Raw genomic sequence first — 72,089 nt, 5'->3', positions numbered from 1 at the left:
CACATATGCATAAGAAGATTATATACTATCACCTAATTTGTGAATTATTCGAAGCCTCAGCCTAAAGCATCAGCAGTTGCAGTGGACACTTTTGCCTTGAGAATGAACTTAAATTTTGAGTTTGTTTTACACAGGCCACAAACACACAGGTGTTAGCCTTCAGGTAACACCTGTTGTTTGCTCCTGACTTGGTCTAAATTGAAGTCTACAATTTAAGTTAACATTGTAGAATATTTTGTAATACATTTAAAGAACACCAAACCTAATCAAGGGCTCCATTTATTTTGCTTTTTCTCTTGCATAAGAAAACTAGTTTGCTAGTTTAAACTGAATTTTATAGTAGTTTTAGGTATTTGGGAATCATGAATCATTTGCTTAAATCAGCTTCGATTTCATTACCTTTCCATAATCTGAATACATCATTGTTCCAGTTTATTTTTAATTTACAAGGAAACTCACAAGGACAAGTTTGGCACTTCTTCACTTGTTCCAAGTTGTTTATATGGTCAGATTCAGTTACAAAGGCTTAGATCCAGTTTATGTTTATACCTCTGGCCTGGGGCTTTCGTCTGCACCTCTGCCTAATTCTGCAGGGGCAATGAAGAGAGGCATTATGTTCATGTGATATGATGCAAAACCACTGCACTCATCCAAGGTGTCAAACTCGGGGGCTGATCCTTGCTTCTTCCTCCCCAATGTGTAAAAATAAACATCCCAATCTCCGGCTTCTCTGATTGCACCAGGCACAAGTTGTCAGATGGTTCCTTTGTTCCTAAACATTTTTAATGACCAGAAATAACAGTTTTTGCCACATCTTGAAAAAGCAGCCTATTTTATCCAAACTGTTTCTAACAAGTCCAAATCTGAAGATATGGTTTTACGTTTCTGAGTGGCAGGAAGTTAACTAAACTTTTTTTTTTAATAAAAGATGTCAAAAGCAGAAGCTTAATCTTTCTTTGTCGGACTTCAGCCTTGAGAAAAATTTCTAAATGAGAATTCCAGGGTAAATATTGCAAATTTAACATTCTATATCAATTTGTTAACTAGGAAATTTTTCCTGATCGTCTCTACTATGCTGGATACTGGAATATACAAAAGAAGTAGTGCTCAATTCTTACTGGAGATTTTAAGGTCTCATGAGAGAGATAAAATTAATACACATGAAATATATACAGAAGGAATAACGGCGAACAGCATGGTGCTGAGTTTAAGAGTAACAGGTGTTTGGAACAAAAGAGTGTTCAGTGAAGATCAATATAATAAAAGAAAGCTTTATGGAGGAAGTGGTGTTTGAATGAGGCTTGAACGATAAACTACAGGGGCTGGAAGAAAGCTAGGCGGTTGGGAGCGATGGTTCTGAAGGAGGCAGACCTCAGCAGCCCTGCAGTTGGGGAGCTATGGGGCTCAGAGAAATCAGCTCACTTTTTTAAGCCTTATTTTCCTCATCTGTATAAAGATGTTATTAATAATAACAGTACCTACTTCATAGTTTTGTTTATTTGTTTAAGAGAATGGCAAAATATACGTAAAGTGCTTAGCCATGAGTTATTTATTGGCATTAGGCAGAGAGATGGGGACATATTGAGGAAAGAAAGATAATAAGTTGAAGAACAAACATGGGGTGAAGCTTGAGTACAGATCTGTTTGGCCAGAGCGAGGGTAGGAGGAAGAGTCTAGTGAGAATAAGACCAGATAGGTAGAGTCAGCACCACGTCAAAGGGAGCTGAGAAGCTTGACATACGTATTTAAACATTCATTCAAAAGACAGCTGGCATCTACTATGTACACGGCAGCATTGTGCTAGGTCCTGGGGACTCCGTGGTGAATAGACCAATATCTTTCCTGCCCTCATGGCGTGTCAGTCCTTCAGAGAATACAAACATTAAAAAATTACAAGTGGGAAAGGGGAAATAGAAAAGTTTTGATATTGAAATATATAAATATTGATGGCTCTGTCAATATATTCTCATTTTTCTGGTCTGAACCTACTCATAGTATGGCTGTGTTTAGATAACTCCTGTGGCCCATGATGCCTTTATTTATCTCATCATGATTTTGTCTTTCTTCCCCATATTCTTTTCCCTGTGTTATAAGCTAGTATATGGCCAAAAATCTCCATCTTTGTACGCTTACTTTCTCATATAACTTAATTCAATTCAAAGAATATTTTCTGAGTACCTACTATGTTCTTATCACTGAACTAGCCAATGACTTGGGTCCTATTCTTTCCTGGGATATTATCTTGCCATAAGTATGTAGGTTGCACGCAAGACAGTCTTAATAAAGTAGAGTTACAGTTGGTTAAATATTACACACATATATTCCATGTATCAGAGCTATTTCCAATCCCAGGTGACTGATTGACATAAATAGTGCCTTTTAAAACAAACCCTATGTATTAGTCAGGATAGGCTAGTTTACATACAATGTATGTAAATTACATACAATGACATACAAAACATACCATGACAAAAGAACACCAACCTTTCCGTGACTTGACACAGCAAAGGTCTAGTTTTCATGACCTCATATGGGTCAACGGGGGAACTTGGCTTATGGTCGCTCAGAGACCCAGGTAGACAAAGGTTTTACCTTCTTATAAGCTGCTATCTCACAAGGGCCTTCAAGTTTTAGCAGGGTGGAGAAGAGAACAGAGAATCACGCACATACTCTTCTGTGCTTTAGGTCAGAGGTGACCCCAGTCACTTCACTCCCGTTTTCTTTGCCAGAGCGTGTTAGACGTTTGTCTAACTTTAAGGGAGCAAAGACATGCGATCCTTTCCTGCTCCCAGAAGGGTTGAAGGACAAGCAACATTAGTGAGTAACGTCTATCATATCCTACGGGACAAATCGACCCGCCCATTGAAGAGGCATGGTCCACAGAAGGCCATTTGCTTGCAGACATCTGAGGTGAACTGAACTGCGACGCTTAACAATTCTCAGATCATTTGTCACATAGCAATTTTCTGTTAACTTCACTACCTCAAACATCCCCATTTCATAAACAACACAGATAAATTCTCGAATAGCTACAAAATACAGAGAATGAACTTCATAAACAACACTCAGATAAATTCTCAAATAGCTACAAAATACAGAGAATTAACATAGTTCTCCAGCAAATTGTAAGAGGAATGACAGCTTCATGACACTGACCAGATTTCCCCATAATATCCAGGGAACATTTCCTTTTCTGCTAATTTACTTCAAGAGGCTTCAACAGCTTTTGGCCAAATCCAGTTTCTGATTCTATTACAGGAGAAATTCCATGACATGGAATTATTTAGCCTTAGTTTAATTTTGTTCTGATAATATTCCCACAAACCTGGAGTATCAAAAGGACTGATTATCATTGTTAGGGTGATTGTTTTTCTAAAAGTTGGCATGGCGCTTACTTAGAGTCACAGGTAACCTAAAATGTATCATGCATATCACGACTGACATAACACTACAGCTGAAAGAGGGAAAGCCAGTAAATGGATCTAAAATGAAATTCTTTAGCTCATCAACAGTAACTTCAAACTGAAGTATAATCAAATTCATTAAGAACTTCAAATTTGGGCTTGCAAAAGTATATAGACCATTTTTCAGAAAGGATCCCGTCATTTTACTGTTCTCTTAATTCAGAGCAGGTGTATTTGCTCTATCTGTAACTTCTGTCTTTTTGCATCAGTTTGGGTTATATACTTATCAGTTTCATGCACCATGATGTAAACACTTTTGCTGGCGATAATCACTGTGGTCTTTTTATAATGATTATAAAATGATAAGAATGATACTTTGCACTGTGTACTTTTCTTCTAATCAGCTCAAATCACAATCAATATGATAGCTTTTATATTGCTGTCGCAGGCTTTCATTGACATTCTAACACAAGCAGCTGTCAGAAACAAAACAGGGAAGAATGAGGCCATTATGTGGGTCTTATTGATTTAACTAAGTGAAAGTGACTCATATGTCTTTAAATCTTTTTAGCACAACTTCAGTTATGACTTAAAACTGTTTATTGAGGAGAAAGATATGAGTTGTAATTTTTCTTTTCATGTATTTAAAACGTTTCCTCTCTTATTACAGAAATATGTAGCCACTGAACACATCTCGGAAGGATGAATTCTGTTAAAGGATTTTTTTCTAGGAGTTGTAATGCCCTGCAATGAGCCTTCTGATGAGAGGGTTGCTACCCAGCCCATCTCTCTGGTGTTACTTGGTCTGAATGGAGATTCTATTGATGATCTCGATCTCATTGTCCCACTTACTCACTTACTGGGTGAAACACCCAGATTTCCTAATCTAGCTATTTCCCTTTATTCAGTTTATTTAACTGGTTCGAGACTATTAATTCACCTGGGTGTTGAGATTGTATGTCTTAGCATGGATTTTCTCCTTGCAAAACTTAAGACAAGGACTTGGATGCAAGCTATTTACTTAGAGGTGACCTCAAAAACAGAAGTGAAGGAGCCAGGAGATTAAAACAGGGAAAGAGGAAAAGAAACAATATAAAAATGTATCTGGTACCATTCAGCCAGACTTCTGAGAAGCGTGGAGAATGTGTCCCACAATTCGAAGGATGGGAGGCTGAGGGCACCCACTAGCTCACCTGGGCCATTAACACCTGTATGTTCCTGGACTGGTTTTGACAATGGACCAAGCAGGAGCTGTGGTTTTGGAGAGGATCTCAGGTAGAAAATGGGAAGACACATGGGGAGGTTTTGATGAAGGATGTTGTCAGCATGGGGCTAAGGTTACATAAAACTGAGCCCTGCAGCTGTGGCTAAAATCAGAGGTAGGTTGAAGGATGGGACCTGAGGCCACAGAAGTGTATGCTACATTATAAATTTAGTGTTAATATTAAATATTTAAAATTAATTTGTCATATCTTCTTATGAAAAATAGCATATTGGCATATACAAACTGAAACTTTTTCGAAAAATATACGGTTCAAAGAAACTTTGTGACATTCTACCTAGGAACTATGATTTTGGCCTTAGAAACCTTAGATACAGTCTTGTTATTGTAATTAAGGAAACTGTGTAAACCCATTCTTTCCATCATGCCTCCCCTTTAAAATGGATGTTTGATAAAATTTGGGCATAATCAAGGAGAAAGACCTTTGCCGGTCTCAAGGACAAACTCCACCTATGCCTACCCTGTGAGACATCCAGTCACATAGAAGCCCCCACCTGGCAACATCCACCCAGCTGCCAGAAGTGTCACAGAGACACACACGGCAGAGAATGGTTAGTGCATTTCATCATGTTATTATGTATCTTTAAAACTTTATTTTTTGCTCAGGGAAATTGATTAGAAATTATTGCAATATTTGTAGTTCATTTATATATTTGTACAAAAATATACAGTATATATTATTCTAATATTTGCATTTATTGGCTATTGTGTCTTGTTCATGAATATCTTTTAAGCTCCCAAAGGCAGGGACTATCTTTTGTTTACCTCTGTATCTTCCAGTACCCAGCCAGTAGAAGCCAAATAAAAATTTGTGGAACACAAAATTGTGATCCATCAAATGTCATGGAGGAGAGAAAAAGACAAAAGGTATTCTTGAATACTCACTGTACTAGGAACTATATGGGTACTTCATATAGATTATCTCATGTAATCCTCACGATAACCCTGAGGGAGGTACTATTATTAACCCTGTCTCACCAATGGGAAACTGTGATTGAGAAAAATGTAATACCTGGACCAAAGCCATAAAGCCAGTTAGATGTGGAATAAGGATTTAAATCGAGGCATGCAGACAACCAGCTTCTGCAGGATATCCATGTAATATTTTTCCTGCTTCAGAGAAGGCTAGAAAGGAGGCGATGGTATTTAGAATTTGTGAAACCATTCTCTGTTGTTAACCCAATGTCCTTCCTAAATTCATACACTTCTGGCCCTTAGTGCTCTCTCTTCTGTTTGTTGTAGCTTTGCCACTTTGTCACAAACTGCACTTCAGCACTCACTGTATGCCTTTCCCTCAGCCACCGCCTCCTCAATCAGCCAATAGATCAATGCAGGCCCAGGGCCAAAACACTTTGAGGTTTTTGCACTAACTTTACACTTAATTCAAATTCCTGACGTTTCTTCCCCACATTTTTGGATGAATTTCTTTCCTTTGTCAGATTAGAACCACTATCTCCTATTATCCTCAAAAGGGAGGGCTGCTTAGAATTACGTGACAACAGCCAAGTGCTGAGCCTGCAGAGGGAAGGTGCTCTGATTGCTATTGTGATAACGGTATCTTTCCTTCTGAAGCAGCATAACTTAGTGGTTATGAGCCTGGACTCCAAAGTCAGACAGCCCAAGTTCAATTCCTGGCCCTGTTCTGTGACCTTGGGCAAGGTATTTAGCCTTTCTGGGCCTCAATCACCTCACCCATATAGTGGGGATAATAATAGTATTTACCTCATTGGGCTGTTCTGAGGATTCAATTAGTGCAACTTGGAGCACAGGGCCTGGCGCATAATGAGCTCTGTGTAAGGATCTGATAAAGAAACACAGCCCCATCCAGGAGTATAAATGTTGGATCTTCCATTGATCCGAGTGTAATGCCGTGCATAAGCTCTTTGAACAAAGAGAATTTGGACAGTCGGCAATAGGTAAAAAATGCTAGTTATACAAAACCCAAAACAAAATAAATTTCCATGTGCCATTCTCAGTATGTGATTCCTGGAAGATACACTATCTTTGGCATTGCTCTGAAAAGCCTTTCTTGACTCTAACCCCTCTCTCTCTCTCTCTCTCCCTCTCTAAGTAGTTATAAACCATTACTTCAGACTTTTACTTCTACTTCATTTGCATAAACGTCATCTCCAGAGTTAATTCTTTGAGAAGGTTTCCTGGGAAATGGCTGAAAACAAAGACCACATTAAATTAACATCTAGGGGACAAGTCTGCAGTCTGAGTCCATGCATGTTCTGTCTTATTACCATGTAAACACCTTGCCCCCGTCAGGCAGGACTTGTCCTCTATTCTTATCTTTTTTCCTTTAACATTGACTGCCCTCAACCACCTGCAAAAAGAACACCTTGGAAAGATTAATTATTAACTTAAAAAAAAAGTCACTTCAAACACTTCAAAAGTTAATGTAGGAGGGGGAAAACCCCAATAACTGGTTGTTTAGCCACGCTTAACATGAGTGACTTGATCATTTTATTTATTATTTTCTTTCTGTCTTGAAAAACGAAAGGTCAGTTCAGTTTTATGACATCTGAGATGTAAATGCACCTGAGTTTAAGATGTGTTTGTGTTAAAATATTTACTGGTTAAATCTGACAGTCATATTTAGAGTCTTATCTCCAAAGACCTGTGAGGTGTATATGATGAAATGGAATCTATATTGAGAATTTTCACTCTCAGAATACATAATTTGCCTCTTTAGTTTCTTTGCACGTACCTGTTTTAAGCTAAAGAATTTCGATGGCTTCTGGATATTCAACCATTTTTTTTGAATGTCTGTGGAATTAAGTATGCAATAAATACTATGATTGACAGTTTTGGCATTTCACAGAGGTGACTCTCTGGCACTAACTATGGGACTGAAGAGTTCCAACACGAGATACCAAACCTGTCAGATATTATGTTTTCCATTTTTCCAAACAAAATATCAGGTCACTTTGGCCCACATGCTCCTTCAAGCAGCTGTAAAAATGACTTGAAGATTATCAGCTATCAAATATTTATAGTTTGGGTATTCGGGATGTTTTCAAGCTCCAAAGAATTTAGTACATTTGACAAATATTTTAAGTGCCTAAAATGTACAGGATACTACCCTAGTCTCTGTCAAGATAAAGCAAGCAACTGACAAGAGTTAACATTTACTGGGTGCTCACTTTGTGCAGGGAACTACTCTAAGTACATCCCAAGTATTAATTCATTTAATTTGACGCACAACCCTGTAAGAAGGTGGTATTACTTCTTCCATTTAAAAGATAAGAAAACAAAGCCCAGAGAGGAAAATAATTTGCTAGAAGTCACAAATCTAGCAAGAAGTAGAACCAGGATTTGAACTCGGGGTGTCTGACTTTAAAGCAGCTCTATTCCTTTTTGAAGTTGTTTCTGGCATTTCAATAAGTTGAACCCCAAATTCTACATCCATTGGCTGTGCTCACTGCTCTGCCAACAGAAGTGATTCTTTTGCTACCTCACTTGAAATAAGAGCAACAACAAAAGCTGCATGTTTTGATAATCACTCATAGAGTCAACTATTGGTTACCTTTGATTGAATAGCTAACTGCTGGCAACAGCTAAGCGGTTTGTCCCTGAAGTCTTTGTGAGTCTTTCCTGTGTTTTACGTGGTAACATTCAAACTGGCTGTAATAACAAGGCAAGTACAGTTACTTACACTACCCTGTGTCTGCTGACCACTGTCGTTCTTTGAAGTTGTTTTCAAATAAATTACAATATGCTACTAAACCATAATTAATCAATTTTCTGTTATATTTTTACTAGCGTATAAGGGAAAGAGATTAGAAAAGGAACAAAATGAGTTCGAGCTACTCCCTTTAAAAATGCAATGCATTTGCAACTTACCTCACACTGTTACCCTTCAAAATCCTATCTAGTCTCAAAATTGTGAATATTCATTGTTTTATCCAGTACTTTATGTTCCCCAAATGTTTTACAATCACATTTAGTTGATGCTCATAAAATCTCACTGAGGCATGCTAGTGTTCATATTCTCGTTTCATAGTGAGAGAAATCAAGGTTCAGAAACATTAAAGAATGTGTTGTAAGATGTTGAGCGAGCCAGTTGAAAAGCAAGATTGAAAGTCTTTGTAGCCAGTTTCCTCACTGCCCTCTCTAAAAAACTTTTATGTTCAAGTGCTCCACTGGACAAGTTTTCTTTCCTGTAACTCCAGGGCCTTATTGGGCCAAAAATCTTTATATTTGGTAATACGTCCACTAAGTAATCAAAGACAGAATTTTTGAAAGGTTACTTAAGTTCCCTGTAATTCAAGCATCTTTGTAAAAAAGTACTGATCCAGAAAACTGAGAAACTGGATCTAAGATAATTCCTGAAGCACACACTGCTTCACATTGTTGAAGTGGTAAGCAGCAGAACGCCAAATGATGGGTTCAGGCCAAGGAAAAATTTATAGACGTGTGTAGTGAAGTCAGTTTTCCCTTATTTTCCCATTTCTTCCCTCCCAACTGTATCAGTGTTTAACCAACAAAATTTATTTATTCAACATACTGTTACTGGGAGCCTATTATGGGTCAGGCACTTCATGAAATACTGGAAATATACAAGCATGAATAATAAATCCACTGTCCCAGTCCTGTGGTTCACAGCTTAGTAGGAGAGATAGATACATAAACAAATAGCTCAGACTACAATGTGCTACATACTGGTACTGGGTTGGAAGCAAAGTGGGGTGAGAACACGAAGGAAGCACCAATTAACTGCCTAGAGGAAGGAGGGAATGCCTGCCATAGAAGCCCCCCCCGGCTAGGTTTTAAGTGAGTGTGTAGGAATTTGCCAAAGAGAGGAAACAGCACATTTAGGGGCAAAAAAAGTGACGTTCTTTCTAAAAATGCTTAATTGCATTCTAAACAGGAATCTAAATCATAACGAGAAAGAGCAAGTAGTATTTTCCTGAGCTGAGGACTTCTCTGCCACTTTCTCCAAATCGCAATCCATATTTAGCAGCTCATTATGCATTTTCTATTTCACAGCCTCAGTCTAAGAAATAAGGGACCATGGAAACATCTTACGGTGAAAAGATGGATGGTTTTGAAGTTGGGAACCTCAAATTCAAGGTCATTAGTTGAGGGGAGAAAAGGAGAGAAGAGACAGAGAGGATCTAGAAGGAGGAAAAGAGAGACAAGCAGGGGTTGGCATTAGTATTTACAAAATAGTTCTCTTGGATATGATCACATTTGGACTGGGCCTTTTGAGGTTATTGTATCAAATTTATTACTGATTGTGAAAGGGCTTTGTAAAATGAAGAAACTTTACAAATAAGTGCCATTATTATTGAGAGTGAGCTTCAGCCTGTAATGGAGACAGGTCCCATTCTCGCCGGGTCCGAGCGCAGCTGTGCTCGAGAGCTGCCGTATCTGAGGGAAGACAGAGACGAGAGGAGGTCTGGGAAGATCTGAAAGAGCATATGTGTGCACGGGGGTGTGACCCCCTTCAGCTCTGTTGCATCGCAGAGAGAATTTCCTGTGCCAGCTCAGCCATAGCCTGCCTTTCCTACAGGATATCAAGCTCCAAGTTTACAGTTCCTATCAGGGAGTCTCTTTGTTTGAACAAAGCCTCATTTGTTAGGAAGTGTCACAGATCAGCGTGTATCAGATGCAAGATTGAATGTCCCTCAAGCACAAAGACATGCAAAGCTATGCCAGGATACCAGCAATGGGGCTTTTCACCATGAGAAAACAGATGGTCGGAGTGAAAAAGACCCGTCTTTATGGAAAAGAAATTCTTCCAACCCACCCCCACCCCGTGCCCCACTTCCCCCTTCTCCCCTCTCCCCCTGCTCTTCTTTCACTCCATTGCACTGACAGGGAAACATTCGATATGCTGCAACATCATCTGATGCTTGTGTCCTTTTAATTAAACCAAGAGATCTGGAAGAGGGATGCCCTTGTCTTTGCGGAGAAATGATTTCAAAAAGAAGATAATAGAACCTCTTTGTCTTCAGGCTTGCAAGAGGCTTGTGTGTAATTTGTCCTTTGCAAGAGCAATCAAAGATAACCGGTGCTCAATTGATTACGGGCTTTGCGTCCTTTTCATTACTTGTTTCTACACACTGGTTTAGTTACATGTTGAAAGCGGATCCGTCTGAGTTCTCTCTAAGCTGTAGTGCTTTCTTTTGCTTTCATGGTTTAATAATAAAGCTATTAGTAAGCCACCACCACATAGAACAATCCTATCAGACCAGGATAGATCTTGAATCTTGCCTTTCTTTATTCTTCCAATAGGCTATTAGATGTTTTTACAGAAAACAAGGTTAAAGAACGCTACATCATTGCTTAACTATACAAAAATATTCTGCAATTTCAGGAGGGTAAAGTCTTCCTTATTCCCAAAGTAGAGTTCCCAAGGACGGAAAGGTGAGAATTTATATAGCAGGTTTTTAGTTATTTTTGTTTTTAATTGACAAAGATAGGAATACATTTTTTCTTTCTTACTACTGAGCACTAATCTATCCACTGCTATAATTGAATTCTTCGAAAAACCATAGGAAAAAAGCCTAAAAAGTTAGCACAATACATAGATCAGATTTTTTATTATTTGTATTCCATATGCTGAAAATGCTGTCAAATCAGTAAATGCCAGTTGAAAATATAGGAACAATTTTATTATTATTCTAAGTTCTCTGTCTAAAAGCTGAGACAGTAAAAAAAGGAGCTTTTGAATTGTAGAAAACCGACTAAATGTCTATGCCACTATTTACTTACCTGCTACTAACTTATGCTCTAGAGAGAGAAAAGCTGAAGGTTGTAATCGCATAAAAGAAACCCATCTAATTTCAACATGTAGATGCTGAGACTACAGCTGCAGAAATAGGAAATGAATGGAAAGTTTAGCAAAGACACTAGATCCAGGGGCCCATCCTCCTGCTTTATCAAATCCCCACAGATGAGATCCCTGAAAACAGTGAAACTACCCCAAACTCTGGGAAAACCTGAGTCTAGATCTCTACCCACCTGCCTTGCTCTCAGTCCCTTTATACATCACTTCCGCCATGGCATTAGATTCCTCCTCCTTCCCAGAAATGCTCTTTACTTTACGGGCATGTATCTGCCTACGAAGGGTCCAGTGTGTCCTTGGTGACGTGAGAAATACGGAAATTTACCATTTTTGAAGTATGGTTCCTTCTGCTTGTAGTCGAGGCAAGGATGAGTCTTGAACAAGTGAAATGGTCAATGAACTTCATGAGTTCTAACTTAGAAGAGAAGGAAACCAATACACAAAGAGCAGATAGATGAGACCTCATGGAGCATGTGGGATGTGAGCTGTGCTGAAGCAGAAATGGGTCTAGAGCAGACTGGGGAAGGCAAAGAAAAGAAGAGACAGCATCCTGGCATGAATTCATGAGCCAGTGCTGAGCAGGGCAGTAGGTACAAATAGGGAAAAGTGGAAAATGAAGAACTATGGATAAGATCAGGCTGATGAAAAACAATCTTTAATGTCAGACATCGCTTTTTTTTTTTTTTTTTTTTTAATCCAGTGCCGTCCATGTGATAAGTATGGAGCTAAGTACTGGAGATTATTAATGAAATAAGATATAGTCTCTACCCTCATGAAACTCACCATCAGATGGAAAAGACAAACTGAGCATATCAACCATCAAAAATTACCATGTATCTATATGCCATTCAGCAGATCTTCATAGTTACATTAATGAAATAATACTGTTTATTTGATATGTTTATCTTATACCCAATATAATGCATTATGTTGCTGATTGCTATAACATAAGTTCCTATGTTGTGCTCCTCCGTGTTGATTATTAGCACTATTTCATGAATCTTACCATGTTTCTCTCTTCTTTCTCTTCCAACTGCTTGATTTCTTCAATATTTTCTGTCTCCATTATCACAGAATTTCATTTAGCTCTTATTAGATCTGTCCTCTGATGTTTCATATTATCAGTGTTCTTCCACAAGGTCCAGCCATTTGTACATTTCTTAAAACAATTAAAGATTTGATTTATATATATACATGAGATTCTTCGAATGCTGGAGTGTTGATGTGAAAACCACAGTAATCTGATCTTTGGGAAAACATGCCTAAGCTTTATAAACACACAATTTAATGAAATATATGTCTAAGCACGGCATTTATATGATTCTATAGTAGAGTTATAAACAAAGTACTACAGGACTAAGAGGAGGGGCAACTAGCAAGTATGTGGAGGTGAATTTGATACAGATCTACTTCTTTGGGTGCAAAATGAGTATTCTATGTATCACAACCTAAAAACAGATATTATAAATTCCTTATCTTCTCTGCTCCTCTTCCTTTGGTGAATCTTCTTCTAAATTATCTAGAAATGCAGTATCTCTGGTTTTCTTCTCTTACAAATGCCTGCCCTACAGAACATGTATTGTCGGTGGGCTCTGATGCAAATCGCTTCGCAGCAGAAGCCCCTCTGCCATTATACTCTAATTTGCAGCCAAGCTGGCTTTCAGCTGGTGCCTTGTCCTTGGGCTATCGTTCACTGTCAGGGCCTCTCCAGGGGCGCCAGCTGTTCTCCTAACAACAGGAATGGAGGGAAGCAGTCGTGTGTCACCAATTCCCAAGAAAAGCCTGCTTTGGCTGCCGTGGTTCCTCCTTGTTCAGGGACTGACAACCATGTTGCTAGGACTAGGGCTGACCCCCGGTAAATGTGTGAAGGACATCATATTTTCCTTAGTTAACATCCATTTTCCCTTGGCCCTGCTCTTTCCCAGGCCTCAGCTGGACTCAGCAATTCCAGAACTTATTCAGGCTACCCTCTCTGGATAAGGATTCAACCTATGGGACAGTGATTTTCAATTGAAAGGCTAATACTTATCCCCAAAATATACCTCACATGTGCAGCTACATACACACAAACAAACACAAATGCAAAATTTTGCATACTGTTTCAGGTAATTTATAAAATTCTCCTGGAAGCCAGCCTAGGATAAGAATCCCAGTCTCAACCTTCTTTTCTCTTCTTTCTCTTTCTTTCCTATCTCTATCCTTTTTCCCATTTTCTCACAGATCATTCTCTGATAAGAAAAAAACGTTCCAATCTAATTCATAAAAGTGTTCAAAAATATTTTTAATATATTTTTTAAATTTTTATTTACTTTTTAAGAAAAGGGCCAATAAAATCACTGATTTTAGAGCTGGTTAAAGCCAAACTCCGGCTAAAAGGAACCTGGATTTACTTCTCCCACGCCCTCTGCTTCCCAGGCTACTGTTAAGACAACTTCAATAAACTTGTTTTGTGAAACTTTGGGTATGACTCAGAAGAAAGTCTGAAGAGAAATTTCGTATTTTTCTTCTTGTTGAGGGTAATTAAATATCAAGTTGGAGAGACTAATGGTTAAAATTTCTTTCCCTTTGGACTCTGAGCAATGGTGATCCAACTTTAACAGCTGCCAACCGCCTCCCAATGACTATGTTTTCGAGAAGCTCCCTTTGCTGTACCACACAGCTGCAGATGGTGCCTGCTCATCTGTAGGCAGGATTCTAAACAGCTAACTTAGTATCGTCTCTCCTCCCGGTGGCTTTCAAAATGGTTCTGGCCTTTTCCAGGAAAGGAAAAAAAAATTAGATAGAAAGGTTAATGAGAGTGCACCATGGGTAAATATATGTGCAAAGTCATTGAGAGCTAAAGGAAGACTTTTAAAAAATATAATACTACATTGCTATCCCATGCCAGCATAACAAAAAGTAACAAGTATCTCATTTGAGTATTTCATAAGATGGATTAGCTCTGAAATCATGATTAATTCCACCTGATAAGATATTTTAAGCGATCTTATGACTTCTGGACTAAATTTAAAAAAAAAGAATTGAAAAAATGAGCAATTGCATTGGGTGACACCTTAGCCAACCTGGGATCTTTCTTAGGCTCTTGAAAAGAATCAAGCTAGAAAAACCATTTGAGGCCCTAGAGTGGAAAAGTTTCAGTGTGTGAAAGACGATCAGGCCATATCAGTCCTGTATTCTAAAGCAGAAATGACAAAAAAGTGATGTATGTGCTACTATGTCCCCCTCAGTGCATATTTTAAACATTGCTAATTGATTAGGACGTATTTTTCAGCTTAGCCCAGACACAGTCTCAGAATCCTTCTGAACACAGGCACTCTCCATCAATTGTTCGAAAGTAACAGATGAGACAAAGCTCATTCGCTATTTCTGTGCTAGATCATTGATAGAGTCACTGGGCCATTGCAAATGTGATGGAACTACCCATTTTCTATTGGATAGAGGACATGGGTCCAGGGTAACTGCTTCTGCACAACATGTGACTGGAGCAGGGGTCGTGAACCACAGCCTGTGGGCCAAATCTGACCTGCCAACTGTGTTTGTGCATAAAGGTTTATTGGAAGAACGACCACACCCATTTGTTTATATATTGTGTGTGACTGCTTTCCCCACTTTGGGTTACATAAGCCAATAATTCAACAAGCTAGTTTGAGTTGGATTTTTTCACTTTCGTTCAAGAATGACACATATTCCAGAACTTTGCATTCTGGTTTGGCCTCCATGGAGATCATTATCTCCTCCAAGGACTCCAGAACTTCCTGTAATACGAGAAAGAACAAAACAAGAGCCTATGATTAGCTTATAGATTCCAGCGGCATTTGGGTGTTGAGAGCCACGAGAGCATGCTCCCACCACCGAAAACAGATTTGAAATGTGATACAAAGCCAAGGTTCTTTTCCCTTCCTGTGTCTCCCCTTCCTGTCAGCTCTTTCCCGGCCTGGAGATTCAGGCTTGGCTTTTACATGTTCTGTGAGGCTTTTTCTAAAAGAAAACTACTTCCTGGTGAGTTCCATGGTCAAACACCAGGCAAAACCTGTTTACCATTCCTGTAATACGTTGGCCCTGAGGGTCACTAATGAACTCAACATACAACTGGTCACAACTCTGATGACTAAACTGACTAATGAAATTCAGTCTCCTCCTTAAAAAATGTTTTCTACAGAGAATGATTCCTATATTGCTATGCAATGCCACAGATTTTTTTTTTCATTGTTCCCAAATTCTAATATCAGAAGAGAAGGAAATGGGGGGAATAGATCAGGAAAAGGGAAAAGGTAAAGAAAATGTTGTGAAAGGAGGCAACAGAAAAAGATCTGGGAAAGAAAAAAGAGGGTTGTTATTTCTCATCCTTGAAATTACTGTTAAAGCATATGCCCGAGAGATATTCCCATCCCTAGATAAGAAACCAGACAAAACCATGTGTGCGCCAGATATGAGCAGATGGATATTCCACAGTCTGTGTTGGGAGGATAATAAAATCCTTTGACAGGAACTTCAAGGAACATGGTGGCAACCTGACATTACTTAATCCCGCCATACCTGGCACGCACCCGACAGATTCTGAGAGGTTTTGCTGTGGCAAGAATAAAAGGATTCCAAACAGGAAATTCCTGCTGGGGCTCTGTAGCTGGGTCTATTGTGAAGACTGCGAAGTCAGCTTAGGCAACACAGCATTGTAGAACAGCTAACTGCTCACTTCATGTGTCGGCTCCTTTGCCCTCCGTCCAAACCCACAGCGAAGTCGCCACAGAGGGCGATATTGCTGGGAGTGAAAGAATAGCAGGGGCTCTGCTAACAACAAAGAAGACTTTGACAGCAGTCCACTGCGGGGGACGAGAGGTCAGCGGCAGGCTCTGCCTCTTTAAGAGGCGTTTTCCAAGTGACTGGTAAATGCTCAGCATTTTCATCCCTGCTTAGCAAGGCAGGGAGATGAATTGCACCCATATGCCGCTGAGTTTTAACGGCAGCTGACTTGGTGGATATCTTTTGGGTTTATTCAGCACATTCTTCTGCCAACTTAGATTTAAAGCAACGCTTTGACAAAACCAGGACAGATATCACGCAAATAATTTGACTATTCTTGCTTTTTCTCAACTCCACACTTTTCAGCAAAGGGCAGATTTAAACACGTGATGGTATAATGGAGAGCTTTTCTTTTCTTTCGGTCAATCCAGATTAGCAGTGAAACTGCTTTCTCTCTAGGAGGTTTCCAGGTCCTCTTTCTTTGGCAGAATTCACTAAACCCTAACAACTAGAGCTTCTTCACACTGCCTCTTCCAGCTGTCACAGGGAAGTGGCGAGGAGCATGAAGTCTGGAGCCAGACTACCTGAACTCGCAGTGTGACCTTGGGCAAGTTAATTAACCTTTATAAACCTCAGTTTACTCATCTATATAATGGGGGGAATCCTGCTTTGTAGGATTTTTATGAAGTTCAATGAGCTAATGCAGTCAAAGCACTTAGCAGAGTGCCTTGAATATTATAAGAAAAGTTCTATTTATATTTATATGTATATATTTCTATATACATATATATATACACTGTTGTAATCATTCATGCTAATTGTCAGAATGTTTTGTGATCATCTTTTTGAAAAACCTTGTGGAAACTTCTTATTTTCCCTTTGTATTCAGACAATAGGCTGCTTTTTCTTTAGAGCCAAACAACATGGCTCAAAACAACTCAGTTCTCCCACCCTTTACTCATGAGCTATGACTTCTGACCCATTTCTAATAGTGTTTCCTGGCTCCCTGTGATTCTAACAATAGACTGTTACTATTCCTTTCCATCTTGCAATGCAATATCCTTCCCTCTAGGTCTAGCAGTAGGAAAAAGAATATAAGGGAAGAAAGTACAGGTGAAAAAAAAAAAAGAAGGTGAAAGCTAGATGTATCTCATGCTTGCCTGGCTGAAAGATTATATGAACTTTTTCTGGTATCTCATTTTGGTGGTTGAGATTAACCAACTATTTGATACTCAGGTCATTTGCATTAGAAATTTTTTTTTGTTTTCGGATCCTATTTTAGTGCAGCTATGCATACTTTTATACTCAGCAATTGATAAACCTTAATTGTTAGATGGTTTTCATAGAAAATTGGATCCATTAAGAAAACAAGTCTATCCCAGCAAAAGCAACACCACTTTGTCTCTAAAGTGACTTGTACTCACAAAGCCATGCCTTCAGCTAGATGAGTTGTTCACTTATTGGTATTCAATATCCCTGCAATTCTTGATCGTGTAAAAGAAAATGACTGTAAATCAAGGTAAGTAGAGAAGAAAAAAGAAAAGAACAAAAAAGGAAGGAAAGTAACTCTGATGTGCTAAAGACTTCAGTGTGAAATCCTCATCATCTTTTCAATTCACCCTGAATTAAGCAAGTGGTGCGTGACATGTGCCGGAGTTGGATCAGCAGCACAAGCTGTACAGATGTGCCCATCTGGCCCGCAGGTGTTTGCTCTGATATTCCCCAGCCAAACTTTCAGGAGGTAGCATTTTTATGGAGCCATACTAGTACAGGGAAAGAAGGAGGGGGGACCACCCACTGATAATAAATAGTGCCACTTCTAGGCTGACCACATACCCTCAAAGTGTGGCTATTAAATTTCATATGCAAGATCACTTGAGCAACTTTATAAAAATGCAGGATCCTGAGCCCCTCCCCCAAGAGATTTACATTCAATATATGTCTATAGTATGTTCCAGAAATCTGCTTTCAACAAACATTCTAGGTTATTTTAATGTAAGTGTTCCTTAGTCTGCACTTTGAGAAACACTACCCTAACACATAGAATAAAATGAGTAAAAGAACCTCTAGAAAACAAAGGACACTTTTATCCTGTAAAGTTTGCAGCCATTCTCCTCATTATGTAAATACTGCCTACAGCATTCACAAGCATAATAGAATATTTAACCAGAAAACCAGAAATAAGTGTTTGACCAAGCAAACTTTGGATATCAAGAAACTTTTATTTTATTTTATTTTATTTATTTATTTATTTTTGTAAGGAAGATCAGCCCTGAGCTAACATCTATGCTAATCCTCCTCTTTTTGCTGAGGAAGACCGGCTCTGAGCTAACATCTATTGCCAATCCTCCTCCTTCCCCACCCCCCCAAAGCCCCAGTAGATAGTTGAATGTCATAGTTGCACATCCTTCTAATTGCTGTATGTGGGACGCGGCCTCAGCATGGCCGGAGAAGCAGTGCGTTGGTGTACGCCTGGGATCCGAACCCAGGCCGCCAGTAGTGGAGCGCGCACACTTAACCGCTAAGCCACGGGGCCGGCCCAAGAAACTTTTAAAAAATAATTTGTGTCTTTATTTATTAGGTTCTATACCTATAAGGGGCAACTAAGCACAACTCAAGTTTGGAATGCCAACAATAGATAGGTACCAAGAATGGTAGCCTTAAACCGTATGGGGAGGCTTTCCTCAATTGCACATGATTCTTCTGACAGCTGGTAACGTATCCTATGTATTGGTGTCCAGTGTCTTTCTGTGACCACTATCAAATATGAACAGGTGCTGCCTAGGTATTCTTCTCTGAAACAGCTCTCAGCAACCAAGAATCACTCACCTACTCACTTATCCCAAGACTAGGAAACAGAAAGAAAAGATAGTCTTAAGGAAACTCTCAAGATCCAGATCATGGAAGTAATTTTGGATCATGCTGAGTTTAGACTTTCTTCAGTAGGTGATGGGAAGTCATTGAAGCATTTTGATTAGAGGAATGTCATGATCACAATTATTTCATAAATTCCACATAGGCTATAAATTCTAAGGGTTTGTAATAATGTAGATGAAAAGATTCTGCTGAAAGCAAAAGGGATATATATTAATAACATATTGATGTGATAAAATTACAAGTCATTAACTATTTACACATCAATATACTCCTCCCTCATCTAAAGTAAGGAAAAAACAGAATCTAGTACTTCTCAGTAGTCTTAAGAATACATTTCTAAGAATAATGTCCAATAAATATTTATTTCATGCTTATGTTATGTTAGGCGCTGTGCTAGGTGTTGGGGAGCAAAACAGGGAGGGTCTCCACTCTCCAGGTGTTTACAGTCTGCTGAGACAGACATTGAACAAATAATCAAATAAGCTGTGGGTTTTCCACTTGGCTCTTTGCTATTCCTGCTATTCCTAGGAATGTTGAGCTTTGAGCTCTTTTAAAATGTAAGCCCTTTCCCCAGTCCACCTTTCTTTAAGGGCTCCTAACCAATCATTAGAGGTCTCAAACTGACTGCCCTCAGACCTATTATGTTTGGCGCACACAGTGCTGGTGTGTCCACTGGTTTTTTTTAAATTGGAATTCGTTGCCAACATAAAATATGAGCTTCTGCTTTCTCTTGAATATTTGGCCATGCTGGACCTCAGTTTCCACAAGGCAGCAAGTGCCTGGAGCTGCACAGCAGCTACGTTCTTCAGAAGTAATGTGTTCCATCCCTGTGGCCACATTTAAGCCCAGTCCCTATCACCTCCTGACATGCAGGCCAAGGGTCTGCTGGCTTGATCTCCCTTGAGTTGCTATTTTTGCAACACCTGGCTCATGCACCCCTCTATGTTACCCTCCAGACTCTCTTAGTCAACTTTGCAATTCCCACTCTACAGAGAAAAACTCGGCAATCCTTTTACAAAATCCTTTTCAGCATGTTCCCTTCCTTGGTTCTACTGTTCAAGTCTCTAGACTAAGCAAATAACCAAATGTGATTCATCACTCAACTTATTTGTTCAAATATTTCCTCAACCTCTCTTTCCAGTTGTGCCTTTTCTAAGATCCGTTTGGTCCAAGCAAACCAGATTACTCATTGGTCAGCCCCAAATAGGACCTGCTCCTTTCTGTTTCATTGTCATCGGTCCTACTAGAATCTCTCTGTCTAGAACTCATGCCAGCTCTCCAAACTCTGATTGTCCCATTCCATGTCTCCTCAAATCCCACACCGTTTCCGTGAAGCCATTCCAGACCTCCCTAGCTGGATGTGGTAAAGGCTCCCTTTGACACTCATACCTCCTTATCTGAATCTCTGCAAAGCCCCTCGAGCTTTCTATTTGACAACATAGCTTTCTACATTTGAGCTCCTTGAAGGCAGAAACCCCGTCTAATTTATCTTCCTTTTCCCATTAGCACAGTGCCTAGCTGAGAACAACGATCATTTGCACAATAAATGAAAAGAGATTCGACTTAAAACTAATTGTAAAAGGACTAGGAAGGTGCTGAATGTACTTAACTTCCTCTAGGATACTGACAAGTTGTTTTCAATGCTCAAGCCACACAGATGTGCACTTGTTTGGGGGACTGTTTTGGATTTGCTTGACCCCATACTCCGTACATTAGCTGTTCCCTCCATGTGTCCAGTGGAAACATGCTCATGCATTCCACGTGTTTTGCCAGTTACTTACGTAGTAAACTAGTCTAAGAGATTTTCTCTTTCTCTCATTAAGAACGTTACACAAAACAACTTTAATTCTTGGTTCTAGACTCTAGAGCCACAACCAAGTTTGGGATGTATCTTGTTTTTACTTGACTGCAAGCCCTTGAGGGCAAGAACTCTTAGCCATCACGTCTTATACTATAAAATAAATGTTTTCTTAACAAGTGCCTTTCATTTATATTTAGAATCGATTTGGACTCTGAATTCTAGAGCTAGAATGTATCCTCGTGATTTTGGAATGGATGTTACTGTTTACCCATTGTGAAGGCAATATGCTTTTCCCTAAAATGAGAAAAGAAAAGCAAAAGTATATGCAGAGAAGTTAAATTTCTTATGCCATTTCACACAGCTAGCTCCTGGAATCATTTGGACTATTCAAGTAGTGAATGGAATGAGCAGAAAATACAAGTGTGTTTTGAACAATGATCTTGTATACAAACCCACTGCTCTAGGCAAGGGTGTCCTAAAGTCACCAGTCATCCATTCAGCTGCTCAATTCCCACTTTTTGGGAACCATGTGCCACAGCATCTGAGGCACTCACACAAAATTTCCCTGTTCACTACTTATCATTTGACTCCCAACGTCAAAGGAGATTCATTATTTCTTTTAATAAGGTAACCTTTTAATCACGATCTTGCCTCCAACACTCTTGCCTCCGTGCTCCTGGTCCATACCTTCCTCTGTGTCAGCCAGCCATTTTAAAATAAAAATAAATATATAAAAATAAAATAAAAACACTTCTAGACAGTAAAAGATTTCAGAGCCTAAAGAGCCCACAGGCAGATCACTTATAACTACTCAGCTTATTCACAGAGGCCAACTTGGCAAATTACAATGCACAAGCCTGTTTTTTAGTTCCAACCTGTTTCATACTCAGGCGAGCCCAGCTATTTCCCTTATTTCCAATTCCTTAGGGATGCCAGATCCTTTCTGGCCAAATCCCAGGCACAACGCCCTAAGCTCAAGGCACAGCTTCACTTCTTGGCATCAACCCGAACTCCCTAAGCTGGTGGCCTCTCCTTTCGTTGTTTCTGTCACTAGACCCTCCCGAGTGCCTGTCTTAAGCACACAGTCCAGGTCTGTTTCCACCAATTCCTGTCCCCTTCTGCTCTTAATTCAAATCTCATTTCCTCTCTCTTTGCTGTTTCTAGGCAGATTCACTAGTTCTCTTTCTCTCCCAAACTTGGCTGATCCCTGGTCTCATTTCCTGATGTCAGTCAGCTCCAACTCTTTTTAATCTTCTGTCAATAAATGGGAGGCTCTTCTTATGATTGGTGGCCAAGCCCTTATGTTTCTAATCTAGGGATAAAGAGGGAACAAAGCCTAAAAGGCCTTCCATTAAAGTACTTTTGGTGAGGAAAGTTAGCACAAAGTGGAATGGGGAGAGAAACAAAGTCACTAAGTTTAGTTTATTACTTATTCAGTACGTATAAATAGAAAGCAGATTCTAAGGAGAGTGTTTCTCAAAGTGGTTCAACAGACCACTTGTCTTAGAATCATTTGTGGGAAGGTGGGGGTGGAGGAGGGGGAAGGGCTGCTTGATAAAATCCTGGGCTCTGCCCCAGATTGACTGAACCAAAACCTCTGAGCATCTGCTAAGAATCTGAGTTTTTGACAAACTCCCAATTCTTTTTCTAATGCACGTTCAAATTTAAGAACATTGTACAAGTGTCTCTATTGTCCTTTAAAAGTAGTTATTCTTTATCCATGTCTGTTGAGTGTCTAATACTTAGGTTTCTTCTACACTTGATGCGGTATTTAATATATGCTCTAATAGGCACAGGAGACATAACAGAGAATGAATGGACAAGTTCCTTCTTCATGAATCTTACATTCTGCTGGGAAAACAGAGAGCCAAGGTCATCATAAAAACAAACTAAAATGAAAATTGATGAAGAGTCCTAGCCACGTCCTGAGGAACAAAGATTACATACATATACACACAAGTGCATTTACACATTTTTATTTTATATGGATTTCTATATACACACAAAATAAGACTACATAATATGAAAAATTAACAATGGTTGGAATGATTATCTTATGTTCTTTTCATTTCCAGAAATTGCTTTAGATTCTTCGAGAATCTCTTTAGAATGTAACTTTAAAGGCTTATGTATAGGCTATAAAAATATATCCATTCTTACTGAGACAAAACTTTTAAATACAGAGCAGTGAGAGGTAAATTTAAGGACCGACATAAGTTAATCCACTCCTTCAGAAAAGCAGCACCAAGAGAAAGCGTACGAGTCGGCAAACAGGCACCGGGGCAGGTACCCAGAGCATACATGGGCTGGATGTGTGCACACGCCTGCTCCCCAGCCTTCAGACCAAACACTTGCTAGCAAGCCACCCCTAAACTCACTTGACACTGCCGGGTCCACACTCAGCGTTTCACTACCAATACATAGGGAGAATCACAAATTAATGCCTTTCCAGATTTAAATAGAAATTAAGGCGGGCGGGAGGGGAGGATGAAAAGCATAAAAGCATCTGTGAGCCAAGCTGCCAGCTTCTCTCACCCTCTGTGCTCTTGCACAAAGACATATTTCATTTGGGAGTGTGAATATATGTGTGACCAACACAAAAGCTGAGGGTTTTAAAATCAGCCAGCAATCCCTGGGCCATTTCAGCTGTTTCTACTTCACAGGGTCTCTTGGGAACAGCTGGGAGCAGGTGTGAAGTTCCAGTTTATTAACAAGTTAAGTCAGTACTGCTGTGCATTTTGAGGGGCCTAACAGACTGGCCCATCTCAGTGAATATAGAGTAGCACTACATGGGAAAGACACATAAAAAATTAAAATATTACCATTATTATTATTAGAAACAGCACCTGTTGGATGTGTGCTATATCCCAGGCTTTCAGCTAAGTGATTTAGAAGCAACATCAAGTTTATTAAATTGTTTAGATAAATTAGTAAAGATTTTTCTGCTGGATAAAGAACATTGGAATTATAGCTGACGGTGAAGATTCAACTTGTATCAAAGAGAATCTTGAGGTTGTCTTCTCCACACCCTTGCTTTAATTCCTTGCTTTGCCAACAGAGCTTAAAATTTGGGTCATGCTTATCTGCTGAGTACTGTGTAACCCATGAGGCTTGATTATCCATGAAAAGGTTTCAGAAAGCTATAATCTCCACCATGGCAGGTGGAATGCTAACATTTATTTTCACTGTGCTTTGAGAGGGCACCAGAAGGAAATAAAACATAAAGTATTAGTGCTAGACAGAACTTTAAGAAACGATTTAGTCCAATCCTCTAGTTTTTAATTAAAAAAAAAAAAAAAAATGAGGACCAAAGACATAGTCTGATTTTGTATGAGCTCCCATATTTCCTTTTGTTTTCAGGCTTTTGCTCCAACCATCTGGCTTTCAAGAGATGGTTCTCAGCCAAATAGAGCTCTTCTAATGTTTTCATCCTTTCTAGAACTTCTTGCCTGCATAGCCAGCTCACAGGACTGAGAGTCCAGACCAGCCGCCAGTCTTTTTGTAAATGACAACCATTCAAGGCATGTTCAGAACCACAAGTAATTATAACTGTGGCTGGAATTGATTTTATAACTTGGAAGTGTTAAAGTTTAGTTGCACTAAAATTGCATTATGGCTCTGGGATATAACGAAGGATTACTGACAAAAAGAAAATACATGTAAATAATGACTTCCATTATCCTGACTCATGTTTGTGTGAACTGCATCCAAAATAAAGCTTCTCCATTCAAAATTGTTATAGGGAGAAGGATGGGGGAATGCAGGCTGTTCAAATGTGGATTTCTGGTCATTTAGCCCACTGTTGAAAAATGTATAAAGTCCTTTTCTAACCCTTCTCCATTCCTTTTACAAACCAGGGGAGCGGTTCAAACCTATATGCACCAAGGAGAGTCACAGAAACCAGCTAGCCCCCACGAGGAGAGACTCTGGAATTCATTCTAAGAAGACTCGGAGGAAACGTGAGCTATCTCCAAATATCTGAAGGCCTATCATGGAGGGAAACCCAGATTTGTTCTTTTGTTCTCAAGAAACGGTACCGATAAGAATTCCAGTTATTATTGAGTACCCACCAGTATCAGGCACCATGCAAGAGCTTTCAATACATTATCTCTAATTCTTATATCAACCTCAAAGTGGATAAGGTTATCCCATTTTATACATGAAAACAAGGGGTGAGGCACAGAGTGGTTACATTGTGTACCCAAAGCCACACTCCGAGTAACTGACAGACAGGGATTGTAATCCTGGTCTGTCTTCACCCCAGTAAGCCACAATTCCACCCTTCCAGTTGCTCAGTCCAAAAACCTGGAAGTCACCTTTGAGTCCTCTTTCTCTAGTACCCTACATCTAATCCTTCAGCAGATCATATCTGCTCTACTTTCAAAGTATATTCAGAATCTGAATAGTTCTCACCACCTCCGCCACTGCCAGCCTGCTCTAAACCCCCAGCACATCCCATCCATGTTATTACACAGCTTCCTCCTCGCTGCCCTTCCAGCTTCTGCCCGGGGCCCCTGCTGGTCTCTGTGTGACACAGCAGCTAGGGTCACCCTTGAAAAGATAAGCTCAAGCGCATCACTCCTCTGCTCAAAAGTATCCAGAGACATCCTAGCTCAATACGGATAAAAACCAGGGTTATAATTACAGTTGCCTGTGCAAGACCCCACCCAATCCGGCTGCTCTTTCTCATGTCCTTGCTACTCCTCAAATACGCTGGCCTGGGGCCTTTGCACTTGCTGCACCCTCCGCCTGGAATGCTCTTCTCTGAAATGTCTGTGGAGCTCATCTCACCTCCACCTCCTTCAGGTCGTTATTCAAAGTCACCATCTCAGTGAAGCTTTTAAATTGCAACCTGCATACTGAGCTTTAATTTTTTTTTCCACAGCACTTATTACCACCTAACAGACCATAATACTTTTTTAATTTTTGCTTCTTGGCTTTCTTCTCTTCTCCTAGAACCATATGAGTTCTGCATGAGCAGGGATTTTTTTTTCTGTTTACTTCTCTCTGTCTGGCACCAAAAGCAATGTCTGGTACCTACTAGGCATCCCATAAATGTTGGACCATAAATGTTGTCCATAAATGTCAACATCCCATAAATGTTGAATAAATGACTACGTCCCAAGACCATGGAGTCCCACTGACCCAACCTGGCTGGAAGAGAAACATCACTGAGCTAAGGCCCTCAGCATTTTGGAAACACAGACTGTCAAAGCCAAAAAGTGTCTTCAGAATCATCTAATTCTCCAAGTAGGACCCATGTGGGGGCACTAAAGAGAAATGTAGAGACTTTTTTCACAGTGGCTTCAAAAATGTAACAGAACTATGTGAAGTCAAGAGGACTGCACAACCGCACAGAGAAAGTAATGTGGGGGCGGGGGAGGTGGTAAATTCCTAAAGTTAAAAGACCTTCCCAAGCCTGGAATTCTGTGATTCTCAGGCTTGTTCTACCTTGGGCTGGGCTCAGGTCCCGAGACCGTAGTGTCTTCTCCAGCTGGATGCTCTGAGCTATGCCCTAGCAGATATAGGGCACAGCACTACCTGATTAGACATACGTGACACTGAGCATCTCCAAGCTTTAGTCTTAAAGCTTGGAGAATGAGAAAATAAATATCCCATTATGCCCTAGCCCCAGGGACTGAGGAAAGTCAGGAGCCAGAGTGAGTCTTTGGGAGAGTCATAAGCAAGGCATCCAGGACAGCGAGGCTGTCTTTTGTAGCAGACATTGTTGCATCTTCTTGTCTCTGCAGTAGGGTGAGCAGACCTTCCTATGAGACACTTAGGGCCTATGCAATCCCTGGAAGTGTCTGGAAGATTTTATGACTAATTCCTCCCCATATCTAGTATCTTGCAAATGATCTTAAATTATCTGTACAAATATAATATAATTAGCTAAAATGATACTTTCATTTATGATATACTGTTTTTTAATCCAAGGTTTAGAAAATACTGAAACTTTTCCTTTCTTTAATGAAAGAAAACGAATTCAGGGAGATCAAAACCTTTGCCCAAGAAACCCTATACAACTCCAACTCTCAATTAAATTTTCCCATTTTTAACAGTCATGGCTATCTAAATCCAAAGACTTTTGTCATTGCAGAGAATATTACGTACAATTGCCTCTGGTTCTGAACTGAAACAGAATTAAGATTCTTAAAATTATATTCTATCCCACACTACAGACGATTCCTTTTGAAGTCAACATAACTCACACATCAAAACCACCCAGGAAAGACTTCATCAGCTGTAAGATACAACTAATTGATTTTAGAAGCCTTATGAGGGATGGCATTTTTATTTTTATATTTTTATAGATCTGAGAAAAGTTGTTCTTAAAACAAATGCAGAGTTCTTGGAATTACCAATTTAATTGCAGTGTTTATTATAACCAAAGGATCCACAAAGGTGCAAAGTATCTTCCATTTTCTTTTTCTTTTGTCTTTAAACCAAAGATAAATTATTTCGAAGGCAAATTTGAACCTTGGATGAAAGATATTATACACATGGAACTTAGCAAGGAGCTACACGAATCCCTGGATTATTATGATGAAATTACTCAACATCGTAAACTCTTTGTTATAAATAAACCAACATTAAGGTATGAATGAAACGAACATTCAAAAGGCCTATATACTAGCAAAACTGAAACTTAGAAGTATTTTGGATCCTTTGTGTCTTATTGTTTGAATGTGATGAAGGTTAAACTGAAGACCCTACCTACAAGGACAAAAACATTCTTCCATCTTTACTTATATACTTAATTGCTTTGAAGAGTCATACTCTGTGAATAAGACAATTAGTAGAGAACAGATACCATATTTGATTGTTTAAGAGAGCTATTCCTTCATGATGCATAGTAAATATTCAGTAAATGTTTCTGAAATAAGAAATAATGTTATCTTTGCTATTCTTCTGCAGGATACCATTTTCTCTTAACTTTGACACACTGACAATTTTACACACAGGGACTACCTTGGGTGTCCAGAAAGTTCAACTTGGAAAATTCTCAGGATGTTACTTTTTACGTGTTTCTGGAAAACTAGTAACTCATTCCAGAACTAGAGAATGTTCATGAGAATATTAGCAGAGACGGAAGACGTCAGCATGGCTTGGGTTTAAGGTCAATCCAGCAGGAAAAGTCCAGGGGCAAAGGTCCTAGGAAAGGTGCATATGATCCAAGCTCATGGCATTTGCTATTGAAAGCTCACCCAGTCCAGAGCTGTATGTGGCTTTCCAGAGAATAGCACCTGGCTCTCTAGCAAAGGGGGAAGGGAAGAGGGAGGACTCTATCTTTTACATCAACAAAACCACCGTGGTAAATTTCTTCAATCAGAGCACAGAAATCAAAGACAGTTCAAGTCCCTTTGGCTGATACTTGTACAAAAGGAAAGGGTGACAACATCCAAGAGAGATGAGTCTAAAACATCTGCTAGATGTTCGACTACTTGGACCTACATAGTTTAAACCTTTGACTGTGACTATCACCAGCAACCTTACCAAAATAATTTGGCACTTACTTTTACTTCAACCCAAGGTAACAGGAAATGGTTTCTAATTCTGCAGTGCTGGGTTTTTGGGGTGTTTTTGTTTTTGTTTTTGTTTTTCAAATAAACTCCAAGAGAGAGAAAAAATGCTGAAGACTTCCGTATAAATCATTCCCCTTATGTTTACATTTAACTGCCTTGCTACATTCAACTAATGACTTTAGTCTGTTTTCCCTTTGCAAGCTCAGCATGGTTATAAATACAATAAAGAATAGCATTTCTTCCCCCATCATCATTCCCAAAATAGCTCAAACCAAACACATTGCAAAGATTACATCCCCCTTGAAGCTTCCTTATTACCCTAACTTTTTTTTTTCCACTATTTCTATTAATAAAATTAGTGGCCACTTTTTCCCAATCTGGATTGGCTTTATGTTGGAATGAACATGTCTCAAAGCAAATGGTCTGTGTCTTCTCTCTTGTCCATTCTTCGCTGGTTAGGTGTGTCTTCCTTGAATGCTTTACCCAGAAATGGCTAACAAGAATCTGAGGCCTTGAGTTTTCTTGGCAGCACGGTCACCTGTTTCCTGTCATAATGAGTTGTCCTTTTGGTCTTCAGCTCATTGTTTCTTGACAGCTTACTCCTGTCATGTGAATAAATTTTCAGAATAATGGTAAGCAACTGAACCACATTTAATCTGTGAAAATCAATGTGTCCTTAATGATACTTTTACAGAGAAAGCTAGAATATTTGACTTGTTAACATTTGAAACATTTAATTAAACCAATTACTTACTTTGAAAATTGGTAAATTATGGGAAAGATTGAGCTTTCCAAAAGAAAATACCTCTTAAGGTGATTAAATAACCTCAGTAGTAAGCAAAAGCTCTAATTTTAAAAGAAGTGCCACCTAACATACATAAAAGAAGTGAAAGAAATTAATAAATTATTACTTGGTAAACTTTAATGAAATTATTGATTTAAGCAAGAATTATCAAGTGGTATTGAAACCATAAGGTGAAAATGTATGGAAGGATCAGATATTCGGGCAGTACCAAAATAACAGCACACAGATTACCTTCTGGTAGCAAGGAGAAAATGTGATATTACAGATGATCAGGAAGCCATTAGCATATGAGGTCAATGCAAATGGTGGGAAATCCAGATATTATGTGTCCCCTGACGTAATGCAATATGGAGTACATGACATGAGCTAGTATGTACTCCCACCAAAATATTTACCGTGATCTATCTAATCATGCCTTTCTATGAGGATGTGAGACAAATCCAGAAAAATGAGATATTCTACAAGGATAAATGACCCTCTCTTTTTGGCAAGTCAGTATCATGAAGCAAAGAACTATTCTAAACTAAAAGATGTTTAGATGATACAACTCCCAAATGCAATATGTTATCTGGATTAGATCCTGGTATGGACAACCCAGCTGAAAATGACATTTTAAGGACAACTTTAAGAAATTTGAATACGGAATAAGTATTAGATGATGATAAGTAGTTATTGTTAATTTTCTTAGGTATAAGAATACTATTTTGGTTATAGAGGCAAACGTTCTCATTTTTTACAGATACATACTAAAGTGTTTAGGAGGCAGAATGTCACAATGTCTATAATCTTCCTTAAAATACATCAGTATACTATAAATGAGTTGAAGAGAAGAAAAAAATAAAACACTTTCTTCAGAATAAGTAAACACAAGCAGTTGATGGTATCTTCAAATGACATACTTCTAGCCTATGACTTCCCACCAAAACTTCTAAGTCTTCTCGGCACTGTTAATATTGCCTTAAAAGAATGATAAATTCTTTTCATAAATTGAACATTTTGTCCTTCTTCTTTATTCACTGCTTTTCAGAAAGAAGAAAGGAGAACACTCCTGTTTCAAAGCATTGTTTCCAATTTGTTCCTTCCTGGATTTTAAGATGGTGATTCTCAAAGTGTAGTCCCCAGTGAGGCAGCATCTGCATCACCCAGGGACTTGTTAGAAATGCAAATTATGGGCCCTAACTCTAGGCCCAGCGAATCAGAAACCCCAGGGGCGAGGCCCAGAGAGCTGTGTAGTGAAGCCTCCAGGTGATGCTGATGCCCACTGAGGTTCCACAGCCCTTATTCCTGCGCTCCCATTTCTCCCGTGGGATTCACTGTGTCATTTTGTAAGCTGGCCTGCATGCTAGCAATAAAATAAGGAAGACTCAGAATTGTAGAATTGATGTGTAGTCTTTATTTTCCTCTACTAATGCCTTTAGCCATGAAATGAGAAAGTGAGGAAACAGTACTTGTTATGTTGGATGTTCCATTATGTTTACAACACAATATTTCGGAGCATTATTGAAAATAATGAGCATGTTCTGTGTAACCATTAATACACTTTCCAGACTCCAGGAGAGCCTTCTCCTGCAAGATAAAATAAGACTAGACTTTGGCTAGACTTTGTGACAATGATATAATTATCCCCGCCCTCAAACCCTTCATAGGATTCCAACTAATGGGAACTTCTGGCATACCTATTTACAGTGTCCCAATTCTCTAGTGGTCTGCCTGTCTCCCCGCTAAACAGCACATTTGGAAGAGTAGTGACCATGTCTAAATACTGTAAAACCCACTGCATCCTGTATATGACTTCTGGGTACTCAGAAAATGTGAGACACCCTGATGCTGATGCTTTCCTATTATCAGTGGAAAGCCAGAGCCTCGAGGGATTCCACAACAACATCATTTACTAGTGCGCCAAGCTGGAAACCTAAAATAATGTGCCTGATGTTCCACACAGTGCTCTGGCCCCTGGACTTACCGCCAACTGAAGAAAATGTGGAATATAGAATTATAGTCCCATCCTCACATCAGAAGTTTAGGGACACATTTAGCTATTTGATGTTCATATAAGAGGCGTCCGAGACTAACTAAAGGCAGACAGTATTCATGGTACCAAATGGTGTTATACAAGGTTTGTGTTAAAGCATGACTGGCCTGATTCCCTATTCTGCTCTTTTAGGAATGAAAGTCACTTAGGCGGCCCATAACCCACAGGCACCAGTCCTCAGTGCCTGGGAATTTTGTGATGCTCTGCTCAAACCCTTCTATGGGACCACTTGTGAAACAACATTCACTTTCTTGCACATATCCTTCTATTTTATCACAGCCCATTGATAGCTAGTCACAGTAGTTAATGAGGACACTCAACACTGAAGGCAGATGTCAAGAGGGGCAAAAAGAGAAAGGAAATTAAATAATCCTGAAGTAAGAAAATTCAATTCAAGCATGAATCAATGAAAAGGAAAATAACACACTCACAGGAAATAAGCAGATGAAACTGAGAGAAGGTACCAGGGAAAGGACAGGGAAGGTAGTGATGAACTACTACACCTGACACTGTCCCCTGTGAGGCTGACTCACCTTTACTCTTTAATCCTCCAGTCCCCAAACACACAGTTATGTGACTAATTGCACTATGACCTTCTATCTCGTACTATAAACCCTTGAAGAAAGCTGTCCCCATCTCCTAAACATCTTCTCCCTATCTGAAATCACAAACTGCCTATGGAGGCAATTATTATGTACATCTGTATATATGTAAACAGCTATACATGTATTACACACACACGCATATTTATCACAAAATTTAAAGCACAGCACTCGATTAGGTAGAGATGGATTTGAAGCCCAGCTCTGCAATTTACAAGCCATGTGATAGACAATAGACAGTTACTTAATCCGTGTAAACCTCCCATCCTCCCTCTATAAATGGGGAACCTTTATCAGTACTGATCCAAGTGTTAAATTAGATAATGTATATGCCTAAAGCTTTTCACAGTTTCTAGCAGAAAATCAGTACTCCATAAATGGTAGCTATTATTGTTAATATTAATATTTTATAATGCTCTCTGTCCATCAAAATTTCTCCACTTGCTTTTCTTGTTTCCCACATTACAAACATTAAATTCTTAATTTACTTTACTAGTATCAAGCTTCTGTTTAGCACAAGAGTACAGAAACCAAATTCTTGGTTACATTGCACATCTTTTACTCAAGGCATCACTAAATATTCAATCATAAAAAAAAATACATCATTATAAATCCCATATTTGCCCCTCTTGCCATATCTCTCAGTTTCATTTGGTAATTTGACACTATTCTTCAGAAAACAACATGCCTATGAATGAGAAATTAGAACTGGTTGGGAGATCATTTGCCTGTGATCAACACTGCAAAATGAATTGGGTGCATTGGTTAGCTTTGAATGTAAACCAGAGAACAGTGTGTGTGTGTGTGTATGTGTGTGTGTGTGTGTGTGTGTGTGTGTGCGTGCGCGTACGGGGGGAGGGGAATGGGAGGAAAGGGGAGAGAGACAGACAGAGGTAGAGACAGAGAGAGAGGCTAAGAAAAAGAATCAATGTCATAAATAGCTTATACTTTGGTAGATTCAATAAATACATCAATTATTTGAGTGGGTAAATATAAACTGTATTTACTTCATTTCTGCAATGATACTTGAAATAATTTTGCCTTATATGCAGCACAAAAAAAGAAAAGAAAGAATTAGTATTTGAATGTTCCTGGCCTTTCTTCCCTCCCCTTCTCCAAAAATGTCCTCATTTTGCCTGTATAGTTTCTCACCCCCTTCTGTCCTCTGAGGGCTGGAGATGATGGAGATGATTGATAGTGATGCATAATCTAGATGATGGGTATAAAGAGACAAAAAAAAATACAGGCTACAGAGAAGGGGGAGGAGAAGGAGACTTAAAGGGCCAGGGAGAAGGCTGGGAGGGGAGTTTTCATCCAGAGCCAGGAGGACAGAGTCCTGTTGATTTGAGGGGGAGAGAAGAAATGCAAACATCTGTAAAAAGTTAAGTGGGCATAAGAAAAAATGATTCTTCGAGAAATATCACTAGGGGGTACATGTCTTCTTCACAGCACTTTGAGAAACAAATTTTTTTTTTAATTCTTTTATGTTCAAATCCGCCTTGTTGTTGTACTGTGTTTCTTTGACCAAAATATCCCTCTAAAACTAGGCTTCAGTGTGCTTCAATGTGGTTGCACAGTTTTAATAAATTCTTTTATTTCATTCATCTGACATGCAACTCCCCCTAATTAGCTATTTCTGTTCATTGAATTTCCTCAGATGTTTTCTCTGTATTTGTCATCACATCACATCCATCATCATGTGTATGAACTATTCTTTTTTGCTGTTTTCTTGAAATCCAGGGTATTATCAGATAATTTGTAATTAGTTTCTCACTAAATTGAACAAGTTTGACATACACGTGTATGCCCACTTGTGCATTCATGCCTGTGAATGTGTATCCATGGATGGAAAGCAAATTGGCACATAGCCAAAACAAGACCCAGTCAAATGTGAAGAACTGTTAAGGGTCATTCATAATCAAGAGAAGTCTCGGTGCTTTTCAAAGTAACACAACTGCAAATGTGATTACTTGATGAGTGCAGCAAGCAAAAGCAACGAGCCCAGTAAAAGGTAGGTTATGGGGTTCTGGGATTTCATGAACCTAGCCTTGACAAAAAGAAGAAAAAGGCAGCAGAACTAGTGAACGCTATTCCCTATTAAATGGGCTTCGTTATTAGATCTAGTTAGGCTACTAGTAGAATACGTCCCTCAAAAAAACCACTCACATCCTGGGACATAACATGTTCATAAAAAGCACTGGGCTTGAAGCCTGGCCTTGAATCCTGGCTCTATTAACTAGGCATATCACATAACATTATTAAATATGTTAATAAAATTAACTTCAGATGATGATCATGAAGATTAAATGTGGTATTACTTGTAAAAACCTTAACACATTAACTACACATAGAAAGCAAACAAAAAAATAACACCAAACTCATATAACATTGACTATGTGTCACACTCTGGTCAACGAACTTTGTATACATTAATGTATTAAATCCTCACAAGAAACCTATGAGATGGGTACCATTATTACCTCGATTTAACAGGTGGGAACAGAGGCATAGAGAGGTTAAGCAACTCCTCTAAAGCTATACAGTTACAGTATGTAAGAGCTAGGATTAAAATCCAGATTCACTGTTTCCAAAATCTGTGTAGTAGATTATCTAGATTGAAGAATTGGATCTTGCACCAAATTGCCTATAAAGAGCCTCACTTATTTTCTCTTTATGATGACCCCGTAAACTACTAGTGTGGGGTGCTGAAGAAAATATAGATTTGAAACAGTAAAGTGCAAAACAAACAAAACGAAAGACCCGACCAAACTTTTAAAGTTTCTCTTGAGACACATAAATAACTGTAGTTTTTTGTGTGTCTCAATAGCCAACTAAGTAGATCATATCACACATGCATGAAACCTTCTCATTTTTACCTTGTAGGTAATGATATTTGAGCGACTGACACCCAAACTATCTTTTGTCAGAGAGTAGAGTTGCTAGATTTCAAAAATAAAAATATAATATTTAGGACATACTTATACTAAAAATTATTCATTATTTATCTAAAATTCAAATTTGGGTGTTCTATGTTTTATCTGATGACTCTAGAGTCAGAATACAAGTAATTTAAGCTTTAGAGATTGGTATATATAGAGTTTATGAATTCTCCCTGTTATTAGAAGTTTGAGAAAAAGTCTAGAAGTCTGCTCTAAAAAAAAAAAAAATTTCCACAAATGTCTTTTAAAAGAGGACATACTCTCCATATTTTTAAAGTAGAACTCAGAAATTATGAATAAAATTAGTATGATAAATAAAGCTTTACACTTTTTTAATGCTTCTTCAAAAAAGAGCTCAAGGCACCAGATTAAAAGGTAGATTTTGAAACTCCTATCCTTGAAATTGTCTCAACTTGACTACGTCTCTCTGGACATTAAATTAAATCCCCTCAATTTCATGAGAGCCAATTTATCACTTTAAGATAGTCAAAATAAAACTTCGCATATGTAGAAATATCTCTGTAAAGCAGTACTGTAGACAGTGTAGTAATATAAATCTCTGACAAAGGAAACAAATTTATCCTTGGAAGGAAAAAGGGAGGAGAGAGAGGAAAGCAGGATGGAAAATCTCAATTTGGTCAATAAAAACAGAACTGCCTTGAGTGTCATGTTTTCCATTGAAGCTGAAATAAGAACTAGGCAGAATGTCAACCTACGCATCTTACACACAGTTTTCTTGGTTTGTGATACAGAGCAGGTTGTGTAGATCCATTTTTCACCAGCGAAGATCTGTCATTCAGCCAGAACAACTCGAAGCCAAAACTCCCATTATTATGTGCCTGTCCTTTCAGTGGAGACACCACCTTTTTCAAAACACAAGGGAGCCACATTTTGGGTTGCGTGTCAGGCAGCTGTTCTGTGAAGAGAGGGTCTCCCGTGGATAAACAACACAAAGCCTTTGCCGTGCCCTTGCAGGTGCTTACGTGAAGGCAGGAAGAACTTTCTTATCTTTAATGTGTTCAATGATGGGCTTAATGATCATCTGGTGAAGCGCCACAAAGTTTTACATGTTGACCATGAAAGGAAAGAACCGTGTCTTCACAACCCAATTAGTTTTGCATTCTCACCATTATTAATGACATTCATAATATATAGTTTATTCTGAAATTGTTTCCAGGCTTCTTCCTTTTCAGAATCTTAATGGAACATGTCTGACAGCATAATCAAGCATAAATTGTGATAACCATTTTGTGCAGTGATAGGTATTGCAATATCAGTAACCAAATATGTATGATGTTGTACTGGAAAAACTCTCATTTATTCAGGTTTATCCAAGTAATTGGAAAAAAATATCAAGTTCTCTTCCACAAGGACAAATGTAATGTAATGAAGGAAGCATTTGAAATTCAGGCTTTTTCTTATTTCCCCACAATTAATGACACTAAAAGCAAAGGCAATAAAAGAAAAAATAAATAAGTGGGACTGTATCAAACTAAAAAACTTCTGCACAGCAAAAGCAGCCATCAATGAAAAGGCAACTTACCAAATGGGAGAAAATATTTGTAAATCATATATCTGATAAGGGATTAATATCCAAAATATATAAAGAAGTCATGTAACTCAATAGCAAAAACAAAAGAATTTGATTAAAAAATGGGCTGAGGCCAGCTGGCCCCATGGAGTAGTGGTTAAGTCCAGTGTGCTACACTTCAGCAGCCCAGGTTCACAGGTTTGGATCCCAGGCACCGACCTACACCACTTGTCAAGCCATGCTGTGGCAGCACCCCACATACAAAATAGAGGAAGATTGGCACAGATGTTAGCTCAGGGCTGGTCTTCCTCAAGCAAAAAAATAAAAGAGGGAGATTGGCCACAGATGTTAGCTCAGAGCGAATCTTCCTCACCAAAAAAAAAAAAAAAAAAAAAATGGGCAGAGAACTGAACAGACATTTTTCCAAAGAAGACATACACATAGCCAACACATACATGAAAAGGTGTTCAGCATCACTAATCATCAGGGAAATGCAAATCAAAACCTCAGGGAGATATCACCTCATGCCTGTTGGAATGGCTGTCGCCAAAAAGTCAAGAGATAACAAGTGTTGACAAGGATGTGGAGAAAAAGGAACTCTTGTGCACTATTGGTGGAAATGTAAATTGGTGCAGCCACTATGGAAAACAATATGGAGGTTCCTGAAAAAATTAGAAATAGGGGGCTCGCCCAGTGGAGCAGCGGTTAAGTGCATGCACTCTGCTGTGGTGGCCCAGGGTTCGCAGGTTCAGATCCTGGGTGCACACTGATGCACTGCTTGTCAAGCCATCCTGTGGCGGCGTCCCATATAAAGTAGAGGAAGATGGGCATGGATGTTAGCCCAGGGCCAATCTTCCTCAGAAAAAAAGAGGAGGATTGGCATTGGATGTAAGCTCAGGGCTGATCTTCCTCACACACAAAAAAAAATTAGAAATAGAACTGCTATATGATCCATGAATCTTGGGTATATATCCACAGGAAATAAAAACAGAAATCTCAAAGAGTTATCTGTATTCTCATGTTCTTTGCAGCACTTTTCACAATAGCCAAGATATGGAAACAACCTGTGTTCGTCAACGAATGAATGAATAAAGAAGTTGTGGTACATATATACTGTGGAATATCATTCAGTCATGAGAAAGAAGGAAATCCTACCATTTGTGACAACTTAGATGAAATATGAGGGCGTTATGCTAAGTGAAATAAATCAGACAGAGAAAAACAAATACTGTATGATATCACTTATATGTGGAATCTAAAAAAGCCTAACCCATAGAAACAGAGAGTAGAGTGGTGATTACCAGGGGCTGGGGGTGGAGGAAATGGGGAGATGTTGGTCAAAGGGTACAAACTTCCAGGTATAAGAGGAACAAGTTCTGGAGATCTATCGTAGAGCATAGTGATTACAGCTAATAATACTATATTACATACTTGAAAGTTGCTAAGTGAGTAGATCTTAAATGTTCTTACCGCAAAAAGAAAATGGTAATTATGTGACATGATAGAGGTGTTAGCTAACACCATGGTGGTAATTATTTTGCAGTATACAAGTGTGTCAAATCAACACATTTTTCACCTTACACTTACACCATGTTCTTTGTCAATTTTATCGCTATAAAGCTGGAAAAAAATTCTAGAATATGCAATATTACAGTATTGCAATGTTATAACAAATGATATTACACTCTTGTAAAACCATAGTATACGTTCTTTAGGGGATGTATAGATATAGAGCAAAATCACAAAAATTTGCAAGAGAATGATAAGCATAAAATACACAGTGGTGGTGAACTCTGGGGACAGAGGGAGGAAAATGGATTTGGGGAGGGATAAACTGGAGCCTCAAATGTATCTGCAATTTTTAACCCTATAAACAAAGATAAGCAAATGTAATCAAAAAATAATAAAAACTAAATAAAAAAATAAACAGCTAAAATTTTAAATTTAAAAGTGTTGCCCAAAGGCAGCAGGAATTGTGGGGTAGAAGAGGAAAAAGCAGGTGGGGGAATTTTATTCATAATAAGCTATATACAACTATGTATCTTTAAACTATGCCTATATAAAAATTTGATAAAATAAAAACACAGTTTTTAAAAAGAACAATTAACTACTTAAAGGCTACTTAATTGTCAATGGCTCACATCCACTATTTACTAGGAATCTTTCCAGAAATCCTACTACACTGTTCATAGTAAAAGCCTTTATAGTTTTGATTGTGAACTCACCAATATTATATCTAACAGAGAGCACAACAGTTCTCACCCACGAGAGAGGACCCAGAGTTGAGGGTTCAGGTATAACATCTGCTTGATAAACAAAAGTTCCCATTTCTCAATGTGTATTATAAATTGCTTGTGTCTCTGTCAGACTGGATTGTGACTTTTATAAGGATTAGGCCTGTGTCTATCTTATTCCTTATTATATCTCCAGCATCCAACACAGCAGGGCACATAAAAGGCATCTGAATTAATTAACTAATAAACATATATTTGTTTAACACAGGATAGAGGGTAGCAAGTAAAATAGTCATTTTTACTAGACAAAGGGCGAAAACATGATTACAACTATATTAGTGATTCAGGTCACTGTTTGGCTCACCAAATAGACATGGACATTATTATTCAGCTTAAGCAACCCTGTTTAAGAACATATGTTTAAGAACATGTTGCTAATTTCAAGTAAAAGTTAATTTTAAAATTTTAATGGAATTATGAAACAGAAACAGGAGATAGTGTAGTGACAACTTTCAAGTGCCAAAAGAAAAAACCAACAGAACTTCCAACCTAGAATTCTATTCCAGGGAAAATAATACACAGATTTCACTCATTTTTCTCTTCACCCTTTTGGGTATTGTTGAATCAATAGAGGGAAGTAGATCTAATGCTCATGGTTCATTTCCTACATTTCCAAAAATGAGATTCCTATATAGATGGGGAGGTGGTCTTTATGATTACCTCCAACTCTACAATTCTATAACGTATGCCAACTCTGAAGGCAAGTGCAATTAATACCCATCTATGAGATGTGCTTTGCAGAAGGACTTTCTGTTCCAAATAGCTTTTTTTGTTTGTTTAAAGGGTCTCTGCCCTGTTCTTTTTTTTTTTTTAATTTTTTGTTTATTGCAGTAACATTGGTTTATAACATTATAAAAATTTCAGGCGTACATCATTATACTTCTATTTCTGCATAGATTACATCATGTTCACCACCCATATACTAATTACAACCCATCACCACACACATGTACCAAATTATCCCTTTCACCCTCCTCCCTCCCCCCTTCCCCTCTGGTAACCACCAATCCAATCTCTGTCCCTGTGTGTTTGTTTATTGTTGTTATTATCTACTACTTAATGAAGGAAATCATGCGGTATTTGACCTTCTCCCTCTGACTTATTTCACTTTGCATAATACCCTCAATGTCCATCCGTGTTGTCACAAATGGCTGGATTTCATCGTTTCTTATGGCTGAGTAGTATTCCATTGTGTATATATACCACAGCTTCTTTATCCATTCGTCCCTTGATGGGCACTTAGGTTGCTTCCAAGTCTTGGCTATTGTGAATAACGCTGCAATGAACACAGGGGTGCGTGTACCTTTACAAATTGGTGTTTTCAAGTTCTTTGGATAAATACCCAACAGTGGAATAGCTGGATCATATGGTAGTTCTAGCCTTGATTTTTTGAGGAATCTCCATACTGTTTTCCATAGTGGCTGCACCAGTTTGCACTCCCACCAGCAGTGTATGAGAGTTCCCTTCTCTCCACATCCTCTCCAACACATGTTGTTTCCTGTCTTGTTAATTATAGCCATTCTGACGGGCGTGAGCTGATATCTCATTGTAGGTTTGATTTGCATTTCCCTGATAGTTAGTGATTATGAACATCTTTTCATGTGTCTGTTGGCCATCTGTATATCTTCTTTGGAGAAATGTCTGTTCAGGTCTTTTGCCCATTTTTTAATTGAGTTGGTAGTTTTTTTGTTGGTGAGATGCATGAGTTCTTTATATATTTTGGAGATTAAGCCCTTATCAGATGTATGGTTTGCAAATATCTTCTCCCAATTGTTAGGTTGTCTTTTCGTTTGTTGATGGTTTTCTTTGCTGTGCAGAAGCTTTTTAGTTTGATGTAGTCCCATTTGTTTATTTTTTCTATCATTTCTCTTGCCCGGTCAGACATGGTGTTTGAAAAGATGTTGCTAAGACCGATGTCGAAGAGCGTACTGCCTATGTTTTCTTCTAGAAGTTTCATAGTTTCAGGTCTTACATTCAAGTCTTTAATCCATTTGCAGTTAATTTTTGTGTATGGTGTAAGGTAAGGGTCTACTTTCAGTTTTTTGCATGTGGCTATCCAGTTTTCCCAACACCATTTTTTGAAGAGACTTTCTTTGCCCCATTGTATGTTCTTGGCTCCTTTGTCAAAGATTAGCTGTCCATAGATGTGTGGGTTTATTTCTGGGTTTCGATTCTCTTCCATTGATCTGTGTGTCTGTTTTTGTGCCAGTACCATGCTGTTTTGGTTACTATGGCTTTGTAGTATATTTTGAAATCAGGGAGTGTGATACCTCCAGCTTTGTTCTTTTTTCTCAGGATTCCTTTAGCTATTCGCGGCCTTTTGTTGTTCCATGTAAATTTTAGGATTCTCTGTTCTATTTCTGTGAAAAATGTTGTTGGAACTTTGATAGGGATTGCATTGAATCTATAGATGGCTTTAGGAAGTATGGACATCTTAACTGTGTTAATTCTTCCAATCCAAGAGCACGGACTATCTTTCCATTTCTTTGTGTCTTCTTCAATTTCTTTCAGCAATGTTTTATAGTTTTCGGTGTACAGATCTCTCACCTCTTTGTTTAAGTTTATTCCTAGGTATTTTATTCTTTTTGTTGCAATTGTAAATGGGATGGTATTCTTAATTCCTCTTTCTGCTACTTCGTTGTTAGTGTACAGAAATGCAACTGATTTTTGTATGTTGATTTTGTATCCTGCAACTGTACCATATTCGTTTATTACTTCTAAAAGTTTTCTGGTGGATTTTTTAGGGTTTTCTATATATAAAATCATGTCATCTGCAAATAGTGACAGTTTCACTTCTTCCTTTCCAATTTGGATCCCTTTTATTTCTTTCTCTTGCCTGATTGCTCTGGCTAGGACTTCCAGTACTATGTTAAATAGGAGTGGTGACGGTGGGCATCCTTGTCTGGTTCCTGTTCTTAGAGGGATAGCTTTCAGTTTTTCACCATTGAGGATGATATTAGCTGTGGGTTTCTCATATATGGTCTTTATTATGTTGAGGTACTTTCCTTCTATACCCATTTTATTCAGAGTTTTTATAATAAATGGATGCTGTATCTTGTCAAATGCTTTCTCTGCATCTATTGAGATGATCATGTGATTTTTATTCTTCATTTTATTAATGTGGTGTAGTATGTTGATTGATTTGCGAATGTTAAACCATCCCTGCATACCTGGAATAAATTCCACTTGATCATGGTGTATAATCTTTTTAACGTATTGCTGTATGCGATTTGCTAGTATTTTGTTGAGGATGTTTGCATCGATGTTCATCAGTGATATTGGCCTGTAATTTTCTTTTTTTGTGTTGTCCTTGTCTGGTTTTGGTATCATGGTAATGTCAGCTTCGTAGAATGACTTAGGGAGCTTCCCCCCCTCCTCAATTTTTTGGAAGAGTTTGAGAAGGATAGGTATTAAGTCTTCTATGAATGTTTTGTAGAATTCACCAGGGAAGCCGTCTGGTCCTGCACTTTTATTTTTGGGGAGGTTTGTGATTACTGTTTCGATCTCCTTACTGGTGATTGGTCTATGCAAAATCTCAACTTCTTCTTGATCCAGTTTTGGAAGATTGTATGATTCTAAAAATTTATCCATTTCTTCCAGATTGTCGAATTGGTTGGCATATAGCTTTTCACAGTATTCTCTTATAATCTTTTGCATTTCTGAGGTGTCTGTTGTAACCTCTCCTCTTTCATTTCTGATTTTACTTATTTGTGCCTTCTCTCTTTTTTTCTTGGTGAGTCTAGCTAAAGGTTTGTCAATTTTGTTTATCTTTTCCAAGAACGAGCTCTTGGTTTTATTAATTTTTTCTATTGTTTTTTTGGTCTCTATTTCATTTATTTCTGCTCTGATTTTTATTATTTCCCTTCTTCTACTGATTTTGGGCTTTGTTTGTTCTTCTTTTTCCAGTTCCTTCAGGTGCATTGTTAGATTGTTTATTTGAGATTTTTCTTGTTTGTTGAGATAGGCCTGTATCGCTATAAACTTCACTCTTAGAACTGCTTTTGCTGTATCCCATAAATTCTGGCATGTCGTATTTTCATTTTCATTTGTCTCCAGGTATTTTTTGATTTCTTCTTTGATTTCTTCGTTAACCCAGTCGTTGTTCAGTAGCATTTTGTTTAATCTCCACATATTTGTGGCTTTTCTGATTTTCTTCCTATAGTTGATTTCTAGTTTCATACCGTTGTGGTCAGAAAAGATGCTTGGTATTATTTCAATCTTCTTAAATATATGGAGACTTGTTTTGTGGCCTAATATGTGATCAATCCTGGAGAATGTTCCATGTGCATTTGAAAAGAACGTGTATTCTTTGGTTTTTGGATGGAATGCTCTGTATATATCTACTAGGTCCATCTGTTCTAGTGTGTCGTTTAAGGCCAATGTTTCCTTATTGATCTTCTGTTTGGATGATCTATCCGTTGGTGTAAGTGGAGTGTTAAAGTCCCCTACTATTATTGTGTTACTGTCTATTTCTCTTTTTATGTCTGTTAATAATTGCTTTATATATTTAGGTGCACCTACATTGGGTGCGTAGATACTTACAAGTGTTATATCCTCTTGTTGTATTGTTCCCTTGATCATTATGTAATGCTCTTCTTTGTCTCTTTTTACAGTTTTTGTTTTAAAGTCTATTTTGTCAGATATGAGTACTGCTACCCCAGCTTTCTTTTCATTGCCATTTGCGTGGAGTATCTTTTTCCATCCCTTCACTTTCAGTTTGTGAGTGTCTTTAGGTCTGAAGTGTATCTCTTGTATGCAGCATATATATGGGTCTTGTTTTTTTTTATCCAGTCAGCCACCCTATGCCTTTTAATTGGAGCATTTAGTCCATTGACATTTAAAGTAGCTATTGATAAGTATGTACTTACTGCCATTTTTTAACTTTTTTTTTTTTTCTCAGTGTTTTAGTAGTCCTTCTCTGTTCCTTTCTTCTTCTATACAGAATTGATGGTCACTTTAGTTTGGCCTCTGTCTGAAAGCTCTACTCTTTAACTCCCCTCCTCCCTCCTTTTATGTTTTTGATATCATATCTAACCTCTTTTTTGTGCGTTTATATCCATTACATTCTTATCATGGAAATAGATAATTTTTCCTATTTGTGGTCTTCTGTTTTCCCCTTAAATCAGTCCCTTTAACATTTCTTGTAGCACTGGTTTCTTGGTGACAAACTCCTTTAATTTTTGCTTGTCTGGGAAATTTTTGATCTCTCCTTCCATTTTGAATGATAACCTTGCTGGGTAGGGTATTCTTGGCTGTAAGTTTTTTCCTTTTAGCACCTTAAATATATCATGCCATTCTCTTCTAGCCTGTAAGGTTTCTGCTGAGAAGTCAGCTGATAGCCTTATGGTGTTTCGATAGCCTTATGGTGTTTCCTTTGTATGTAACTTGACTTTCTCTTGCGGCTTTTAGGATTCTCTCTTTATCTTTAATTGTGGACATTTTCATTATGATGTGTCTTGGTGTGGGCCTCTTTGGGTTTATCTTGTTTGGGGCTCTCTGTGCTTCCTGTACCTGGATGTCTGTTTCCTTCCTTAGGTTAGGGAAGTTTTCATCTATTGTTTCTTGAAATAGATTCTCTGACCCCTTGTCTCGCTCTTCTTCCGGGACACCAATAACACGGATGTTAGTGCACTTGATGTTGTCCCAGATGTCCCTTAGACTGTCCTCACTCTTTTTGATTCTTTTCTCTTTTACCTGTTCACCTTGGGTAATTTCTTCTAGTCTTTCGTCCAGCTCACAGATCCATTCTTCTGTATCCTCTACTCTGCTTTTGAGTCCCTCTAGTGAATTTTTCATTTCCAGTATTGTATTCTTCATTTCTGATTGGTTCTTTTTTCTATCTTCCATTTCTTTGTTGACATTCTCACTGAGTTCATCTATTCTTCTCCCCAGATCAGTGAGCATCCTTAACACTCTTAGTTTGAACTCTCTGTCGGGTAGGTTGCTCATTTCTGTTTCACTTAGTTCCTTTTCTGGGGTTTTGTCCTGTTCCCTTACTTGGAATGTATTCTTTTGCCTCCTCATTTTGCCTCTTTCCCTGCGCTTGTGTCTACGTATTAGGTAGGTCAGCTATGTCTCCTGCTCTTGGATAGGTGACCTTATGTAAGTGATGCCTTAGGAGGTTTCCAGTGTGCTTCCCTCAGTTCTCAATGTTCCAGGGGCGACCCCTATGTGGGCTATGTGTGTCCTTCTGTTGCGGCCTGTTTGTTCTCCCTGTAGGCACCCAGGGAGGCCGAGTTATGCTCCTGGCCAGCTGTTGTAATGCTCAGCTGCTTGTAGTTGTTGTGGGCCCTTCAGTCTCTTTATCAGGTGTGGGGAGCCCCAGCACAGTTGGCTGCAAGTTCTAATACCACATTTGTGTTGCAGCATTTCTTTTAAGTGAGTAGGCCCCCAGCGTGGCAGGTTGTTAGGCTCAGGGCCTTACAATTGCAGTAAGCCTCTAGCCTATTAGGTCTCTTGTCCGCTCTCTGAGGATTGCAGCTGGGTGGGGCTGGCCTCAGGCACAGGAGCACCCAATTGTTTCAGGCTTTGGAAGGTGGGGCAAACCCCCTATGTGGGTCTTTGAGAAGCACAAGTCTTCTGCAGCTGACAAGCCCTGCCGCCCACAGGTCCACACACACAGTCAACACAGTCCTGCCCCGTGTGTGCACCCCGACCTCCCCAAGCGGACCCAGTCTCTCCACAGTGGGAGCCCCACACACTCCGCCACAGCCCCACACTCTCCACCCGCTCCTTGTGCACACCCTGCCCTGCTAAAGTCGGCTCAGTTGCCAGGCTGCAGAGAATCCAGTCACCAATCTATGCAGGCCCACAAGTTGCCTGAGGGCTTGTTGTTGGGTGGGGCCAGTCTCTAGGGTGGGCTGCCTGCCCTGGCTGAGCTGGATTAAATCGGTGCTCTAGCGGGTGGGGCAGACCCTGGGCTAGTAGACCCCAGGGAGAACTCCGATGGCGTCTGTGTCAGCACGCCCACACCAGGCCACAACAATGGCCACCGCCAATGTCCCAGTCCCTGGAGAGGTCTCACCCCTCACCGAGATGCACTCAGGGCCTATTAGGTGAGTCTCTTTTCACCACAGCACTGTGCACCTTTCTTTCTGGTGATTTTAGGATGCTTTCTGAAACGGGTGAGTTTGCACCCGGGCCCTTTAAGAGCCAGTTTTAGTTTCTTTGTGAACCGGGTTTTCTGGGGGTGCTCCCCAATGCTTTAGTAGCAGGCACAGTCAGATCTTATGCCGCTGGTCTCGATTGTGCTGGGTCCACAATATGCCCACAGCTGGGGCGCTCCCCGGCTCAGGGCCCCGCGCCTCCAGGGAGGGCTGCGTACCTGTGCGCTGCTCCCCGCAGCCGTGAAGCTGGCGGCTTGTGAAGGCGGTATTTTTCCTCTCCAGAAGGGAGTCTCTGCCTCTTCCACCTCAGTTAGGATTGTCCGTTGTTGCAGGAGTTCCTCTTATGCAGTTTTCAGTTCTGTCTCAGGGGTAATTTTTCCACGAGTAGTTGTAAATTGGCTGTGTCCACGGGAGGAGGTGAGTTCAGAGTCTGCTTACGCTGCCATCTTGACTCGAGATCTCCCAAATAGCTTTCCTTTACTCCAAAATTTCCTTCTCCCCAGATTTGGCCTACATTGTGCAAGCCATCGAGTATTTAGTAGTTGACAAAACCTAAGTTGAGAAGTAGAAAATTAAGAGAAGTAAGATCCCTGTTAAATGCATGTCTATGATTTAGAAAGATAATGCCCATTACCAATTTAACACTCTCCTTTATTAACCTTAATTCAAGTCACACCATCAGAGAGCTCAATGAGATGTTTCCTAACTCTACTCGACCAATTTCAGTTCCTTCAGTGAACCACTGACGAGCCCAGGGCAATGGATCATAAGTACCCACTCATCACTTAAAACCAGTTGAAACATCTTAATAATCTAATTAAACATTTCAATGTAAACCAATATTTTGATGAAGCTATTAAAAATGTTTAGCATGCATTCACATATGAATCTCCACCGAAGTTAGTAGTAGCCTCAATATATTGTGACTCTTCAGATCCGTATGGTATATTACACTCAATTTTTCCCATCATACTTTAATGGGGTTATGATAAACTAAAGGGTAGACTGAGGAAAATGATGAGGAGAGTGAGTAAACAAAAAAATGTAAAAATATTGAAAAGGTTGGGAATGGCAAAGATGAAAAATTTGTGAAAATAATCGTTGTCAGCAATAGTTACAGGATTGCTTTCCTTTTGGAAGAAGAAATTTATTTCTTGTCTGCAGTTCCACAAACAAATGAAAGAATAAAGATGAATAAGTGAAAATAAAAGAAATATCCATTTTGTATCAATTTTTAAAACATTTTTTAACTGTCTAGAACTTTCTAACAATGGCATGGGTTGCTTTACGAAGCTATGCCCTTTTTGTCATTGAAAGTATTCAAGCAGAGCCTGAATCATCATCCATTCCATGATTCAATCATTTAGTAAATATTCATGGAGGGCTTATTATGCTCAAGGCACTGTGCTGAGACTATGCAAGAGGCAAAGATGAATCAGACTGAATTTTTCCCAGATAGTGGAGCAAAGACTTGAACTGAATAATCAGAATACAAGATAAGAAAGGAAAAACACCCTACGAGATGTGCAGACAACACTGCATAGGAATGCATAGGAGAGAGGCATGACTTCCAGTTCATGGATGTTGGAGGACTGTTCTCTTCTCCTCTACAATGTATTCTCCACAGTGCAGCAAAAAATCAGTTCATATTACACTTCTGATCAAAACCCTTCCACAGTTTTTCGTTGCATGTAGAATACATCTGGAGTCATTATGTTGGCTTCTAAGGTCAGATGTGATCTGGCTTCTGCCTAGGTGCCCAGCCTCATGCTCCCAGTGCACCAGCCACAGTAATCTTTCTGTTTCTGGAACACACCAAGCTCCCCCATCCTTGGGCCTTTCTATTTGTCTCCTCATCTGCTGACCAGACATTGGTTTGGTTGACAATTTATTTTTCAATTTTCACTCCCATGTCATTTCCTCCATGAGGCCATCTTTGAGCACTCCATCTACATTAGCCAAAGGTGCCTTCCCTTATCCTCCATTTCTCTATGTCTATCACCCTTTTATTTTCTTCCTAGTATTATCAAAACTGAAATTGTCCTTTCTCCTCTCCATTTATTTATAAATTGTCTGTTATCTGTCTCTTTCAACTAGAATGTAACAAGAGTAAGGATTTGTCTGTCTTGTCTGCTGCTGTGTCTTTAGCATCTAGATTAGAACAATGCCTAACACACTGTAGGCATGCAATAAACATTTGTTGAAGGTTGACTGAACAAAGAGATTTTGCACAGGGTGGAGGTTTAGACAAGATTCTTTAACTCTCTCTGACTCTTATATCTTATAATATCAATTCTCAATGCTAATTCCTCTCAGCTAGCTCAGCCTTTTTATCACAGCTGGGATTTGGATCATTGCTTTTCTCCTGCTCTACAGACACCCTCTCCAATTCTCAGGCTCAAATGAAGACATGTCTTTAGGTATTCTTTTTTAACTCTTTCTGAATCATGATTAACTTTTCTTTTATAAATTCCTAAAATCTCTACTAACCAGTCATACTTTTTTTGCATCTTATTTTCCTACTACTTTTTACTTGCCTTTTATTTGATGGATGTAGGGTTGCTTATGCCAGGACTAGCCAATTGAAATATAATGCAAGCCATATATGTAATTTTTTAGTAGCCACGTTTAAAAAGAGGTAAAAAGAAATAGGCAAAATTAATTTTAATAATATATTTTAATTTAACCTAATGTATCTAAAACGTTATCATTTCAATATGTAATCAATATAAAAATTGTTAATGAGATATTATACATACAATAAAATTATGCTTAATGGGAAATTATTTGACACTGATTCCATATTAAAATTTAAATTTAAAGTAGTTAAAATTAAATAAAATTAGAAATTCAGTTCCTCAGTCACACTAGCCACGTTTCAAGTGCTCACTTAACTACGTGTGACTAGTAGCTACATTTAGGTCAGAGCAGAACTACACAACCAAGCGGTAGCTGCACTGGTGCAGGAACTGTCCCTTCAACAAGGCACTCAGCCCTTAATTTGTTGAATAGGTAAATTAATGAATAGGACACGATTTAATTTTTAATAAACAAATGAAAAATATAAATGAATTGTTTGCATTGATTCTCCAAATATGTGTTTAATTACTGGTGTTGCCAAGAAATGGCATAAGAAAAAGAGCACCAGAAAGTAAAAATACTGGTGTAATTAATGAATATCATGTGACTATGCTGCTGTTTTAAAAATAAGTGTTCCATATGCATTAAGCAGATCTTAATCACGGGGAGAGTTAGCTCAGGGCTGTCCTAAGCCTCTCAAGATTTTGCTTCTTTCCTTACACGTGCTAAGAGCTCTGTTGAACACAGCTGGAGAGGCAGCTGGAGAAAAGGGTGCCGCCAATCATTATGATAAGAGCAAACCACACCACTCCTGCTGCCTTGTTTTTGTGTGAGCCTCTGTTATAAAACCAGATCATAAAATAAATACATTCATGCATATATATGTGTATAAGTAAACAGAAGAGGAAATGAGGGGAAATGAAAATGAAAGTAGAATGATAAATGGAAAAAGAAATTTTGAAGGGAATTAACAAAATATTTTAAAACTTAATTAAATAACCACAAGAATTTAAACACAAAAAGAGCTTAAATATGTTTGATTAAAAAAAAAAAAGACACAAAGAAGTCGAATCACCAATACAAAAAGGTCAAAGCGGTTCATAAAACTTGAGAGAAATATAGAACAAAACCTAAGACCATGGAAAAAGTTAAAAAAGTTAACCAATGAAAATAGAATGTTTCTATCATCATGATAATAGTTACTGCCCACGTGCTGTGCGGGATGTGTAAGGCTCATTAGCAACTCCCTTCACAGCAAACCCTGGCTAACTTTGTTCTCATTTCAGAGATGAGGAAATTCAGACTCAGAAGTTCACAGTGTAGTAGTGGGAGAGCTAAAACTAGAAGGTGAGAATATTCAGTATGATTTCTATTTTAAATGTTTTGTTAAAGGGTGACTAGACTCTTAAAGAAGTAGAAACAACAACTTATGTTAAGAGAAAATAAATTCCACCCTCACAGCCCCTTCCAACACACAGGGACTGGGCTGAACAGATAGCATCCTTGGGGAAGAGGTAGGCCTTGGTCAGAAGGAGATTCTTGCTCTTCTCTGAGGCTCCCCTGGAACACAGAGATGCGTGAGTACAGAACCCATGTGAGATTATTCATGCAGGAAAGAGGAGGTGGAGAGGGGTCTACTGAAAGGCATCAGTTCAGTGGCCCTAAATACCTAACCTGAGTTCAACTGAGTAGCAATACCATGTTTCTGCCACGGTCATTGGGACAGAATTTACCCAGTACCAACATGTAACACAAGCTGAATTTTCTCTGAGGGAATGTTTTTACTATTTCAAATGTTTAAAAAAGACAGATTAATCAAGATGTGCAAGCCGCAGCCTGTCAGGAAAGGAAGAGAGCAAAATGTTAGCTATCCCTAGAGAAAATGGGTTAAAATGGCAAACTTTACCTCAGACACATAATGCACACCAAAACGTCTTTTAAAACAACCATGATAATATTTAGTTAAAGTGAAATTTGACCACAAATGATCACTTATGGTAGATTTACTTTTTCAAAGAATGTTTTCATCATTTTATAACCTATTTAATAGTGGTCTGTAAGGCTCTTTTTTAAAAAAAAATCTTGGTTCTTTTCCACGTCATTCCATAGCATAACTTTTCTTCTTCCTCAGTGAGTTTTTTTTTCTGAATATTTTTTGGGGATCTTCTCCTCCAACCCACCCTCCCACCTATGCTTATTTAAGTTGTGTCATGTTTTCTAAACATCAAATTAATCTTGAAATCTAGAAATGGCATGAATAGAAACCCAAGAGGACTGTATCGGAGATAGGCCTGGCTTTCACCAGCCCAGATATCACCAGAAAAGTCCTCGTATATAAGGAGGATTCTAATGTCCTGGTTGGGAATGCCTACTTAGTCTCCCTCCAACGTTTCTACCATTTTTACAATTCTATCAGAGCCCAAAGGAAATGTCTCATCAAATTTGTACTTTATTTTGCATTGCTTTATCATGTTCCAAATAAATACAAATCTGTGGCTTAGCATAAAGAGCACTGTTTTAGGGGAGGGAGGGGTGAATTTTAGCCTCAATTCCACAAGAATATTGCTGGTGAGACACTAAATCCCTCTAGTCACATCAGAGACTCTAAAGGTTTTTTTCCTCAACCCTCACTAAAAAGACAATTTGAAATATAATCCTTAAACTGATTTTTGGAAACAGGCAGGACATAAATTATAAATGAATTCAAAATAAATAACTCATGAAAAATAAGCTATACTCTTAGCAATTGTAAAATGAGATTCTAGGGTACTAACATAGGCTTTGTTGATTGAAAACCAATTGGTAAGGAAAAAGCAATGGACTAGTCCATTTTCTACGCAATCGTTGGTTCTATGCAGGAAAAACAAACAAAAACCCTAAAAAGTCAGCCTAAATATTCTGGGTCAGCTTGTAAGGTACACTTTAGTAGATATGGTTGCATCTGACCCTCATAGACTGATTACACAACCCTCAGAACAATCCAGTTCCTTTTACTCAACCTTGGGGTTTCTCATATTTGCCTCATCATAGCAATTACATACATACTTCGGCTTCTTTGGAGATTTTGTTTTGGTGGGTCTGGCCTGAGACACAGAGATCCATATTTTTAAGAAGTGCTCCTGGAAAAAACTTTGGACCAGGCTAGTCCAAGCAACCCTGCTTTACAGCAAGAAGCAGTAATCTTCCAATGTTAATTTGATTCCTGATATTCTTTCCTACTAAAAAGAATAGAGACTCTTCAGCTGTCACAAGTATTCTGGTCTGTTTGATAATCATATTTCGGTGGGAAAAAAATCTTGGTGAATCATTTTTAGCGTCATTTGTGTAAACGATCACCACCACACACCCACCCCACCCTCCTCCAGCTACCTGCCCCTGTATAAACCAAGAAAACTGTTCCTAACACTATAACTGCTCCAGATTAGAGGTGACCCTACCGAGATAATCACTTTTCAGGCTTTACCTGAAATGGCCTACCAGCTTCTACCTTTGCATTTAAACAGCTCAAATTTTTGATATAAAAAGTGAATAGCAGTTAACAAGTACATGGGTGTAGCCATGTCCTCTAAGTACTGTCTATCCTTCACCCTCCCACCTAATTTTCTGCAAAAGATTCTGTCGCTGTTCTCCAGCCTCCTATTCTCTCTAAGCTTCCTCCACCTATTTACAAGGAGGTGTTTTTCCAGGGTGTTTTAGCCATTTGTCCTCCAGACATGTTGTCCCTCGACAACGTTGTTCCGTTCCTCTCGGACACTGGCCCTGCTCCATGTCCTGCCATATTAAAGTAACTCCTAACAAGTATGGTAAGCAGTCGATAAGCACCAAATATTATCAGAGGGAGTATTATCATACTTTGTATTTGAAATCATAAAATCTTATCTTTGCTTTCTCACAAGAGTGCCATTATCTCCATTTTCCACATGGGGAAACAGACCCAGAAAGATCAAGTGACTGGCCTCCTTCAAATCAGTAGCAAGCCTGGAACTGGCGCTTACACGCTTCTGCCTCACTGTGTTTGCCAGTTAGCCCATGTGCCTGTCATTAAAATATTATTTCATTCAAGAATTATTTACTCTTTCTTCCAGATCGTTAATAAAGACATTAAACAAAACCAGACCTCCCGCTGACCCTATAGTCAACACATTGCCCTGAGTCATTAGGACTTGTCCTCCAGCCAGTTCTCAGTCCATGTGACAGAGCACACAGCAAAGCCAATGCTAATTAGGTTGGCAAATAAGATTTATTGAGATACTGTATCAAATGCATTACAAAAATATAAATATATGTGTGTTAAGGTACATTCATTGTGCTCACTAGGTTTTTAATTCTATTGAAAACGCTATCAAGACTGTCTGGCACTATTTGTTTTTATAAATCTGTTCTTTTATAGCAGAGCTCTGTTAGCTCTTTTGATTCCATTATCCTCTCAGTGTTTCAAACTTAACAGTGGTTCTGTTATGTTTTAAAAGGATTGATTTCACAATGGGAATTCAAGTACACATTCCATATTCCAATACGATTATTAGTAAAATTAAGAAGAATTAACGCCATGGAAGAACACTGGGCCAAAGAGAACTGTGGGCATCTTAGTAAGTGTCTTGGGACCAGAATGAGGATTTCTCACTTCCAGATCTCCTCCCTAGCACTAAAGAGCATGGTTTCAGGACCAAAATTATGATACCTGAGAAAGAGCTCAGAAAACTGCGCTTGTAATTGTGTCCTCCAAATGGAGCAACTCCCATTCACAGGTCTGAGTTTTAGACTTGTTTTTCTGCGGCTTCCACTTCATTATGTTTATTTTCTTGTCCTAGAATTCCAGCCCTTAACTGCTGCATATGAACCTTGCTTGATATACTGTAAAACTTTACCTACACATTTTTCTACCTGTTAAGGCCATTTGTTTTATAGAATTTTTCTACCTTGTAGTGAAAATTTGAAATGTCATAAAAGGCAAGGAAATTCCATTTAAACCAAAGTCAAAGTGGTCTCCTGATGACTGCTCCAAAGCATATTTTATATGAATAGAAATTGGGTCAGCTAGGAATTAAATTAACCACCACCATATTTCCCTAACCACAATTGCATAACCTTATGTCCAAGATATTCACAGCTGAGGATTTTACCATTGACTTGCCAAAAAAATGCTATGCACATACAGTTTTTGGCCTGCCTTAGAAAAGGTCTCTTCTGGGAGGGATTTTTATTTTTACTATTGGTCTGAGCCATTTCACCAGGACCATACACTGTACATACGTTCCAAATAACACCAGCTTTAAAATTGCAATATCCACTAACGATATGGTCATCATGGAAAATAACAGCTAATTTAAAAGACAGATATCACACATAAAGCTCTCTGCTAATTAATGGCACTCTTCACTGGAGTGAGAGCAATGATTATATAGTATTTTGATTTTTTAAAAATATAATATATATTTAGAAGGATTTGGAGTCTACATGGGAGGGAAACAAACTACACTTTAGCATCAGGTGAGGAGACCTTACATGTAAAGCAATTCCACAACATAGGGATCATTTTATATGTGAAATACTATGAATTCGTTTCTTTATACTTGCATTTCTAATTGCAAGTATAGCAACAACTATGAGTGCATGTTTAGTAGTATCAATTAATATGAAATGATATTTACATGCAAGACAAATGCATGATTCAGATTTGAAAAGTTGCTTGTGGGGTCCTGTTCCATCTGTTGAGTTTGCTTTTATGCCTCAAGGACATTCTGCACAGGCAAGTTTACAGTTGTCTTAGACTGAAAAAGACCAGGGTGCCGTATTATTAGCAACAAACGTGTGTGTGTTTTCCTTTAAGGATAACAGCTGCTACAAGAACAAACTTGCAAACCTTTTTCTGGGTTTATTACTATGTGGCAATAAAATAGCTTTCTCTAAACTGATTCTTTTGAGTTGGTATTATGTCATCATTTTTATTAACTGTTGAAATATGCAAATTCAATATCCATATAACTATTTTAAATGCAAACATGAAAGTAATTTCATAGAAATGGATAATAGTAAGACTTGACTCAGAATATAATTTACATTCTTAAGTAATAGGGTTGCACTACTGATTAGTATTTGTTTACAAGTTTCAGAAGGGTGTGATATGGAAAGTGACACATTTCATATGTTGTGAGTAGAACTATCTTATGAAAGAATGTGTTAATATTTTTGAGGAACTCCTAGGTTTTGCTCTGTGCTAAGCACATTACATACATATCTTGTATTATTTCCTCCCCATGACAAATCTCTGAGGCAAAGTCTATTATTATCCCCATTTCACAGACAAGGTCTATGAGGCACAGAGAGGTTAAGTAATTTATCCAAAGTACACAGCCAGAAAGCAGGATCTGAACACAAGCAGTCCTATGCAGAGCTCTTGCCCTGAAATTCATGCTACCAGAAGAGACAATGCAGGTTAGTGGTTCTCAGACTTGGGCAGGTGTCAGTCATCTGGAGGGCTCATTAAAACACAGACCACTGGACCTCACCACCGGAGTTTCTGAGACAGTAGGTCTGGTCTGAGACCTGAATATTTGCATTTCCAACAAGTTCCCAGGTGATGCGATGCTGCTGGCCTGAGGACCACACTTTGAGAACCACGGATATAGATGACTCTGGGAGTCAGGACAATCTAGGTGAATACTGTGGAGATTTTAGGAACTAAAGATACTACCATGTGACTAGAGAGAGAAAATGAGCAATGGGACACTAAGGCAGAGAGCAAAGCAAGAAACTCAGGAAGAGGGAGTCCGAGGAAGAGGAGAGCAGGAGCCAGGGGCTCGTGTGGACACGCAAGTCTGTGGTCAGGAGCAGAGGGCAGGTGGGAAACTCTGCTAGGAAAATCAATCTCAAACCAAGGAGGGAGCTTAAAAAAGCAACACTGAAATTTCCACGGTAATTTCTACTTAAAAACTCAATGCTGGGACAGTATTTGACTTTTCTAAAGTGTAATAAAGCAAACAGCAGACAGTAGTGGCAAAGGCATCAATTTGGGATACAGAAAATGACACTCAGCCCTAAGCTGCTGGATCCCGTGGCAGCCACTCGACCTCTCTGGACCTCAGTCTCCTAAATCTTCATCTTACTTACTCTGGTTCATCTCTCGAGTCCTTTCTTTTTTCAATGGTGTAAGTTGCAATTGATGGGAATAGTGGGTTATGACTTTCCAGTATATTTGCTTTACAAATCTGCTTCTCTCTTTCATCTATGTTGCTTATAAATTGATCATCCCATTGCCCAGCCTGAGTTAGAATGGAGACATGTGAACACATTAATGAGTTTTTATTAAGACAGGTGACATTTACCTTTGTCGCTGGTTTTGGTTTGAGTCTTCAGGTAGCACTGCAGTTCATTGTGATTTATTTTTAGCAACCAGAAAAGAGAGGATCACCTAATGTTTGTTGCTTCTTGGGGCTGCCTTCCATGTGGAAAGCCATCGATACAGACAATGGGAGAAGTGAAGTGTGCCAAGCTTGTTTTCTTGGTTATAATTGATGGAGGCCACCTAGGGGCATGTTCCATTTACTCTCAAATTAAGATGGCATGCAATGTCTCCCGCTCACCCAATTCTTTGTATTAAAGAGTGGAGGCATTTTTTTAAATCAATAGGAGAGGGAGATGGGTTTATTTCCATGTCTGAGTCTCAGGAGAGGGAGATGTTCCATGCCAAGGGACGAGCAGAGGAGCATCAGGGTACTTCCGTTCTTCTGGACATCACCTCCTTAGACGTCCCCTTCTCACCCAACGTGGGGCCAGTAATCTTTCAGTCTCCATTTCTGTGCTATTTTAACCATAAGCTAAAAAATATGTGACGATGGAGCTTGGGCCTGCCTTTGAGTTTCTCAACCATAGCCTCCTGTTTCCAGCTCTATGTTCAACTTCTAATATAGAGTTAGGCGGACTGAATAGAACCATGATGGTGATTTTGTAGTACTTTTTGTGGTGCAAGGAGTTTGTAGTACTTGTCATATACTCACTTTTCAAATATAAAAACTGTGATCCAAGAGACAGAAAGTGGCTTGCTCTAGGTCACACAGCGAGGTGGTAGCAGAAGCCGAGCTAGAACCTAGATCATTTATCTTCCAGCCAAGAGACCCTCCGGCATACCACTTCTCTCAGACTTTGCTACGGGCAGTGGTTTTTCTGTCATATTTGTTTCCCACTTGCACACTCACATGTGTTCACACACTCACAGCCATTCACTCACACACTCCTTCACTCTCACACTCACACAGCCTCACACTCATATAACTTCAGGAGCACCAGAACATCAGCTTCCCGAGGTGGCCTCCTGCTGGAGGCCCAACTCGTCTACTTAGATTCCCTTTGTCGGATCAAAGTGACTCATGCAGGTCTTGAAACTGATGTCAACACCCAGCCAAGGGTTCAGACCAGAACTTGGCCTGCACGGGAGTTCCCTGTGGAGGCTCTGACTCCAGTTTTTCCAGTGCTAGATTAGGCGGCAGACAGTGAGGAATGGAACTTTCAAGAGAAAGTGGTCAGAAAAGGATCCAATGGCAGGAATCTAAGATGAAGTGGTCCGAAGAAGTTGATGCTAGGGAACCACTGACGACAAGAGCGAATTTTCAAGACAAGAATCCAGTCATTGAAGGGGAGCAGATTCCAGAAACAAAGTCCGGGTAGCTAAGAGTAAGATGAGCACGAGGAAGTGGATGGTATCGAGGATTCTGTGGTATCAGAGCATAACTGGGACGAGAGTGCTGCCCCACAGCTTGACACTAACCACGAGGGAAGATGGTTGGGCTTTTGCCGGGTTTTACTGGCCTTTTTACTAGACCTTCTGTGCTCTATTCTGTGGCGGCATCTGACATTTAGGGTTTTCACCTCTTCCTTTGACAAAGGAGGCAAAGGTGACTATAAGTTACAGTGGCAAAGCTTAAGGAACACTTAGATTTTATAATTAATTCCTTTGGTGCAGTAACTATAGATCCGTCCCCTTCTCCCCCAGTGGGCAGTCTGACAAGCGTTGCCCAGGTGAGACGGGGTTTCCAGAAGGTGCCCTAAATTCTGCTGGGCCAACAATGAAGTCTCTCACCTGACATCTGGTGTGAGAACAATCTAGAACACGTTCTCACAACCTCCCAGAAGCTGAATATCAAGTTTATCCAGACTTGGATAACAATGATCACTGTACACAGCTTTTAATTAATCAACAAATTAATCAACAATATGCAGATAGGTAAGATAATTATTTGGCATATCTATCCCCCTCTTTCTTTATGTAGCCTGTTTTATGTCTAGGCAAAGTGGGTGGCCACAGGCCAGGTGAGATTTAAGCATACAGGGCAAGACAGGACACTGCCTCAACTATAAACTCTCCCTCTTGGTGGGGCACAGACATAATCTACTACATCCAAGGATGTAACTATTCCTTTACCTGTAATAAAGCCAGAAGTTTTTCACCCTACAAAGAATGTATTTACATTTTATCTTTCAATATGCTCTCCTAAAAACATTTTTACCAAGAGGGCACATAAAGACAAAACAGAACGACCAGGCTAGTCCACAGGCCGGCAGTGAGCTTGCAAATATGGAAGTCACACAATTTTTCAAGAGAAGGTATAGACTTCTTAAAAAATAAAAACAAGTACCATTTCCTAATGGAACTTGGCTTTTATTCTAAGCTGACATCTGGACTAATTTGCCAATGAAGGTTTTACATGTTAAACCTTGAAAGGGAGAAATAGACTAAATAAATTGTATCTTAGGTTCGACCTGATATCCTTATTTTAATCTCCACACAGACCTTCACTTAAGGTTAAATTATGCTATGGTCTTCTTTGATCTTTCTACATCAGTTGGATGGCGAGTCAGTTCTCAGTGTTTACTTTGTGGTATCATGATAATAAAAATATTGTAGCAGTTTTGTTTTATTATTCAGACTTTCTCAAAGAAGTCCTAATGTGAAATCAGTAATTAAAAACACCAAAGTGTTTTATCAGTTGTTAACATATCAATCACAAGAAAATCTACCTCTAAGAGAATCACCTCTCTACAAGTGAATAAAACATCAATCCATGGTGGAATAGTTTTTTTAAATTGGCATGTTAAATCTATATAACAATCAAAAATATAATATCACATTTCTACATGGTGTTCACTGGATATAATTCTTTTCTACAGCTCCTGATAAGTTCTTGTTGCAACTCATACTCACGGCCTTTCTTTTATTTTTCCCTATTGCCAAAACATATGCTATTGACCGTATAAGGCAAAATGGCCGTGTGTAGATACCACATGGCAATCGCTTGCTTTTCAATTAAAGCCAGATCTCTTGACATCTTTATGCATCTGAGCCCCAGCCACATGAGGGTGACTCTGTCAGCACCACCACCCCCCCACTCTTGATCAGTGTAAGCACATCTATTCTTAGACTATGAAATATGTGCCTTAGGTGTCAAGGGAAGAATTGCTGGCTTGTCACAGCTGCAGCCTGGTGGGGAGTGCTTTGTGCGGCCTGTGAGCAGAACTTTCCTACCCTCCTTCCCAGCTGTGCGTGTGAGAGGGAGAAGGTGTACCCGGGCTCATCAGTCCTCTTTGTGCTCTCACACTAAACTGGGAGGGCTCAAAAGAGGCAGGCTGGGCTGAGAGGTGCAGAGGCCAGTTTGTTCCCACTGAGCAAAAGAATAGCATAGAAAAGAGACCAAACAATTGTTCCTCTGAGGTTGCCTAGAAAGAAGACAGAGGCCACTAAATGAATGAATCACTCTTTAGAAGCTTCTGTACAAGGCTGATAACTATATTTGAGTTAAAACTGAATAACTTTAGGGGACAAAGAATCTGAAAAATGTTAGGTAGAAGCTATCAGGGAAAAAAACCTTAAAATAGCAGTTCATTTTTATTCGCTGGTGATTAATTTGGAATATAGTCATTTGATGACCTCCAGGGTTGTTTAAATGGTGAAAAGACATTTTTCCAGTATTTTCAAATCAACAAAAAATGGGTTTTGTATTTCTACACTAGATTGTGGTTTCATTTAAATGTTTTGACTAAAAAAATATTTTTTATTAAAGTCCATTGCTGCCAGAATCAATCAGAAGTAATAAAAGAATAGATGTGAAATAAGGCATGAGAATTTTCATTTGGGTTAAAAGTAAAAGACTAAGCTGAATTCTTAGCTGCAGAACCACTGCTAACATATTCTGTGGCATCTGAAGCCTATGAATTGCAGTGCTACTTATCCTCACTCAGGCTTCCAGTACATCTTAGAGATCATCATGAAAAACCCAAGCCTCCTGTTTCTAGTGACTTCGAGGATATGGCCATTATTCATTTTGTCCATTAAAGAGTCTAAAATACAGTTTCTGAAAAATCAAAAAAGGTAAAAATGCCTTCTGATTTTTCTTACCTTTTTCCTACAGTTTATGTTTGGGTAAACATTTCAAAAGAATATACAAACCATTTTACCCACCACCAGTACAGAGGAATCCAAATATAACACAGATTAATGTATTGATAATAAAAGTGTCCTTAGATTTAGACCACAGTCTTTGAAAAAGAATTATTCTAACTCAGTTAGTTGATTGAGTTTGCCCTGGTAGCTAAAAGCTAAGTTTATTTTTGTTGGAATATACACGACTTTTAGAAATAGAAAGTTTCATTTGCTTTTATTATTAGATGGAATAACATATTTTAGGTTCACACTGTTCATTTGACCCTTTTGTCTTCCCTGCAGAGCAAAATTTTTTCCAAATACCCTGCACCTGTTTTCACAACCATGACATAGTCAGAAAATTTTCTTCTGCTTAACATTAGTTGCTAAGCAGAATACGTTTCAGTATGCCAGCTGTAAAATTGTCAATCAAGTAAACATCACATGTGTTTGGCAATCTGATAGCACCTTAAATTAACAGCAGTTCTCTGATATCTGGCAATCAATGCTAGGATATTTAACCTGAACAGAATCATGCTTTTTACTGTGTGAAATCGGAGATGTGATGAAAAAAGTCTGAAATCTCAATATTTCCCACTGTTTCATTGGGCGTTTTTTTGACTCTCTTTATTGGAAACACTCTGTCATGACGGGCCATGTTCACAAAAGTAGAAAAGGTTTTATCAACAGCAGCGAAGGGTTCCTCTCAAGTATCACTTCATTTTGCGTAAGAAAATGTGAGGTCCAACTCAAGACTCTTAAAATTATTTGGTGACTTTTGTCATTAAATGGGTTGATTTAATTTATTTATTCTTGACAAATGTAAGGCAACATGCACAGTATGCATGCCATTTGTAAACTCTTGTTTTAAGGGCTGCTTGGTAAAGTGTGGGAGGTGGAGATGTCTCAGAGATCATTCATCCTTATAGCCAGAATGGGGGTACATGGAAAGTTCTTATGTGAGAGTGTTTCTTTGAACACTTATTTTGAACGTGCCTTAAGCAATTTCTGTGCGATAAAACAAAAAGTGGGCTATAGGAAGCTGTTCCTCTTACGTTGAATCTAAAGAGATACCAATATAGGGATTATACATTGAAGCAATACTTATAATAGGGGAGTTTGGTGCTGTGTTTGTTTTTGCCTCTACACTTACCGATGGATTTCATGTGACCGTGATAAAGAAACAGTCTATGATAGCTAAACAAAGAGGTAGTCATTTCAGTTTATGTTTGAACTTCCACTTTTCTGTACAAATCAAACAAAGTGGTATCCAGCTGCTTACTTACTCCAACCATAAAACACTGTTTTATCATATACTTCTGTGTGTATCTATAAATATATTATATAAACCACTGTAATGTGAGAAAGTTGAGGTTTCAATTGCATCAGAATCAGGAAATACAGGGTTAGGATTGCCAAAGCAGTTTAAACTTAGACACCCCCCCCTCCTCATTATCAGCAATATAATAGTGCCTTTCATTTCACGAATTTATAGTTTGTTACCGTTTGTATTATAGTATGAGCATCTGGTTATGGGTGACAGACAAGATGGCAAGCCTGAGGAGAACCATTCTTCCTTAGGATTGTAGTACATTTTAATTCATCATGTTACACTCACAATCCCCAAATAAGACAAGCCTGAGAGAGCTGTGAGGGTCTTTCCATGAAAGACCTACCCCAGTACCCACAGCATATCATGTGGAACACAACCTCTAGTTTAACCAAATCATTGGACTCAGAGAGACAAAGCCCTTTGAATAGTAATGAGTCTTTTTTAAGTAACATTTATGGGATTATATTTAATCACATAATAAAGCACTCAAAGAAAAAACTTGGAAAATATAAAAAAGCATGAAAAGAAAAATAATGTTTTACATTTTGCTGAATGCCCTTCCTACCCTTATGGATGCTTCTATATTTCTATTTTACAAAATGGACATGCTATTCAAACAGTTTGTAGGCCACTTCTTTCAGTTGTTAATATCTTATGATCATTTTTTCACCACAATAAATATTTTTTTACAACATGATTAAGGCTACATGTTTCATTGTATGGATGTAAAATCATTTGCTTAACTACTATCCTATTTTCGGACTTTTAAAAAAAATGTACTATTATAAATAAGGCTACATTGTACCAAATTCAATTTTTTTTAGAATAATTTTTTAGAAGTAGACTTTTGTGTCTGGGACAAGAAAATTTTTACAGTTTTTGATAGCTATTGTCGTACTGTCTGTCAGAAAGTCTATCCTGTACCCATTTATAGTCCCAGCACAATATTCCTTTAAGTGGAACTGTTTATGGAAATGTGTATGCTCATATTTTACTGAGAAACTTTTTCAATAAATTGAATAGTTGTATCTAGTCTCATATTATAAATATAAACAATAAAAATGATGAAAAAAACATCTTGACGTAGCCTTTTATTCTTATACCGAATGAGGGCAAACTGTTAAAGTTACAGTTTAAGAACACATTTATTTCCTCCACATTGATGTGATTTTACTCTCTGCCTTAATGTCCTGATTCTTATGCACCGACAAAAAGCCCCTTTGAACTCGTAAATGTTTCGTTGCTGCTGTAAGTATCATTTCTCATTTTCTGCACTGAAGGCAACATGTGAAGATCTCTTCCTTCCTCGAACTACCTAAGCCAGTAGAATTGAGGCAAAAGTCTGCAATTTGGCAAAACTATCCAATGCTCAGTTGGCACATGGTTGTACACATGCAGATGTGAAGCAGGCAGGTGAGTTTTGGCTTTGGCAGTGGAGGGTGCCTTCTCCACCCCACATGTTAAGTGATGTTGGTGTGAGGTGGCCTCACCTCACCTAGTCTTAATGATGGCCCCCTTCTTTCTCTCTCTCTCTCTCTCTCCCCTTCTCTCTCTCTCTGCCTCCTTCACTTCCTTTCTCCTTCTCTCTGTCTCTTTTATGAGGAAAGAGTCAAAAAAAAAAGAAAGGAGTGCGATCAATGAGAAAACACTCCAGTAAAGGTGGACGACAAGCAACTGCTGCCTGGTGCTCAAAAATGCACAGAGCAGGCCCAGCCCTGTTTTGTTGTGAGCACAGATGGATCACAGCCTTTGGCATAATCACTTTGGGATCATGTTTCTTTTTTTAAACCTTTGAATTTCTGAGAAGTGAACAGATAGGGAAGGAAATTTGGTCATATAGTGGTGCAGGGAGGCTAAGTGCATGTGTTCACCAACACGTGCATGCCTCTTAAACCTATCAAACATGAGATAAAATGATAGGTAGCTAAAAGGTCAAAAATATAGAACATAGAAAAAAAGTGCAATATCTGAGACATTTTTATGACCATGAGCTCATTATCCCATTGAAGGTACATACTGTCTTTGCTTCATCTCTTTGGTAGAGAGTACCTAAGACACACAGATTTATAAAACCTAGATCTTTTGATTTTTAAACCAATGATCCATAATCTGTTTGAGTGCCTGCATTGGATCCCTATACATTTCTTTCTGAAAAAGAGTATTTAATTTCCCTTTGTCTTACATTTCAGCCAAGTTCCCACATCCTTCCCTTTTTATTAACTGTGGTTGGATTCCAACCTATTCACCCTGGTAAAGGAGGCAGATTTTTCAAGCTTGTAGCAACTGTTTATCTAATTATATTTTAATCGGGTGCACTCTGTTGTTGGTTTTTGTTTTTGCTGCAGCAGCATTTTAACCCTTAAAATCAGTTGGTCTTAAGTTGGCATGCTGTTGTTATTTGTGAACTCCAAAGGTCTATGCTTGCGCGCACACACACACACACACGTACTCACGCACACACATGTATGCACACACTCTATACACAAAACCACGGGAAAGCTAAAGAGAACTCCTTTTGAAAGGAAAGGCTGTGTTTGGGCAGGGAATATCCTGACTCAAGAAAGCCAAAACAATCAAAAGCCAGCAGTTTTCTCAGGCTCCATTTCTCTTCATGAAAATTCAGTCTCAGGAAAGTGCATGCACGCACACACACACACACACTCACCCCTGCACCTGGGAATCCTAGGCTCCATAGCCTGAAGCATCATTCCCCAGTATATGAAACGAAAAGTGCTCCCTCCCATAAGAAGCCAGCACATGCACACCCTGTGTTTCAGTTTTGTTGTTTTGGTGGTGGTGGTGGTGGGTTTCTGTTGGACCCCAGGTGCAGAAAGTCAAGTTAATCATATTCAAGTCAAAGCTCTCAATCACCAGGGATCTGGACAACGCCCCTTGAATTTGTGTATTTATTCCCTTCCCGCCTCACTTTCTCTCCCCCATGTACATAGCCATTCTAGTGTGTTTAATACATATCTCTGATCTGTAAGGGAGCTCTAGAAGACATTTGATAAGTTTGTGCTACCCTTCTGTTAAATTTCAAAAGGACCAAAACATCTATTTCTTTTAGCTTTTAAACGTTTCAAAGCACATCTTGTGCTCCCATCTTTACAAAAAAAGCCTCTTCCCCCAACACTATCACTGTTAGAAATGAATTAATCCTGCCGGGTGACTTCTCTGTCCAGTCCTGGCCTGCCTGCTACTCTCCCAGAAGGAATCCTGCAGTTCTTCGCTCCTTCGCTCTTATTTCTCTTCCAGTTCTCGCATCTTCCAGGACTTTACCGAAATACAATGAAAATTACACAAATTATTTGCAAGAATACTAACGCATGGATGGAGCCAGGAAGTTTCAGTTTTCTTAATAAACCATATTCGTCATGACTTTTTTGTTTGCATGTCCTTCCACATCCATCCCCTACCAGGTGTGGTTTGTAGAAAGCACACAGACTAAAGCTTATGTGTCATCTGTGCTGGGTGCTTGGGGAAACAGAGAAAAAAATGCACACTCTTGAATTCTTCCATTCTGTATTAAGATTTAGGAAAAAACTTATTAGAGAACAATTAAAGCAGTATTTAATTAAGAGCCAGATTTCCTAGAACTAAATTTTTTTTGAAAGCTGGCAAAATCTTTGGGGTTGTTGTGGTCAGATCAGTCTTCACTATTGACCTCTCCCCTCTTCTCCACTAATCCATTATTAACCCCAATTTATAGATGAGGAAACAGATTTAACAGGGATACTGACCCGTAGCCATACAAGTTGTCAGACTGGAATCTAGATTTTTTTAACTCCAAAGTCCATGCACTTAAGTGGGCTCTCCAAGAGTTTACTACTTTCGTCAAAATTCGGTTTGACATTATAGGTACACCTACATGATTCTGTAGTCCTTGTTTATGCAATACTCTCAGCCCGTCCTGTGTGCCAGGTGCTGTGCTGGGCACTGGAGGTGGAGGGATTAGATAGCATAGAGTCTTCTCTAGTGAGCTAAAGTTCTGAGCAAAGCAAGCAGGGCGCTTCCCTGTCCAAACCCAGACTTTCTTATTCAGATGAAGTCTAGTAAATTGCACATCAAGGGCATTCTTAAAGGGGAAAAATATAATAAGGAAACCTAAAGAACAATGAACACAAAATTGAACCCCCTTTTGGTTTATCGCAGCTCTCACTGCTTTTTCTGCAGAATGAGTCTCTCATTCCTGACTGCAGACTCACCCCTGATTGGTATCTCACATATTGGACTCAATCTCATAACTTTAGATGAAACATGATGTACTAGTACACATTTGTTATCATGATTACCCAAAATGATTATTTGGATTTTAGCATCCAGTTCCTAATTTTATAGACATAGAAACATGATATTAGAATCTGTTTCTGATTAAAAGAGAAAGACTTTCTAAGATGCAGGTAACGATCTATTTGTTCCACTCTTGGAAAAGCTATTCATTGAAGTCCATAAAGAAACAATGGATTAAAATCAGGAAAGTGCCATTTTGAAGTCATTCCCTAGAATTTTGTAATAGTAGGTACTCTAGAACTTATTGCCATAGTCTGTATTCTTAGCCTGTCTGATGCCACCAACCAGATCATCCAGTGTTGTAAGCAGCATCCTAACAAAATAGACATGATATGGAAACAAATACTGGTCAAGAGGCTCACACGGGTCACCTCCAGGTCACTCATCCGCATGAGCAACATTTTATGATTTGGTTCAGTGCTGGCCCTGAGGTACACATTAACTTTAACTGAAGCGAATTGCTGAAGATTTCCTCAGGAATGAGTCCAAGCAATTTCCCTTCTTTTTTCATTTGTAATGTGTTGACATTAATTAGTACCTAATTCCTGGAGTGTGTTCAGGCTTCAGTGATAGACAGAAAGGAATGATTTCTGAGCAGATTAGGCACACAGCCTCCTGGCACGGTTCCAGAGATGGAGGTACAGCCTGGCTGCTCTCAGGAGTGGGTCCTCATCAGGCGGGTTCACATTCCTCATTAGGACCCAAAGATCTTAAAAAGAGAACAGGAAATGGTTCTACTTAACAGTAGTAATCATTTTTCCTTAAGAAACTCACGATACTCTGGGTTATTGTCTAAGATCTATGAAGAGAAAAAAGGTAGAGTCACTTAATGACCACGCATGGTGACTGAGCAAGGCAGTGTCAAAGCAGGGCTGATTCCAGGACCCTCTGGCTTTATGTTATTTAAATTTGTATATTTCTTCACGCATCCCTGATCCCACATCTGCACAAGCAACTTCTAGGTTTCAGTGAAAATGAGCATTCTGAAGGATAGCCTCATAACATGTCTTGGGCCATATTTAGAATTAAAGTATAGGAGAGCCTGAAAGAGTAATATGGGATATTTCATGTATATTACATCTTCATCTAATAACGGAAGTTTCCTAGGTCAGAGAGCTGTGATACTCCTGTGCCATTACCGACTTTCACTGGAAAATATTATTAAAGGCTGCTGTTTGCCATCATCCTGGTATGTTAGGATCTTCATTTAAAAAACATATTTGATTACTAAAAAGATGGAGATAGAGAATGAACAAATTAATAAATAGCAAACATCAGGGAAGACAACCAAACTGTCCTTTTTCTATTTTTTTTGCTGAGGAAGATTCGCCCTGAGCTAACATCTGTTACCAATCTTCCTCTACTTTGTTATATGTGAGCCACCACCACAGCATGGCCACTGACAGACAAGTGGTATAGGTCCACACCTGGGAACTGGGCCTGGGCCGCCGAAGCGGAGCGCACCAAACTTAACCACTAGGACACCGGAGCTGGCCCCAAAACTGTCCTTTTAAAAAACAAATGTGAATACTATACAGATCTTAATAAATGACACACTAGTGAGCAGCCTGGAGTACTAGAAATACACACAGCCTCATAAATAGAACTTGGGGGAAACAAGGAAAAACTGACTGAGATTTATAATCGGGCTCTGTCTGTGAAAATTAAAAATGCAAGCACACAAATCAACAGCACACATCTCACAATAACACATACAAAGATACATAACAAAGATATTAGGTTATTTTTTGGAGGAAAGAAGGAAATAGGCATGGAAAATGGGGAGGAAACAGGATAAAGAAATTAGAAGAGCTTTCCCAGGACCAGTAATTATAATGAGCTGTGAGCCGAGGAATATGATTAGCTCAACTTTGCACCTGACTTAAAAAAAAAAATTAAGTTCCAAGCAGGGTAGACAGCTTAGAACATTTGGCTCCCAATTTTAATCTCATTCTGTGCTTTATGATGATACTGTGAGGCCTATTAACCAGCAAAACACAATCTCCTGGTTCTGTGTGCTCGTGACTATTACTGTTCATGGTATATTCTAAAAAGGCAAAGCCATTTGATTGTAAGAACACTACAGAGAAATCTACAGGAGAGGAGAGCAGGACTCCGCTGCACACATTGCCTTCTCAGATGTGATCCAGGAAAAGCACAAACTTTCATGCACTAACAAAAGGAAGCAAGTCTTTGCGAACATGTGATTTTCTTGCATACTTTGAGCCCTTTTAGTTTGTTACCATCTATTAGAGAAGTATTAGCTAAATTCGATCCACATTCAGGCAAAGGCAAAGTTACCTATTCACTTCCCAGCCAAGATACCTGGATTCACTGGTCAGAATAAAGAAACCCACTGGTACTTTCAGCAAGACAGTAACTGAACAAGTATTCTCTTGTTATCTTCCCTTTAGCCCATGCTCCATGAGGGCCCACATTCATACAGAGCCTCTGAGAATAGTTTAACAGTATGAATAACACACCCAGAGGAGGAGGAAATAGTGATACTATTAAAGCAAGACTTCACAGCAGTTATGAAAATAGAATCTCCTACAAATTAATTTTTAAAACAACTAATGGATATTTGAAGCACCAGTTTTTTATTGTGGTTTTGTTTTTGTTTTTTTGCATGCTTTGCATGAAAATTTTAATACTTTAGAAGCCTTCAGATTTTATGAACCAAAACACAATGCTTGTGAATACATACCCATGGAGACCTCCAGCCTAAAGATCTCTTTCAGAGAAAAGCCTGAATATTGAAAATTTAGCAGTCCTGGTTTTTAAATAGTTGAGCTTTTCAAGGGGATGGGTAATCTATCATAATGGAACATTAACTTCATTTAGAAAGCATACATTTATGGTTCTGTTTTTATGACACCATTATGATCTTTACTCTAGAATATTGTTATTCTGTGATCAGAGTGTGAAAATACTGCAGAGATAAGTGACAAAGAGTTTAGTTGCCCGTTAGTTGGGGTTTTAGAGTTATTTGCCATTAGATTTTTAATGCAACATAAAAAGGAGGCTATTATCTGTCATTGTCAAAGAAATGTAGGCTGTAGTTCACACAGTTAAAGTAACTTCTAATTACATGAGATTGAATTTGCTTTCTCCATAGTCCATTTCAAGTAGAACGAGGCAAAGAATTAATCTATTTCTTCTTTTTTAATATCCTTAGACTTGTGCCTTCTCCCTAAACAAGATATATGACATGGCTGCTAGGCTGTATGTATCAACCTAGCGACCTGTAGAAAGTGAAAGAAAGCCCCAGCATTACCTCCTCTCAGAAGCTGGAATTTACTTTAGGATGAGTGGATGAAACTCTGGGCCTTTCTCTTCCTCCTAATGCAATTTAGCATATACAAATTCTTTTCATTTAAATTATTGATTTGTTCCTTTAAATCCTTATTCAAAAGGGAACTCTAATTGTACAGTCAATCAAAAAATATTTATTAAGCACTTACAATAGACTAACAATTGTTCTACTCTCTAGATGTGTGTTTTCCAAAGTGTGGTCTCCATATCACATGTAACTGAGTTACTACAAGTAATGCAGATAAATGATAATCACTCCCGAACCCAGACCAACTAAATTAGAATCTTGGAGAGTAGAACCCAGGAATCAGAATTGTTAAAAGTATTTCAAATTATTATGAAAACACCATTAAAAAAATTTAGTTTCTGCCATCGGGGCCTAAAAAAGATGGGAATGCAGATAGGAAACAGCAGATCCAGGCTTATAGTCAAAAAATCTGAGCAATGACTTGTGTCACTTTTCGGATAAACCATTTAATTGACAATGCTCTACTATCTATTCTTATCTTCTTTTGACATGGCAAACCCTGAAAGCTTATGTTGAGTTGCTGGTATCATAAAATGTTAGCATCTCTACAATGAGTAAAATGTTCTTGCCAATCCTCACTGGACATAAAGCACGAACAAAAAATACACCTTTGCTGTTTTAAGCCACTGAGATTTGGGGGACTGTTTGTTACTGGAGAAAGTCAGCTTATTCTGACTGATGCAGACACGTGTTCCATCTTTTTTGCCTATAGGGAGGGTTGTTACCACACCTCTTTACTTCAAAAACAGGCAAAAGTGAAAGAGGAAATCCAGAACAATCAGGCATTCTAAGGACAGAAAAACTTCTAAAGAACAATATTATAAATCATAACACTTATTGATGCTTTCCAAATGTCAGACACTGATCTAAGAGTTTTCCATGTGAAGATCTACAGATAGAGCTTGCCAAACAGAGGCAACAGCAAGAGCAAAGACCCTAAGATCATAATGAGCTTGGCATGTTTATGGAACACAAAAAAAGGCCAATGTAACTAAAGAATATTGGAGGGTAGGGGAGAGTGGTGAAAGATGAGGGATAAGAGATGAGATCAGAGAATTTGTTAGGGATTAGATTACTTAGGCCTTGTGAGCCATGGGAAATACTTTAGATTTTACTCTTGGTGCAATGGAAGCCACTGGAAAATTTTAAGCAAGAAACTATATGATATGACTTGCTTTTCCAAAAGATTGCCCTAACTACCTAGAGGACAATGGAGAGGAGCCCAAATCATTGAACACAGAAAGAAAAAATGAATTTCCCATTGAATACCCTTGTGCTTTTTTTACAGTCTTATTTCTTAATAATAGCAGTAAGATTGAAAACTAACTCTCAAAATTTAGGAGATTAAGGAAATAATATTTTATTTCTGCAGTGGATTGCTTACATCTATTTAAAAGGATCATGTAGAAGATTATTAAAATGATGTGAAAGATTTTAGGAATATCTCACTAAGTAGGAAAAGCGGGTGACAAAACATTGTGCAATGTGATTCCATTTTTGTAAAATGCACATATATATGTATGTATGCATACATATGCACGTGTCTATGTATACATGTACATAAATAATCATAATGAAGGATATAATCAAAATGTTAAGGGTAGTTATCTTTGGGTGGAAGGATAATAAGAAATTTTTTTTCTGTTCTCTGTGTTTTCTGATTTGTCTACAACGGGTGTGTAACATTTTTGTAGAAAGCCTAATTCCAAAAAATTCTGCTCTCTTACCTTTACATTTACTTAATATTCTAGTCATAAAAATGAGCTGTGAATCAGGCATTAAATTATGTTTTTTAACTCTCTCAACCTTTTCCACTTGCTTTCCTTTCCATCACAGACTCTGAACATTTCTTAATGAGTCAGGCAGTCTTGATGCGCTGACTCTAAAACAATATATTTTTAGAAAGATCAACTTTTCCAATATCAGAGCAGAGGCACACAAGAGTTTAGAAGCATTCAAGGAGTCTCAAAATTCAAAAGCTCAGATTTCCTTGCCTCTGACTTTTAATGTGCCCAGTCCCAGGCAATGCTGCACTCAGGCATTACTGATGGATTGAAGAAACCATCTGTGCAGTGTAGATGACATTGCCTGTGTCTGATTAGTTGAAAATTATTGACAAAAATCCACGTGGTTGATTAAATCAGAAAAATGGTAACTAAGGCACAGATGTTTACAATCTTCCTGCACAATCATATAAACATAATCTGTCAGGAAAACAATGCCTGCTGGATTGTCTCTCACATTCACACACTTAAATAATTTTTTAGAAACTATTTACTGAGCATTTAATATGCACCAAGTCCAACGCTTAACGATTAAATTCATTTGCTCATTTAATCCTCACAAGAACCCTATCGACAGGATACTATGATTTTCACTTTATAGATTTTATAGGAAATTGCAGCTCAGAGACTCATCCAGGGTCAGACACGAAGCCCATAATAATAACCACTTAATGAACAAGAATGCATGGTTATATTTCAGGCTCATATGTCTACTTATTTAGAACGATACTTGGTTAAATAAAAAAAAAAAAAACTTTCATCTGCAAACAACCAACAAAACGTGACATGATAACTAGTTGTAAAACAAAAAGGTGACCGTGTGTGAAAAAGTATTCTAGAAAACCTCACATAAGGGTATTTATTTCATTAACTTCTTACATAATTGCCAAATGCTTACCAGAAGGACACAGATTTTATTTAAAGCATGAAATTGTAGCACTGTTTTTAAAAGCAGTTTTCGATAAAATTTGACAAAATAATGAGAAACACTAAGTGGGAATTAAAATAACTTTTTAGTGTTACTAAATAAGGAAAATTGTTTTGATGAGCCAAAAATACTATTAACTAGAAATCACATGAGAACAGCAAAATTAACAAACCGCATTTCTCTTGGACAATTGTGTATTTCCCACCTCAAATAGACAAAATTCTATCATGGTTGATGATTCTTACTGAAGACATTACTCCTAAACTTCCATAACTGTCATTCTTGCTCTGATTGTTGGTTCTTGCTGCAGAAGCTCAAAGCCCTTTTTTTTCCACCTTGGCCTTCCATCTCTGACCTTTCAAGTCTTCCTGAAATCAAATTGCCAAATCCTGTTTTCTCTTTGCAGAGCATCTCCTAATCCTGCTAATGTAATTTAGACTGACAGGGCTGAGCTACAATTTTCAATAATATATCTGCAGATGAAAAGAGTGATGGCCAAGGGGCACTCCAAGCAAGCTTCCAATTGGACGAACCAGACTAGAGGGGGCCCATCCCCATCCCTGGATGTTGGTGCCACAATTGTTACCCATTAGCAGCTAAAACTTGTTCCTGGCCTCCAGGGCTGGGTGCTCAGGCTTCTAACTATATGGAGGCAGATTATTTTTATCAATAATAATAGC

General features: G+C 38.7%; 1 long non-coding RNA gene across 1 annotated transcript; it reads right to left on the bottom strand.

Moving 5' to 3' along the window:
- Nucleotides 1–27,389: 27,389 nt before the first annotated feature.
- LOC147917332 (uncharacterized) lies at nt 27,390–66,053 on the bottom strand. Its single transcript, XR_015552092.1, has 3 exons — nt 65,893–66,053; nt 45,957–46,290; nt 27,390–29,031 (listed from the first exon to the last, which is right to left on the bottom strand). It is a non-coding gene; the product is annotated as an uncharacterized LOC147917332 (long non-coding RNA).
- Nucleotides 66,054–72,089: the final 6,036 nt, after the last annotated feature.

This window comes from Ceratotherium simum, chromosome 4 (assembly GCF_057802395.1).
Source record: "Ceratotherium simum simum isolate JZ-2026a chromosome 4, ASM5780239v1, whole genome shotgun sequence".
Classification (NCBI taxonomy): domain Eukaryota; kingdom Metazoa; phylum Chordata; class Mammalia; order Perissodactyla; family Rhinocerotidae; genus Ceratotherium; species Ceratotherium simum.
The sequence above is the reverse complement of the archived record's forward strand: the minus strand, read 5'-3'. Positions and strand labels throughout refer to the sequence as shown.